This window comes from Cibotium barometz, chromosome 7, assembly GCF_041138505.1.
Source record: "Cibotium barometz isolate CiBa-2024 chromosome 7, ASM4113850v1, whole genome shotgun sequence".
Lineage (NCBI taxonomy): Eukaryota > Viridiplantae > Streptophyta > Polypodiopsida > Cyatheales > Cibotiaceae > Cibotium > Cibotium barometz.
In genome coordinates, this window is record NC_141052.1 from 13,184,536 (window position 1) to 13,256,624 (window position 72,089).

Sequence of the window (72,089 nt, forward strand, 5' to 3'; positions counted from 1 at the left end):
TTTGGTTACAAGATAATCTGTGCAAAGAATCTATGTGTTGCACGTGTTGGTGGATGTATGTGTATGTGACTAGTTCACATGTAGTGGCATTATGATAGGGTTATAGTACCACTATAAAAGGTTACATATTTGCTGCAAGTGTAGAAGATTTTTTGCAAGCACTGTTTGGTAAGTTTCTACTACAAGTAAAGATGTCTACTCACAATCTTTCATAGATTATGAGTGAAAAGCTAGACAAGAATAACTTCCAGGCATAGAAGTTCAGGACGACCAATTTCCCTATGGGAAAAGGATCTTAGGAGTTCATCTCATAGGTGATGAAAAGGAGCTGGAGATTGCTAAAGAAAATTCGACTCCTCAACAAGTGTAGGTATATAAAGCATGGTATGAAAAAGCTAGAGAGATGTTATATTGGTTATAGGTCTTGAGGTTTAATCCTTAAGGATGTTTTGTGGACTTCTTCAGTGTCGCTTCGCTGCAAAGGATAATAGAAATGGCAAGATTTTTATAATGAATGTGAACATGTATGAGGTGAAGGACCATATAAGACAGGTGTCATTGTAGATATTGACATATAATGTAAGATTCCTCCCCAGCCCCTCAAGATGTCCAATTTCTTCCCCTGTAATCAATCCCCTTCTCAGAATAATAAAAGATCTTGTTTCTACCTGTTTTGGTCTAGAGAGAGAAAATATTCTAGAGAGAGATAATTTAGTTTTTAGATATCTTTGGATGGAAAAATATCCCTTCTTATTAAAATAAATTTCCTTGAAATAGAAGTTTAAAAAGAAATTCCTAGGGTGCATTAGAAATAAATTATAATGTGCACAAAAGACCTTAGCCCTAAGGGTCAAGATTTTTTGAAAATTTTGGATTATGGTCCAATTAAGGTTCCTATGGACCAATAAGATTAATCCAAATGTAGGGAGGAGATAATTTGAAGAATAAAAGAAAACCCCCCAAAAAACGAGTAAATGCTCACATAAGATGAAGAGTGGGACTAAGGACGAAAGAAAAGAATTACAAAACTTAATTGGCACCTCAAAGTGGGGATCTCCCCTCATGAAGTAGGTGCCTTTTTCTCATCATTACCCCTAAATTTTAATCAATAAAATGAGATATTTTCATCTCTCCTCTGTCCTGTTCAAAACTAGATCCAAAAAGTAAGCTGAACTGACCCAAAAATGGTCAAAAATTGACCAAACTGATCTGGAAAATCCTAGAATCAGTTTGCTTGGTTAGAGGCTCATTGTAAGATCCCTATCCCCACCGCACAACGAATTCAGGGGTGCTAGCAGTGAAAGTAGCACTTCTTGCGCCCCACACTCGGGGCCTCGTCCCCCCACGGATATTCGGACAAGAGACTAATCCATCGGTTCTTCCAAAACCGAACCCAGAAAAACTTCCCTTGCCCGGAAAGCACGGGCGATTCCTCCAAGATAAATTTTTCTCTAACGTAGTCAAAAGCCTTAACTAGCTACATTGATCTGACCGAATCCGTAATAAGTCCCATATTCAGATCAAGAAAAAGATTGCACTTGGATCATAGAGACCAACGCTTTTTTCCTCATCATTGACAGGCAGAGCCGTTGATTCTTTTCCATAGAACAATTTTTGTCCGAGATTTACCTTATCTATTGTACCATAATAGAATTGAGTCTCAATTTAGGGATCCATCAGTCCAGCCTCTAACCCCATCTAGTCCCGTGGGTTAGCCAACCGCCCAACCACTGTAGTGATGGGATCCAATTAAGAATTTGGTTAGGTTTTATCCCGGGTACTTGGGAAAAGAGTTCTCAGGTCCCCTAGCCAGATATTTATGCAAACTTAAAACTAGTCACACCACTTACACACCCAATATGAAATTACCTTTTCACAGAATCAGCTATCTTTAAAAAATAATCTTTTAATGAAACCATTGTGTCACTAATCATAATCCTCAAAATCTCTGGTTGGATCCTTATTTCCAATCATTCCTTCATCGGTGTACCTATGGCATCATTGGCAACAACAACCAGAACGCTCACCACCTATCCACTCTCAGGGGCCTTTTCGATGGTTCCTAGCTCTCATAGTAGTAACCAGCAATATATTCACATATCAAAAATTGAATCTCCGTTGAAGATCAGCAAGATCAACCAACGGATCCATATAAAATATCCATGGACTCATCCGTTGAGGACCAGCAAGGTCAATCAACCAGATCCATGCCCAAATTCAGAAAACAACTCTTACTTCTTGTTCAAATATCTTCCACGACGCACGTGCGGGTATCGTCTCCGCGACCCAGAGCCCGAGCACTGTATGGTCAGCACCCTCTAGGATCCTTCGCATGTGACCTAACGCTTCACTCATAGGCCGCTAACTTGGTCCCTCATCCACTATACTACCGGAAGCTCACCATTTTAATCGAACTGAGGCTGGTCAAGACCTCGGCCGACCTTGCTACACGAGACATCCTCCAATGACTCTCCATTCAGCTGTTGCATCTTTATCAGATCTTTATCAGATTAGGTCTCCATGACCTCATTCACAAGATGGTTAACAAAATGCTTCTCCAGCATTCTTGACATAAAACAGTCATTTAAAAACAGTTCAAAAATACAGTTTCTATAACGAACTCTCATCTTTCCACATTGCTCCACATCAAACCACATTAATTAATTCCACAACCATTTCATAAGTATTCCTATTCTCATCCACTCACATCATTTTCATCTCATCACATCTTTCCTCAATTTATCCTCATCAGATCTCATCCACTCGCATCTACCCATATCCACATCTCATCACATCACATTCATTCACATCTCATCCATTTAGACCACATCACATTCACTCACATCTCATCCATTCAGACCACATCACATTCACTCACATCACATCTCATTCATTTTACCTCACATCTCATTCATTCACATCTATCCCGATTCACATCCCATCACATCACATTCATTCATATCCATCACATTCACTTTCATTCATATCCATCACATTCATTCTCATCACCATTATATCACATCACTTCTATCCACATCATATCTCATTCATACACATCTCATCTCATTCATCCACATCCATCCAATCGTTCACATGTATGACTACTCGCACCTATCCATACATTCATATCTATCACTTCACATCCACATATATTCATGTCACATCTCATCTCTTTACATCACATCACATTCTTTCACATACACATCTATATCCATTCTTTCACCACATACATCCACATTCATTCTTTCACATACTCATTCACATCCATTCTTCTCATACACATTCACATCCATTCTTCACATACACATCCTTATCCATTCTTTCACATACTCATTCACATCCATTCTTCACATACACATCCTTATCCATTCTTTCACATACTCATTCACATCCATTCTTCACATACACATTCACTCACATCTCATATCATTCATTTACATTTTGATTCACATGACATCACATCTCATCCATTCATTCACATTTATTTGATTCACATCACATCTATTCACCTCACATCTCATCACCTCTATTCACATCACATCCATCCATCCATTCATTCCCATCTATCTGATTCACATCACATCTCATCACATCTATTCACCTCACATTCTCATCATCTCTATTCACATCACATCCATCCATTCATTCATTCCCATCTATCTGATTCACATCACATCTCACATCTTTTCACCTCACATCTCATCACCTCTATTCACATCACATCCATCCATCCATCCATTCACATCTATCTAATTCACATCACATCTATTTACCTCTCATCTCATCACCTCTATTCACATCACACCCATCCATCCATTCATTCACATCTATCTAATTCACATCACATCCATCCATCCAATCATCATCTATTTGATTCACATCTTATCTAATCACATTTGTTCACCTCATATTCTTATCACCTCTATTCACACCACATCCATCCATCCATTCTTCTCATCTATCTAATTTCCATCACATCTCATCACATCTATTCACCTCATATTCTCAACACTTCTATTCACATCACATCCCCATCCATCCATTCGCATCTATCTAATTCACATCACATCCATCAATCCAATCATCATCTATCTAATTCACATCTTATCTCATCACATCTATTCACCTCATATTCTCATCACTTCTATTCACATCCCATCTATCCAATCATCTATCTGATTCACATCTTATCTCATCACATCTATTCACCTCACATCTCATCACCTCTATTCACATCACATCACACCCATCCATCCAATCATCTATCTGATTCACATCTTATCTCATCACATCTATTCGCCCCACATCTCATCACCTCTATTCACATCACACCCATCCATCCAATCATCTATCTGATTCACATCTTATCTCATCACATCTATTCGCCTCATGTTCTCATCACTTCTATTCACATCACATCTATCCAATCATCTATCTGTGATTCACATCTTATCTCATCACATCTATTCACCTCACATTCTCATCACTTCTATTCACAGAATTTAAACATAGAATTTAAGAGGATTCTAATTTTTGATATAAAGATTCTTTACGCATCTATTTATGCATAATTCAATTTTAAGGAAAATAACACTTTTGAAATAAAATTAAATCCTTTATACATCTTTCTATGCATAAATTCAATTTTAATGAGAATGACACTTTTGAAATAAAATTAAATCTTTTATGCATCTTCCTATGCATAAATTCAATTTTAATGAGAATGACACTTTTGAAATAAAATTAAATCTTTTATGCATCTTCCTATGCATAAATTTAATTTTAATGAGAGTATAACTTTTGATATAAAAATAAATATTTTAGAATGCACAAACGGAGGGAATTACTCTTTTAGAATAACCTAATGATAAACTTTAGTTCCATAAAATTTAAGAAAATTTTGCCATAACCTCCTTTGTATGGCTGACCATTTCTCAATTTTATCATTCAATTTATGACTTGAATTAATCCAATTTGAATTCTAATATCTCTAATCTACTCCATTTTCTAAAAATCAAGAGAGTAAACAATGAAAAGAGAGTAATCTACTCCATTTTCTAAAAATCAAGAGAGTAAACAATGAAAAGAGTTTAATCAATCTTTTAATTAAACTTTCTAGGATTGAGAAGGGCTGCTGAATTGTAAAGAAGAGAAGAGGGTGGCATTTCCATCAAGGCATAGCATCAGATTTTAATTCAACATTTACAAAGCATAAAATCTGAGAAAACCATAGATTTAAAAATTCACACAATAAGTAAGAATTAAGCTTACATGGAGCTTGTAAGCTTTCCTTTAGCTTGAGGGATTGAGGGTTCTACTCTTGTTTGCAGAGCAAGAGTGGCCACCAAATTCACTTGGAGAGGATTAGGCCAAAAAATAATTGAATTATCAAGAAATTCAATGTTAAATGGCTCAGGAGACAGAAGAGAGTAATAGTGCATAAACACCACTAAGCTTTTACAAAGGGGGAGGCTTCTATTTATAGGAAAAAGTGAGCCTCTAACCAAGCAATCTGATTCTAGAATTTTCCAGATCAGTTTGGTCATTTTTTGACTATTTTTATTTCAGTTTAGCTTACTTTTTGGATCTAGTTGAAACAGGAGAGAGGAGAGATGAAAATATCTCATTATTTGTGAGTTTAAAACTCATCCACACATGTGAAATAGGTGCCTCCTTCATGAGAGGAATTCCCCACACTGAGGTGTCAAAAATGCATCATTTTCTCTAAATATCTCTTCTTTTTGAACTAATAAACCTTGTCCTTAGTCAACTCTTCATCTTATGTGAGTATTTACTCATTTTTGGGAGATTTTCTTTTATTCTTCAATTTATCTCTTCCCTACATTTGGATTAATCTTATTGGTCCATAGGAACCTTAATCCAAAAATTTTAGAAAATCTGGACCCTCAGGATAAGGTCCTTTTTACCTATTTTCAATTAATTCCAATTGCACATTGAAGTAGATCATGAGATAGAATTGACCCCCGAGCTCAGCCAGTAGCCCAGTGCACATACAAAATGCCAGGAACAGCTTAGGCAGCTGTTAGAACAAGGGTTTGTAAGACCCAGTGTTTCACCTGGGGAGTGCCAGTTCTCTTTCAGAAAAAGAAGGATAGGATGTTAAGAATCTGTTTGGATTACCGAGGTCTCAATCAGCTGACAGTTATAAGTATCCTATCCCCAGAATTGATGAGCTTCTGGACAGGCTGAATGGAGCACAGATCTTCACAAAGATAGATCTCAAGAAGTCAGGGTATTACCAGATCAGGATTAATGATCAAGATATCTTGAAGACATCCATCAATACTCGCTATGGGTACTATGAATTTACGGTCATGCCGTTTGGATTGACAAATGCCTCAGCTACATTCAATCGCCCAATGTAGGACATTCTCAGAGAATACTTGGATGATTTTGTTCTTGTTTTCTTTGATGATATTCTGATTTACTCAAAGAATGTAGCTGACCATGAAGCTCATGTCTATAAAGTTCTTGAGATTCTAAGGAAGCACCAACTCTTTGCAAAAAAGAGCAAATGCACTTTCTATGTTGACCATGTTGAATACTTGGGCTTTCTGGTATATCCAAAGACGAAATTTCTCCAGATTTTGCAAAAGTCCAAGCAATCATAGATTAGCCTGAACCAAAGACAGTGAAAGAAGTCAGGAGATTCTTCAGATTAACTGGTTGGTATAGAATTTTTATACCTAAGTATGCTCTCATAGCTTCCCCCTAACTAATCTTCTCAAGAAGAATACCCCATTTCAATGGACTGCCAGGTGTCAGAGTGCTTTTGATAATCTGAAGACCGCCTTGGTAACCAATCCCGTTCTAAAGTTGTCGAATTTCTCTCTACCCTTTGAGGTAGTAACTGATGCCAGTGGTTTTTCCCTTGGAGGTGCGCTCATGCAGGAAGGTCATGCAGTGGCCTATGAATCCCAAAAACTCAGAACACATGACAGAAATTATGGTGTCCACGACCTGGAGCTACTTTCAGTAGTCTATGCCCTGAAGTTCTGGAGACATTACCTACTGGGTCAAAGATTCACTTTGATGAGACAGATCATCAGAGCTTAAAGTGGATCTTCACACAGAAGGATCTCAACATGCGCTAAAGAAGGTGGATGCAGACCTTGTAGGAATTTGATTTTGAAATCAAGTACCGCCCAGGCAAAGAAAATGTGGTAGCGGATGCCCTTAACAAAAAAGCCTCCTTGCTTGCAATCACAGTGGTGTCAAATCCATTGATTAATGAAGCAAGAGAGAAGATCATGCATGATAGATTCTTTGGCCCTATTGCTACTCTACTTATGCAGGAAAGCAAAACTCCTCTCAAGAGTTAAACTGAGTTCAAGGGTATAGCCTGGATGAAGGAATTATGTATTATAATAGTAGGCTATTCATTTGCAATGATGAGAGAACTAAGGGTAAAATTCTGAATGAATCCCATGATAGCCTTATAACAGGACATCTAGGTTTCATCAGGACCTACATGTCTGTGTAAAGAAAAGCTTCTTTTGGCCTGAACTAAGAAAGGATGTACTTAATCATGTACATCAATGCGTGATATGTCAGAAAGTCAAAGCCGAGAGAGTAAAAATTCATGGGAAGTTACATCCATTAGACATCCCTCAGATGAATTGGGAATGTATCAGTATGGATTTTATTACTGGACTACCTCTAGTGCAATCAGGTTACAACTCCATCTTCATGGTAGTTGATAGACTACCACGAACCAAAGTTGCCCATCTGATTCTAGTAAAAGAAACCTACACTACAGTGGATGTGGCCAGAGTGTTCCTTAAGGAAATCTTCAGATTGCATGGCCTACCCTCCAGGAGAATAGTAAGTGATCGAGATCCCAAATTCATGTCAAGATTCTAGATTGCATTCTTCAAAGCAGTAGGAACTTTCTTGGATCTTAGCACAGCTTACCACCCCGAGACCGATGGTCAAACAGAAAGGGTAAACCAAGTAATTGAAGATATACTTCGGTCATGCTGTTGGTAGGGAACCCAAGAAGTGGCTAAGCTATCTGCACCTAGTCGAATTCGCCTACAATGCTTCTTATCACCGAAGTATCGGGATGAGCCCTTTCAAAGATTTGTATGGACAAGATTGCCTTACACCATTAACTTGGTACAACCCATTGATTAGGGTCGAGATGTCCAGACAGATGCTTGACGACATGGAGCAGCAGATGCAGTCAATCCGCAAGGATATAATAGCTGCTTAGGATAGACACAAGAAGTATGCAGATAAGAAGAGGTCAGGTAGAAAATTTGAAGAAGGAGATATGGTCTTCATTCGAGTACGCCCCAAAAAAAGTTCTCTATCTCTTGGGAAGTACAAGACGTTATCCCCCCGATACAGTGGGCCATATTTGATTACAAAGAAAGTAGGTGACTTAGCCTATGAACTTCTTTTGCCTCTTCATCTCAAAGTACATAATGTATTTCATGTTAGCCTACTTAAGAAGTATGTATTTCATGTCACCTACTTAAGAAGTATGTACCGAGCCCGAATCATGTGCATTATGATGAACTCTTAACTTCTTCAACAACCCAAGGGCAGATGGAACTCCAACTTGAAGAAATCCTTGATGTTCGAGAGAGAAGGTTCTTAAGAAAAGAATTCTGAGATAATTATTAATCAAGTTCTATCCTTTTGAAGACGCCACCTGGGAGAAAGAAGCCGAACTGATGCAAAATTACCCCCTAGTTTGCGAGATGAGGACATCTCGCATTTTTCAAGTGGGAGAGGATGTAAAATTCCTCTCCAGTCCCTCAAGATGTCCAGTTTCTTCCCCTCTAATCAATCCCCTTTTCAGAATAATAAAAGATCTTGTTTCTATCTGTTTTGGCCTAGAGAGATAAAATATTCTAGAGAGAGATAACTCAGTTTTTAAATATCTTTGGATGAAAAAATATCCCTTCTTATTAAAATAAATTCCCCCGAAATAGAAGTTTAAAGAGAAATTCCTAAGGTGCATTAGAAATAAATTATAATGTGCACAAAGACCTTAGCAGTCTAAGGGTCAAGATTTTCTAAAAAATTTAGATTATGGTCCAATTAAGGTTCCTATGGACCAATAAGATTAATCCAAATGTAGGGAGGAGATAAGTTGAAGAATAAAAGAAAACCCCCCCAAAAATGAGTAAATGCTCACATAAGATGAAGAGTGGACTAAGGACCAAAGAAAAGAATTAAAAAACTGAATTTTGACACCTCAAAGTGGGGATCTCCCCTCATGAAGTAGGCACCTTTTTCTCATCATTACCTCCAATTTTTAATCAATAAAATGAGATATTTTCATCTCTCCTGTTCAAAACTAGATCTAAAAAGTAAGCTGAACTAACCCAAAACTGGTCAAAAATTGACCAAACTGATCTGAAAAATTCTAGAATCAGTTTGCTTGGTTAGAGGCTCATTTTTTCCTATAAATAGAAGCCTCTCCCTTTGTAAAAGCTTAATGGTGTTTATGCACTCTACTCCTGTCCCCTAAGCCATCTACATTGAATTTTTTAATAATTCAATTATTTTTGGCCTAATCCTCTCCAAAGTGAATTGGTGGCCACTATTGCTTCAAACAATAGTATAACCCTCAATCCCTCAAGCCAAAGGAGAGCTTACAAGCTCCACGTTGTCGTGCCATGGCACGTCTATGATGTGAAACCATGCATATGAGGCCATTAAATACAAATCCAGATGCATGGGATCAAGTGCCATGACTTGAGTCATTATATGATGACCATGTACATATGTTCATATCGTAAATGAGGTTCAATAAGACGAGCCGAGGCTGAGTTTGGTCTCGAAGCTTTTGTATATGAGTGTGGTGTGAATTATGGAGCCTTATGCTTATGGTAGACCTTGCAGTAGTAGGGAACACCCTTCTCAACATGTATGGAAATGTGAGAGCATGTATGATATAAGGATTGGGTTTGAAGAATACCCTTTGGAGATATCGTGTCTTGGAATGCCATGATTTCAGTTCTTACTCAGAATGAGCAAAACAAGAAGAACTTCAATAAGATACTGCACACATTCAAAGTCTTTGTGTATCCTCATAGGCAGAATGATCCCTTCAATAATATCTTCATGCCCATGGATGGTGAACCTAGTGGCAACTATGCTAGTGAGAGCTATTTCAAGATGACTCTTGTGAGTATGGTGGTGTTGGTTCTGCTGTTACTCAGACCTCATGGGTAAGTTAGAAACACTCAGTTATATACATGATCTGTGTGGCTATGTAAATGATGGTATGGATGGCTCGTCAAAGAGATATGTGAATGATGTAAATGGCTACCCATGTGCATGATGTGTAGTAGCTTCTCTATGGTATCGATGAGCCGAGTCAATGATTACCTCTTATGGGAGTGCAAGCATGATGCATGCTTTAGTAGGCTTATGATATGAATATGATATTTGATGCTGCTTTGGTCCAAGCATATACATATGAGGAGTAGATATATCATGTGTATAGAAGGTAGTAAAGACGGCAGCTTGCGTGGCAGTAACCAAAAGAGATATCTGAAATTAATGCAAAAAAAAGGTGGCGCAAGTGTTTTTGAAACTTGGAAAATACGAAAATTTAGCTGCAAAAGGTGGGGAGCGCCCGAATCCCTTGCGGGAAGGAAAGAAAAACCAGAGAAGGGGGCACATATCGTTGGTGTGTGCAGAAAATGAGAACCAGGAGCGCTATCTAACCAGTGATTTTGAAATCAAAAAGGCGACTTCTGTTTATAGCTTCTAGGGATTAGAATTAACAAGTGATTGAAGAGCTATTACAAGAGATGATCTTCATGTTTTTGTGATTTTGGCGCAAACGGCAGCGCATGAGTAAAAGCAAAATCAAAGGGAAAAATTCGCTTTTTTTTACTCAGATAAGTGAAATCTTGTTTGATGATATTAACGATTTGAAAAAAATCGTATAAAAGTTTTTTTTAACAAGAAGCCTTTGAAAGAATATATGGTTTTGAAGAACCATGGAATAAAAAGGCATTTGGTTTTGGATTGTTAGACATGGTGATTTTAAAAATTAAAAAAAAAGACAGATGAATATGTTGTACATGCTCTATGTGCCATCTTTTTGCCTTGTGAGTTGTTGGAATCCGAAAGCAGGTTTTCAGGTGATCAAGAGACATTTTAAAATGATGGAGTTGGCATTATATGGTATATGTGATGAGAATGGTCACATGTATATGGAAATCAATTGTAGAATGTGTTATGCCTACATGTGATTGGTTTGAGGCATTTGGGAAAAGGAGTCAGTAAATCTATGCTTGGAACTAAACTTGCTACACAATTTATGTGCAATCATCAGGCTGAATTCGGGGATGTATTGAGGTGATTTGGCACATGTATATGTCATCAAAAATGGAGATGTCTTATGCTCCTTGGAGAGTTATGTATGTGTGTTTCCTTGTTGGGATTAGAAGCTACTCTCACAGCTAGAAGCCCCGTGCTTTCTCAGCGACACCGTCCACGTCACGACAACGTAAACTAATTCTCTTACTTTGTTTACAAATTTTAAATGAAAAGTCTATGGTTTTCTTGATTTTTATGTTTTGCAAATGTTTGAATTAAATTCAAATGTTATGCCTTTAATAAAAAGGCCACCCCCTTCTCTTCTTTACATTCCAAGCTTTCACAATCCTAGAAAGATTAACTAAGGGATTAATTAAACTCTTCTTATTGTTTACTCTCTTGAATTAATAAATTTGTGTAGATTAGAGTTCTATAATTCTAAATTGGGTTAATTAAGTTAAATAAAGAAAGATAAAAATGAGAAATGGTCAGCCATACAAAGGAGGTTATGGCAAAATTTTCCAGAATTTTGTGAAAAAGAAAGTTTGTTTTTATGTTACTCTAAAAGAGTAATTTCCACCATTTTTGCATCTAAAAGAAATACTCTAATTACTCCATGTACATATTCACCTATGAATATGCATGGATATCACTGATATTCACTTATTAAATTTAATTTCTATGCATAGAGAAAGATACATAAAGGAATTTTTTTAATTACAAAAGTGTTATTCTTATTATTAAAATTGATTTTTATGCATAAAAGTGTTATTGTCATTAAATTTGATTTTTATGGATAGAAAGATGCATAAAGGAATTTTTTTTATTATAAAAGTGTTATTGTCATTAAATTTGATTTTTACGGATAGAAAGATGCATAAAGGAATTTTTTTTAATTACAAAAGTGTTATTCTTATTAAAATTGATTTTTATGCATAAAAAGATGCATAAATGAATTTTTTTAATTATAAAAGCATTATTCTTATAAAAATTAATTTTTATGCATAAATAGATGCATAAAGAAATTCTTTTTTTAAAATATAAAAGTGTTATTCCCATTGAAGTTGATTTTTATGCATAAACACATGCATAAAGAATTTTTATATCAAAATTAGAGTTCTCTTAAATTCTATGAGTAATTGATAAATGAATAATTAAATACTCTAAGAGAGAAATTTCTATCGTTTTATATTTACACGGTTTGTAAAAAAAAAAATTTAAAAAATCTATCGAGATCAAAATATTCAGATAAATGATTAATTTATTCCTCATTGGAATTCGTAACTAATTTAGAATTCAATTAAGTGTATATTCAAAGAAAGAAATTTGGTAAAATAGTAACTGAATTATCACACCTTTTCGAGAAAGACAGTTCACAAAAAATCTTATCCGACTCGAACCTTGAATCAGACTATGACCAAGACCAAACTCTTTTGCCAGTTTCGAGGAAAGAAGATGTGACTAGTTTAGAAAATTACACTCAAAACTCCCACCAAATCTGAAACTAAGTTTGAGACCCTTCGAATTGATCTATGGATCAAGGTTACAGAATTCGAGAAATTCTGGTATTAAATTCAGAATTCCGTTCAAGAAGTTTTGGGGATACTAATTCAAGAAATACTCATTGTATTTTCAAAAGAAAATCAAACTGATAACTTGCATAGAAACCCTGTTTTCTTAAAGGATTGTCTTGCGCCAGAATGCTGGTGGAGGGAGCATTTGGTATATGCTTTTCTAAGGAAAGTTCGGTTGCAACAATTGGCGGGGAGTGTTCAAAGGACAGCTCACACGGCAAAGCTTGCCCAGGTCTTGAGTGACCAGCCTCGGTATGGTTAAAAAATGGTGCGCTTCTGGTACGATGGACGAGGACCGACGAAGCGGTCCTAAGTGAAGTGCCAGGACACCTAAGGAGGATCCTGGAGGGTTCTGACCAGGCGATGCATGGGCTCGCGGTGCCTGGGACACCCATGGGTATGTCGTGGAAGATATGTATGATGGACGATATGATTATTTTAATCTATTATTGGATCTCATTGTGTTGACCAGTTGGTCTCAATGAAGAGTCCAGAGTGATACTTTTTTTTGAGAAACAAGGAACTGGATGGAATTTTTGAGTTATGACATCTGTAGCCAATAACTGTTTGTCAATGGATTATTTTATATGTTAAAGTTTTAAAGAGGAGTGTGTGTGTATCTGTATTTGAAAGCAAAGTTAAGAAAGGCATTCAATTACGAGTGGGTGAGTAATTTTCTGGTTCTATCAATTCCATTGGTTGGGCGGTAGCTAACCCATGGGCCGAATGGGGTAGGCTGGAATCAGTGGAGTTTTAATAATTAAATTAAAATAATGGGAATACGCTTAGAATTCGAGTAGTTAAATAAAAACCTGAAGAATTGCTCAAATGAGTAGATCAATGGCTATGTCTGGACACATAAACGGAAGGAAAAGGTAGATCAATCTTGTGTTCCTGATCTATTAGCACGTCACTCATATATGCGGATGGCAACTCTAGTGGCTTTGAGAAGAGCCTTAAGAGGAGCTTGGCATTCCGTTCATGGTCCAAGAAGGACTAAGTGTACGCAGGTGTCCAAGAAGGACCAAGGTTGTTTTGGCAGTAATCCAAGTGTACACGGATCTAGGAGGGTTACATACCATATTGATAGGTTGTGATGGATATATATGGCCCATTATTATGCTTACATGGTTAAAACAATATAGGAGTTGGATCCCACTTATTTTGAGCAGACATTTAGAAATAAAAAATGGAAAGATGCCATAAATGAGGAGACGAAGGCATTGGATGCAAATACAACATGGGAGTTAGTGCCTTTGCCTAAGGAAAATAAGGCAATTGGATGTAAGTGGGTGTATAAGGGCAAGCATAATGTAGATGGATCAGTGAGAGCAAGTATAAAGCAAGATTGGTTAACAAGGGTTATGCATAAACCTATGGCATTAACTATGAGGAGACATTTAGCCCGATTCTAAGAATGGTAAACATGAGAGCTATCATTTGCTATGGCTAAGCAGGGTTGGTGTTTACATCAGATGGATGTAAAGAATGCAGGTATTTACATCTGATGGATGTAAATAATGCTTTCTTACATGGTGATTTGCAAGAAAAAGTATACATGATGCACCCCCCAGGTTAGAAGAGTGATGTGCATACTCAGATTTTGTGTGGAGGTTACACACCCAGAGCATGGTCAAACAAGATTGGGGAGTATCTTATCACCATTGGATTTTGGATATTGAATGTACATTTTTTACCATAAAGAAAGAGATCATGCTATTAGTCATTTATGTGGATGACTTAATTATCACTAATGATAGTGATGTTGATATATATGATGTCAAGAGACTTTTGAAGCAAAAGTTTGAGATAAAAGATTTGTGTGAGCTACAATATTTCTTGGGCATAAAGGTGGTGAGATCACCTCATGGAATTTTATTGTTACAAAGGTAGTATAGCTTGGACATGTTGTCCAAGTATGGTATTACATGCGATAAGCCTATTTCAATGCCATTGGAGTAGAACACAAAGTTTTTTGTAGATACATGTGAGATTTTGGAGGATCCCACTATGTATAGGTGCATAGTGGGTAGCTTGATTTTCAAGATCATTACTAGGCCACATTGAGCTATGTTATTGGACTTATGAGTTAGTTTATTCGGGCCCCCAAGAAGCCACACTTGGATGTGGCTAGATGGTTTCTCAGGTACATAAAGTCCACAATTGATTATGCAATTTTTTATGAGACTAGCATAGAGATATAGCTACATGGGTACACAGATGCGGATTGGGCCGATAGTGTTGTTATAGACAGTAGATCTACCAGTAGCTTAAATGTTTTCTTTTGGGAGTGTTATTGTGAGTTGGAGCAAGCAAGAAACAACCAACAGTTGCCTTGTCGAGTACATAGCAACTAGTGCTATGAACTTTGATGACTCGCTTGGGTGATAGCTTTTGCGAGACCCCTCTGCCCGGTTGCTAGCAACGGAAGTAGCTTCCTCTTGCGCGAGGCAAGATTTCCCACTCAGGGCCTTGCCCTCGAATGTCCAGGTACGAGACTAATCTGGTGGTCATTCCGAAACCGAAACCGAGAAAATTTCCCTTGCCCGAAAAATGGGGACGATTCCACCTTTTTGATTTCCTTAACGAATTAAACTATCCTTCATCGGATTTAACCAGATAGAAGGAAAACTATCACTGACTTAATTTGAAGAAATCAATGCTTTTTCCTAACCGAAATCCGGCACAACTGCCGCCGTTGATCTAATCATCTGAGGAAATCAACGCTTTTTTCCTAACCGAAATCAGGCACAACTGTTGATCTACTCATTGAGAAATTCTTCAAGGTTTTATTTAACTACTCGAATTCTAAGCGTATTCTTATTATTTCAATTTCATTATTAATACTCCACTGATTCCTGCCTAACCCCATCTGGCCCATGGGTTAGCCACCACCTAACCATTAGAACCGGTAGAACCAGACAATTACTCACCCACCCATAATTGAATGCCTTTCTTATCTTTTTCTTTTGAATACAGATACACACACACTCCTCTTTAAAACTTTAACATATAAAATAATCAATTGACAAACAGTTATTGGTTACAGATGTCATAACTCAAAAATTCCATCCAGACCCTTGTTTCTCAAAAAACAGTATCACTCTCGACTCTCCGTTGAGACCAACTGGTCAGCACAACGAGATCCAGTAACAGATTACAATAATCATTTCATCCATCATACATATCTTCCACGACATACGCATGGGTGTCCTAGGTACCGCGAGCCCGTGCATCACTAGTTCAGAACCCTCCAGGATCCTCCTTAGGTGTCCTGGTACTTCACTCAGGGACTGCTTCGTCGGCCCTCGTCCATCGTACCGGAAGTGCACCATTTTAACCGTATCGAGACAAGCTTTGTCGCGTCATGAGCTGTTCTTTGAACACTCCCCGCCAGTTTGCAACCGAACTTCCCTTATAAAAACATATACCAAATGCTCCCTCCAGCATTCTGGCGTAAGACAATCCTTTCAGAAAACAGGGTTTCTATGCAAGATTTCAGTTTGATTTTCTTTTGAATACAAGGAGTATTTCTTGAATCAGTATCCCCAAAACTTCTTGATCGTAATTCTAAATTTCATAACAGAATTCCTTGAGTTCTATAACCTCGATCCACAGATCAATTCAAAGGGTCTCAAACTTAATTTTAGATTTGGTGGGAGATTTGAGTGTATTTTCTTGAACTGGTCACATCTTCTTTCCTCGAAACTGACGAAAGAGTTTGGTCTTGGTCATAGTTTCATTCAAGGTTCGAGTCTAATAAGATTTTTCCTAGACTATCTTTCTCAAAAAGGTTTGATAATTCAGTTACTATTTTACTAAATTTCTTTCTTTGAATATTCACTTAACTGATTTCTAAATTAGTTACGAATTCTAATGAAGGAAAAATTAATCATTTATCTGAATATTTCAATCTTGGTAGATTTCTAGAATTTTCTTCTTACAATCCGTGCGAGTAAAAAATGATAGAACTTTCTCTCTTAGAGTATTTAATTATTCATTTATCAATTTCTCATAGAATTTAAACATAGAATTTAAGAGAATTCTAATTTTGATATAAAAATTCTTTATGCATCTATTTATGCATAAAAATCAACTTCAATGGGAATAACACTTTAAAAAAAATCCTTTTATGCATAAAATCAACTTCAATGGGAATAACACTTAAAAAAAATCCTTTTATGCATAAAATCAATCAACTTCAATGGGAATAGCACTTTTAAAAAAATCCTTTTATGCATAAAATCAATTTAATTAGGAATAACACTTTTAAAATAAAAACAATTTCTTTATGCATCTATTTATGCATAAAAATCAATTTTTACAAGAATAACACTTTTATAATAAAAATTTTCTTTATGCATCTTTCTATGCATAAGAATTAAATTTAATGAGAATAACACTTTTATTTAAAAAAAATCCATTATGCATCTTTTTATGCATAGAAATTAAATTTAATGAGAATAACACGTTTATAAATAAAAAATTTCCATTATGTATCTTTCTATGCATAGAAATTAAATTTAATGAGAATAACACTTTTATAGTAAAAAATTCCATTATGCATCTTTCTACGCATAGAAATTAAATTTAATGAGAATAACACTTTTATAATAATAAAAATTTCATTATGTATCTTTCTATGCATAGAAATTAAATTTAATGAGAATAACACTTTTATAATAAAAAAATTCCATTATGCATCCTTCTATGCATAGAAATCAATTTTAATAATTAATGTCAGTGATATCCATGCATATTCATAGGTGAATATGTGGATGGAGTAATTAGAATATTTCTTTTATGATGCAAAAAATGGTGGAAATTACTCTTTTGGAATAACATAAAAACAAACTTTCTCTTGTGTGTGTGTACTTTCTTGTAAGGAACTCAAGCTCTCCCTCTCTCTATATTAGTCAAGAATCTTGTATTTCTCTTATATGGTTTTGTAGGGTTTTTCTATGCTACTCCCCATAAAAAAGAACTCTTTTTATTTTTCCTAGATTCACAAACCAAGGAAGTTTTCCTAGAGTCACAAACCAAGGAAGTTCCACCCTCTAAATTCTCAAATAAGAGCCATATTTCTACTATGGTTGTAGAAAATGGGCTACTATTATACCCCTACTACTCTTTTTTATGTCTCAAATCCCTAGTACATAGTCAAAAGTGTTCTAGCAAAGCTTGGTCAACGTGAAAAGTTTATCTTTTGTGGAACTCATGTGAATTTATTGCTTGGATAGGATAGAGTCCCTACATTCTAAGAGTGCACAAGGTAGGGTTTAGGAAAATTCATGAAAGTCACTATATGGGAAAAGTCACAAAAGCCACTATTTGTTATCTTTCTGGCATTTCTAGTGTAAGGCAATGTGTAGGGATGCTCCCTTCCCCTTAGCACTCTTTTATATCTTCAAAAACCCTATCATGGCCTAGTGAACCTAAACGTTATTTCTTTTTTGGCAGTAATGTGCATCGAGTTGTGACTTCTTGGATAGGTAGAGCCAATAGATTATAGGAGTGCACAAGGTTGGGTTTGGGAAAACTCATAAAAGTTATTATTTTGGTTCTTTATGAATTCTTTGGTGTAGAGGGTTGCCTCCTAGAACTTTTTAAATCTTTGAGACAACCCTAGCACATAGGGTACAAGTGTTCTATAGCTAGCACCATAGACTAATGAATGTTGGGAAGCCCTTGCAGCATAGAAAGAGTGCAAGAACTAACCAAGGTCATAGGGATTTTCCTAACTGCACTCGAGAGCATAGAACAACTCAACCAAGAAGCTAATCTTCCATAACCTAGCTCACAATTGCATGGGCAAGGTGTGTCACTCACCTCGTGTGCTTGTGCTTAAATTCTCGTAGAGGAGACAATGTTGCCGTGTAGCCACACTCCAAAGCTTCATTCCAATGCTACCGCCGCACTTCAAAGGAAGCTTGACCCTCCTCTCACTCAATCTCCCTCTCTCACATGCACTCACACATACAAAATGAGCATATAATAGCTCTAATTGAATTAGGTAAGTAAGCAAGATGCATAAGAGAGTAGAGAAGAAGAGAACTCTAGTATTGCAAAAGAGAATGAATGGTGAGGATACAAATTGACCCTTACCTTGGCCCCCAACATTCACACCTTGGTCGGTCATACTTAAAATATAGGTCCATGGCTATCGAGGGCCGCCTAGGCTTGTGCAAACACTTAATCTAAGCATGAAATCTCCATAGTTAATCCCATGGTACGCCTTTCATAGACAAGCAGCGATCGCACACATAAAATATACAATGTTAGCATTTTTAATGTCAACGGGCCAAATGAAGTGACAGTTGCCAATGATGGCGTTGACGTTGGAGAACTGTCCCAATGAGGGTTAACATGCCCCCTTCTTGATGCAGATTCCATCCTTGGAATATGTTGATGAAGATTCATCGAGGCTTGCTGGATGCATGTTGGCACTCAAAATGTTAGAGGTCTTGGAATGTCTACAAGGTAACATGGTACCACGAGTAAGGTGCTCTTGTGGAAAATAATTGAATTTAAACATAATGAAAACACACCAATCAAGCAGTGAGGAAAGATTTTTGTTGGCGTCCAAATTTGATTTAAACTAAGATGGAGAAAAAAGCATGTCTTAGGTTATGACCTTAGTCTCGATACACTATCACTTTGGTGAAACTACCTCGAGCTATTATCTCACCTCATAAATGTAACTACTAAGTGATTATAAGCATTCTTTTTTATTCTAACTCAAATCCTATTTGATTCAATGGTGTGATCCTGAGGGGTGGAGGTTGAGGTCCCAAAATTGGTGAAGATAACGACACATTTTGTGCGTTGTAAATCTCCATTGGAACAATAGGTGGTTGTGTCATTTGATTAGCATTGAGTTGAGATGTTGTATAGGCATTATGGATTGTGGTAGTAAGGCCAACTATTGAGGCCTAGAAGCATTACAAACGTGTGTGGCATTGTGAAGCCTCATGACCATAATGTCCCACAAAAAGTATAATTACCATTATAGCGTGTCGTTAGGATTGGACACTCACTGGTTGAATGTCCTTGTCGGCAAATTGAGCACCATTGAAGGTCTCTCCTTGTGAGACCCCCGCCCCCTCCGAGGGCACTGGCAGTGGAAGTAGCGTTAGCCTCTCACATGGGGTAGGGATCCACACTCGGGGCCTTGCCCCCACGGATGTCCGGACAAGAGACTAGTCCGGCGGTTCCTCTGAACCCGAACCCGAAAAAACTTCCCTTGCCCGAAAGGCACGGGCAATTTCGTCAGGAAATCATCTAACGAGAGAATTGATCTAACGGGTCAAAGTCTTAACTATTCAAACTGATCCGACCGAACCTGAAGTCACATGGTCAGATCAAAGAAGAGACTTGCACTTGGTCCATAGAATCACCACTTTTTTTCTCCTTTAAAGCCGTTGATTCCCTCCCATAGAGCAAGGCTCTTTCCAGGACTTAATCTAACTAACATAACTAATCGTAACTTAATTGTATCGCAAGAATCCCCCAATCCAACCCAACTAGCCCATGGGTTAGCCGGACCATTGTATTGGTGGGATTCCTTTATAAAAATTTGGTTTTGTTTTGCTCAGTACGAAGGAAAAGAGTTCCCAGGCCCCCTAGCCGGCATTTTATGCAAAAATTAAGGTAGGCACACCACGTACACACCCATCCAATATGAAATTGCCATTATAACAGATTTGGCTGTCTTTAAAACAATCCTTCAATGAAAATCATAGTATTACTCATCATAATGCTCCAAAATATTGAGTCCATTATTGTATTACAAAATATGTCATCTGGACTCTCCGCCGTTGAAGACCAGCTGGCCAACCAACGAGATCCAATATCAAAATTTAATCCAAAAGTCATAGTTTTTGTCCATCCAAAATCGATGCACGCATGGGTGTCCTAGCAACCGCAAGCCCATGCATCACCTGGTCGGAACCCTCTAAGATTCTACTTAGGTGTCCTAGCACTTCACTCAGGGACCGCTTCGTCGATCCTCGCCCATCGTACCGGAAGCACACATTTTAACCATACCGAGGCTGGTCAAGACCTCGACAGACTTTGCCGTGGAGCGACGCCCCTCGACGACTCCCCGCCAGCTGTTGCAAAATGAACTCTTCTTAGTTAAACACATACCAGATGCTTCCTCTAGTATTCTGGCGTAAAATAGTCCTTTAAAAGAAAACAGAGGTTCTATGCAAGTAAAATTCTCGGTTTGAGATTGGTTCCACAAAACCCTTTTTCCTTAATCCATAATTTCATAATGAGAATCATTGATCTCTCATCAGGGTAATCTACCCATCATTTGACTGAATGTCCAACTAGATTCTTTGTGATTTCAGTCAAGAAAAAACTAGGTTAATTCAACGGTAGACTATTCTTTGTATTTAAGAACTAGAATTAGTCACAAGGTTTTTACTTGTAGAGGGGTCTCATAGCTGGTATCAGAGCGTTGTTGTAAACTTACGAAACTACAGCAGAAATTGTCTAAAATTTTAAAGTAAATTTGGGAAATAATGTTTTCACTTGTTAAGATTATGTTTGAAATGAACTTCATAAATTGAAAACTCATAAACTGAACAGGATTTTTAGATGGATACCCCAAATTTTTCTAGCATTCCTGGACTCTCCCAGAGTCAGGATATGATCGCCTTTGCCTTCAAAAATCTCATCAACTCCGCTACAACCCGAGAAAGTAGAGTGAGACTCGCTCGTCACTTTGAGGATCTATACTTTCGTGATCCAGTAGAGCGACATCAGCATATGTAGTTTTTTTGGAGGGCAAAGTATTTGCGTCAATACCAATCAACCACACAGAGACTCAGACAAAATATCTCGCTAGCCATGATCTTGATAAGGCTAGGAGTTGTTCATTATGTACAACTCTATAATCACTCACCCTGGAACCTTAGAAATTCTTGCCATATTTTTAGACTTCTTATCCGCTTTATTCCTAGGAGAAGAATTACAGCACTATTATCAGTGATGAATTGTGTATATCATAGCATGTCTCTATCGCAGTATCGCCTTTTTATGCGTACGCGATTGAGGCAGTGACTTTTGGAGCCGAGATGCTCTATGTATATATCAAAAACTTTTGATAATAAATGATGTTTTGCAAAAGATTCCAAATTGTTTTCGTGGTTGTGAATATTGGTTAATAAAATTATCAAAGTGAATCTTGTTTTCAAAAATTATGATGGAATATTTATTTGTTTAAGAAATAAATCTCAAAAACTAAATAGTCATAATTCTGATGACAAGGTTAAGTTGACAAATATATCGTTTTGTCAGAATCATGAGGCGCACGGCCCGTGGTAGATAGCTAGATCCTCTTACCGATGATGAAGAGTTAGATCGGGACGTTTGTAAAGCCCTGCATCGATCCCAACCTAGTCCCTTCAAGGGTGAAGGGGAATAGTTAGGAGAAGTAGTGGAAAAATGGATCCAAGCGCAATGGAAGAGTATTTTGATGTAACCGGTTATAACGAGAAGAGCAAGATGGCTCTCGCCAGATTGAAAAGCCACATTGAAAATTATGGAAACGGCCAGGGTCACATGGAGGAACCATTGCGAGACAAACCGTCTCGACCGAAAGACCCAGACCTGGTTAGATCTTAAAGCATACCTCAGGAAGATGTTCTGTCCTCCTCCGGGCTTCCTGGAAACCAAAATGAATGAGTTCTTGGAAGTGAAGCACGATAGCCGGACGATTGAAGAATACCTTCAGGCATTTTCCCTTCTCCTCAAATATTCTCCACTTTTGGTGGATAAAGAGCAACTAATGGCTAGATTCATTATTCGAGGGATGAACGAGCCATTGGACACTTTAGTGCAGAAGCTGTCAAAATGGCAAAGGACTTTGCCAAAGCATTTGTTGTTAAGGTCCCACCAAAGCCTACCCATCGAAGCTTGCACCCTCAAACTTTAAAAGGTTCCAAACCCCAAGAAGTGCTTCAAACTTTCCACCCCCCCAAAGAGGCAGCAAGGCCCTAATTTGAATCAAGATGCTGGGAAATTCAGAAGTGAAGGAAGACCCTTCTCTCAGAATACTTTCTCAGGAGCCCCACCTTTTTCAAGGACTCAGAGGGATGAGCTTAGAAGTGAGAACACGTGTTTTGGGTGTCAAGGTTTCGGTCACCATCTTTAAAGACTGCTCGACTCCTGCCATGTTAAGAGGATAGGGAAGTCAAGGACCCAGAGTGCAAAGACCAGCCCCTTCTTATCAGTCAAATCAGTCTCAGCAAAATCAGGGCAATCCCAAGAGGACTCCAGCTCTCAACCATTTGCCTTTGCTCAGAGTAATCTCAGAACTCCCTCCCAGAACTAGGGAAACCAAAGAGAAAGAGTTCTGCCCCAATCTGTAGCAACCAGAGCAGTTACGATAGTAGAAGTAGTGGAAGAGGAAAGAGGTCAGATTTATGCCGCGATTGAAAACCAAGGGTCAAATCGTCAATTCTTTGTCATCCATACTCTAGCTGAGTATAAGGGTAAGCCATTTAAGCATTTAGTTGATTCAGGTAGTACTCATTCATTTATTTCCACAGGATGCTTGCGTAAGCTAGTCTTAGAACAGAAATTAGGAAACCTATGCAAGTTGAATTGGCCAGTGGGAAGATTCTTTTCACTCACCATGAGACAGATCGTATTCAGTTTAATCTAGATGGGAATGTAACTGACTGCCAGTTCAGAGTCTTACCTTTGGGAGTTTTTGACGAAATCCTTGGAATGGATTGGCTCCACAAAAATCAAGCTCACATTCACTGTCACAATGGAACCATTTCCTTCCGTGACCTTCACGAGAACAAAGTTCAAGGAACTGGAATTTCTGGATCCCCAGATCTGCAATTAGTAAAACCTTCTAGGTTACTGAAAGGATTTAGAAAGAAGCAGCTCATTTATGTTGTCAAAATGAATCCGGTAGACACAAAGTTAAAGGCTAAAGAACTAAAATGGTTAAGTGAGTATGATGATTTATTCCCAGTAGAGCTAACTGAGATGCCTCCGATTCGGGAAGTAGATCATGAGACAGAATTGACTCCCGGAGCTCAGCCAGTAGCCCAGCACACGTACAAAATGCCAGTCCTTGAAGCCATTGAACTCAAGGAATAGCTTAGGCACCTGTTAGAACAAGGGTTTGTAAGACCCAGTGTTTCACCTTGGGGAGCCCCAATTCTCTTTCAGAAAAAGAAGGATGGAACGTTAAGACTCTGTGCGGATTACAGAGTTCAAGGAACTAGAATTTTTGGATCCCCAAATTTGCAATTTAGTAAAAGCTTCTAGGTTGCTGAAAGGACTTAGAAAGAAGCAGCTCATTTATGTTGTCAAAATGAATCCGGTAGACACAAAGTTAAAGGCTAAAGAACTAAAATGGTTAAGTGAGTATGATGATTTATTCCCAGTAGAGCTAACTGAGATGCCTCCGATTCGGGAAGTAGATCATGAGACAGAACTGACCCCCGAAGCTCAGCCACCAGTAGCCTTACACACGTACAAAATGCCAGTCCTTGAAGCCATTGAACTCAAGGAACAGCTTAGGCACCTGTTAGAACAAGGGTTTGTAAGACCCAGTGTTTCACCTTGGGGAGCCCCAATTCTCTTTTAGAAAAAGAAGGATGGAACGTTAAGACTCTGTGCAGATTACAGAGATCTCAATCAACTGACAGTTAAGAATAAGTATCCTATTCCCAGAATTGATGAGCTTCTAAACAGGCTAAATGGAGCCCAAATCTTTACAAAGATAGATCTCAAATCAGGGTATTACCAGATCAGGATTAATGATCAAGATATCCCAAAGACAGCCATCAATACTCGCTATGGACACTATGAATTTACCGTCATGCCATTTGGATTAACAAATGTCCCAGCTACATTCAATCGCCTAATGCAGGACATTCTCAGAGAATACTTAGATGATTTTGTTCTTGTTTTCTTTGATGATATTCTAATTTACTTTTGAGATTCTAAGGAAGCACCAACTCTTTGCAAAAAAGAGCAAATGCACTTTCTGTGTCGACGACCATGTTGAATACTTGGGCTTTCTGGTATATCCAAAGACGGAATTTCTCTAGATTCCGCAAAAGTCCAAGCAGACATAGATTGGCTTGAACCAAAGACAGTGAAAGAAGTCAGGGGATTCTTGGGATTAATTGGTTGTTGGTATAGAATGTTTATACCTTAGTATGCTCTCATAGCGTCCCCCTGACTAATCTTCTCAAGAAGAATACCCCGTTTCAATGGTCTACCAAGTGTCAGAGTGCTTTTGATAAGCTGAAGACCACCTTGGTAAACCAATCCTATTCTAAAGTTGCCAAATTTCTCTCTACCCTTTGAGGTAGTAATATAACTGATGCCAGTGGTTTTTCCCTAGGAGGTGCGCTCATGCAGGAAGGTCATGCAGTGGCCTATGAATCCCAAAAACTCATACGCATGAGAGAAATTATGATGTCCACTAGTCGATGCCCTGAAGTTGTGGAGACATTACCTACTAGGTCAAAGATTCACTTTGATGATGATAGATCATCAGAGCTTAAAGTGGATCTTCACTCAGAAGGATCTCAACATGCACCAAAGAAAATGGATGCAGGCCCTACAGGAAATTGATTTTGAAATCAAGTACCACCCAAGCAAAGAAAATGTGGTAGCAGATGCCCTCAGCAGAAAAGCCTCCTTGCTTGCAATCACAGTGGTGTCAAATCCATTGATTAATGAAGCAAGAGAGAAGGTCATGCAGGATAGATTCTTTGGCCCTATTGCTATCCTACTTATGTAGGAAAGAAAAACTCCTCAGGAGTTGAACCGAGTTCAAGGGTATAGCCTAGAATAAAGGAATTATGTATTATAATAGTAGGCTATGCATTCCCAATGATGAGGGAACTAAGGGACAAATTCTGAATAAAGCCCATGATAGCCTTATAGCAGGACATCCAGGTTTCATCAAGACCTACATGTCTGTAAAGAAAAGCTTCTTTTGGCTTGGACTAAAAAAGGATGTACTTAATCATGTACATCAATGCCTGATATGTCAGAAAGTCAACGCTAAGAGAGTAAAAATGCCTGGGAAACATCCATTAGACATCCCCCAGATGAAGTGGGAATGTATCAGTAAGGATTTTATTACTGGACTACCTTCAGTGCAATCAGGTTACAACTCCATCTTCGTGGTCGTTGGACAGACTAACCAAAGTTGCCCATCTGATTCTAGTAAAAGAAACCTACACTGCAGTGGATGTGGCCAGAGTGTTCCTCAAGGAAATCTTTAGATTGTATGGCCTACCCAGGAGAATAGTAAGTGATCGAGATCCCAAATTCATGTCAAGATTTTGGACTGCATTCTTCAAAGCAGTAGGAACTTTCTTGGATCTCAGCATAGCTTACCACCCCGAGACCGATGGTCAAACAGAAAGGGTGAACCAAGTAATCGAAGATATACTTCGATCATGCTATGGTAGGGAACCCAAGAAGTGGCTAAGCTATCTGCACCTAGACAAATTCGCCTACAATGCTTCTTATCACCGAAGTATCGGGATGAGCCCTTTCAAAGCTCTGCATGGACAAGACTGCCTAACACCGTTAACTTGGTCTGACCCATTGATTAGGGTCAAGATGTCCAGACAGATGCTTGACGACATGGAGCAGTAAATGTAGTCAATCCGCAAGGATATAAAAGCTACCTAGGATAGACAAAAGCAGTATACAGATAAGAAGAGGTCAAGAAAAAAATTCAAAGAAGCAGATATGGTCTTCATTCAAGTACGCCCCAAAAGAAGTTCTCTATCTCTTGGGAAGTACAAGAAGTTATCCCCCAGATACTGTGGGCCATATCTGATTACAAAGAAAGTAGGTGACTTAGCCTATGAACTTCTTCTGCCTCCTTATCTCAAAGTACATAATGAATTTCATGTCAGCCTACTTAAGAAGTATGTACCGAGCCCGAATCATGTGCTTAATGATGAACTCTTAACTTCTTGAGCCTCCAAGTGCAAATGGAACTCCAACCTGAAGAAATCTTTGATGTTTGAGAGAAGGTTCTCAGGAACAGAATTATTAGTCAAATGGAATTTCTATCCTTTTGAAGACGCCACCTGGGACAAAGAAGCCAAGCTGATGCGGGATTACCCCCAGTTTGCGAGATGAGGAAATCTCGCATTTTTCAAGTGGGAGAGGATGTTAGATTCCTCCCCAGCCCCTCAAGATGTCTAGTTTCTTCCCCTCTAATCAATCCCCTTTTCAGAATAATAAAAGATCTTATTTCTATCTGTTTTGGCCTAGAGAGATAAAATATTCTAGAGAGAGGTAACTTAGTTTTTAAATATCTTTGGATGGAAAAATATCCCTTCTTATTAAAATAAATTCCCCCGAAATAGAAGTTTAAAGAGAAATTCCTAAGGTGCATTAGAAATAAATTATAATGTGCACAAAGACCTTAGCAGCCTAAGGGTCAAGATTTTCTAAAAAATTTAGATTATGGTCCAATTAACGTTCCTATGGACCAATAAGCTTAATCCAAATGTAGGGAGGAGATAAGTTGAAGAATAAAAGAAAAACCCTCCCAAAAATGAGTAAATGCTCACATAAGATGAAGAGTGGAATAAGGACCAAAGAAAATATTTAAAAAACTAAACTTTGACACCTCAGAGTGGGGATCTCCCCTCATGAAGTAGGTGCCTTTTTCACATCATTACCCCCAATTTTTTATCAATAAAATGAGATATTTTCATCTCTCCTCTCCTGTTCATCAAAACTAGATCCAAAAAGTAAGCTTAACTGACCCAAAAATAGTCAAAAATTGACCAAACTGATCTGGAAAATTCTAGAATCAATTTGCTTGGTTAGAGGCTCACTTTTTCCTATAAATAGAAGCCTCCCCCTTTGTAAAAGCTTAATGGTATTTATGCACTGTTACTCTACTCTTGCCCTGAGCTATCTACATTGAATTTTTTTAATAATTCAATTGTTTTTGGCCTATTCCTCTCCAAAGTGATGGTGGCCACTCTTGCTTCAAACAAGAGTTGAACCCTCAATCCCTCAAGCCAAAGGAGAGCTTACAAGCTCTATGTAAGCTATTTTTCTTACTTGTTTAATGAAAAATCTATGGTTTTCTTAAATTTTATGTTTTTCAAATGTTTGAATTAAATTCAAATGCTATGCCTTTGATAAAAAGGCCACCCCCTTCTCTTCTTTACATTCCAACCTTTCTCAATCCTAGAAAGATTAACTAAGGGATTAATTAAACTCTTCTTATTGTTTACTCTCTTGAATTTAGAAAATTTTACAAATTAGAGTTCTATAAATCTAATTTGGGTTAATTTAAGTTAAATAAAGAATGATAAAATGAGAAATGGTCAGCCATACAAAGGAGGTTATGCAAAAATTTGCATAATTTTGTGGAAAAGAAAGTTTATTTTTATGTTATTCCAAAAGAGTAATTCCCACCATTTTTGCTTCTAAAAGAAATATTCTGATTACTCCATGTACATATTCACCTATGAATATGCATGGATATCACTGATATTAATTATTAAATTTAATTTTTATCCATAGAAAAATGCACAATGAAAATTTTTTATTATAAAAGTGTTATTCTCATTAAATTTAATTTTTATGCATAGAAAGATGCATAAAGGAATTTTTTTATTACAAAAGTGTTATTCTTATTAAATTTGATTTCTATGCATAGAAAGATGTATAAAGGAATTTTTTTATTGATTTTTATGCATAGAAAGATGCATAAAGAAATTTTTTTATTATAAAAGTATTATTCTTATAAAAATTGATTTTTATGCATAAATAGATGCATAAATAAATTCTTTTTTTATATAAAAGTGTTATTCCCATTGAAGTTGATTTTTATGCATAAACAGATGCATAAAGAATTTTTATATCAAAATTAGAATTCTCTTAAATTCTATGTTTAAATTCTATGAGTAATTGATAAATGAATAATTAAATACTCTAAGAGAGAGATTTCTATCGTTTTATATTCACACGGTTTGTAAAAAGAAAATTCAAAAAATTTATTGAGATCAAAATATTCAGATAAATGATTAATTTATTCCTCATTGGAATTCGTAACTAAATTAGAAATCAGTTAGTGTATATTCAAAGAAAGAAATTTGATAAAATAGCTGAATTATCAAACCTTTTCGAGAAAGATACTTTAGGAAAAATCTTATCCGACTCGAACCTTGAATCAGACTATGACCAAGACCAAACTCTTTCGTCAGTTTCGAGAAAAGAAGATGTGACCAGTTTAGAAAAATACACTCAAAACTCCCGCCAAATGTGAAACTAAGTTTGAGACCCTTTGAATTGATCTGTGGATCAAGGTTACAAAATTTGAGGAATTCTTGTATGAAATTCATAATTCTGTTTAAAAAGTTTTGGGGATACTGATTCAAGAAATACTCATTGTATTCAAAAGAAAATCAAACTGAAAACTTGCATAGAAACCCTGTTTTCATAAAGGACTGTCTTACGTGTGCCAAAATGCTGGAGGGAGCATTTGGTATATGTTTTTCTAAAAGGGAAGTTCGGTTGCAAACAACTGGTGGAGAGTGTTCAAAGGACAGCTCACGCGGCATGTAAGATTCCTCCCCAGCCCCTCAAGATGTCCAGTATCTTCCCCCTGTAATCAATCCCCTCTTCAGAATAATAAAAGATCTTGTTTCTACCTACTATTTTAGCTTAGAGAGAGAAAATATTCTAGAGAGAGGTTATTCAGATTTTAGATATTTTTGGATGGAAAAATATCTCTTCTTATTAAAATAAATTCCCTTGAAACAGAAGTTCAAAAAGATTTTCAGAAGGTGCATTAGAAATAAATTATAATCTGTTCAAAAGGCCTTATCTTAAGGGTCGAGATTTTTTAAAAATTTTAAATTAAGGTTCTGAGGGGCCAATCAGATTAATCCAAATGTAGGGAGGAGATAAATTGAAGAAATAAAGAAAATCCCCCCAAAAATGAGTAAATACTCACATAAGATGAAGAGTGGACTATGGACCAAAGGAAATACTAAAAAAATGAATTTTTGACAGCTCGGAGTGGGGATTCCCCCTCATGAAGGAGGCGTCTATTTCACATGTGTGTTGGAGTTTTAAATTCTCAAATATTGATATATTTTATCTCTCCTCTCTCCTAATTCAAGTCTAGTTCCAAAAAGTAAGCTAAACTGACCAAAAAATGATCAAAGATTGACCAAACTGATCTGGAAAATTCTAGAATTAAACCATTTAGGGTATTTTTTAAGTAACTTGAGGATTAAAAAAATTGAAAAATGGTCAGCCATACAAAGGAGGTTATGGCAAAATTTTCTTAAATTTTGTGAAATAAGTCGCTCTAATTATGTTGAGGAACAACCACCTCCAAAGCCTCACTGGAGTTTTCTATGCTATGCATGCATCCACCATTGGAGAGGCAATGTTTGTATCTCAAAGCCCAAGTGATCTTGTACAGAACAATATCTTTTTCTTTTCTCCCTCATATTTTGTAGATAAAAAACCAGGTTTATTTGGCAAGCTAGAAGAGATCCCCAACCCCCCTCTTAACAATCCCGAATGGCCCAAACCTGATGCTTGGACCATCTTATGCTTAAAGTTTAAGATGGTAAGTGATATCAAGACATCACTCAAGTTTTCAAAGGCATCTAGGTCAGTAGGGCTAAATTGGTTTTGTCCTTTACATGTTTTTGTGCACATGTTCAATTCCATGCCAATGCACCAAACAAAAATAATGTATATTTGTAAGGAGGTACGGTTTGACCTCATTCAAGGATTACTAGGAGAGGGTTGGGAGGTTGAGGGGTCACATCAAGGTGATGTGTACAAGTGCAATGTAGTAGATTCTACAGTGTCTTTCAAGTTCTTGAAGGCATGCTCTATTTTGTACATGCGTCTGCACTACCAAAGATGGATGCAAAAGCACGGGACATGGATCCCACTTCAAGCCTCAGAAGAAGAAATTATGCCTATTGAGGTAGCTGTGATGATGCAAAATGGATGGATTGAGCGAGTGGCAGCAAGCAAGCATTGGAGCCTAACAGACCTGCGTTAACACTTTAGCATCATGGGCTTTGACAATGTGGAAGAGTCAAGTTTCAAGTTGATGAGAAGAAAGGTATATCTGATTCCACAGCATGTCTAGAGTTAACCCTTACACTTTCTAGTTATTGTGCCACTTTCTATATTTTTACAGATGGGAAGTATGAGGGGACAACCATGGTCTCAGAATCATGGCAAATGGGGGACCTTGAATTTTCAGCAGCAAGGTGCATACCAACACATAGTAGGCATGTGGAAGAGCTTGAAGATGAACTGAGTACATGGGAAAATAGCCTCTGTTTTGATGCACATGAGGGGCAAGAGTTTCAGGATCGAGGTGAAGGCAATGACAAGCTGTCAAGTCAACAAGGAGATGGAGATCAACATGAAGTAAATGTCACAAGAGGGGCAAAAAATGAAGACATTATAACAATTTTAGATTAGATGACATGCTTGTAATTTTGTAGCAGGCTCTTTTTTAACCAATCTTTATTTAATTGAAATCTTAATATTTTTGTAAACTGTAATTTTTTTATCTAGCGGTCTAGTGTGAAAAGGCCAAACTTTAAATTTTAACTATAAATAGCCAAAGGTGTCTTCTTTCTCATTTTCACGCGATAGAAACCAAGCACGAGCTCACACTATCTCTTTGCATTCACATGGCTACCCACTTTGACAACTTCTGTGAGTTCCTCTCCACCACCCCGTGGGTGGGCAAGAGCGAGCTCTTTGTCATGTTCTCTCATAAAGTCAACTTTGAAAAGTCGCTCGCCCTTGCATCCCAACATTATGAGACGCAGATTGCATACATGGAGCAATACTTGGCTCCCCACTCCATCTCCTTTTCACATTGCCCCAATGATCAATGGGTGCCTGTTGAGCTGCTTAAGTACATTCAACAATATGCCCGCCCCTACATCCAGCGCCTTGAATGCTTCATCTACAGTAAGCTCCTGCATCCCCGCAGGAGCTTAGTGTACCTTCAATAAGCAGGAGTCAATAAGCAGGAGGTGAAGAGGTTGGGGATGGGCAATTTAGGAACTAGGTTCCTCTCGTGGCTCGTCACTTTTGCGTTCCTCATCAGCGAGATGAGGATTCGGATGAGGAGGTAGACATGCCTGCATTGCAGTTGGTAGGGTATTTGAGGGATGACAAGGAAGTGAAGGCAGTAGGAACGAGTGCTGGTGTAGAAGAGCAGCTTGCATCAGAGCACTTTCCAGAGGGTGCACAATCTGCAAACTGAACAGCCTGTAGTAGAAGATGCGGGGCCATCTTCCCCACACGAGGAGAGCAAGGTGCTGCCAGAGCTTGAGATCAATCTCTTGAGTACCACGCGATGTGAGGTGGACCTTTATACGTCCAACCTCAGTCCTCACCTAGATAGTGCTATATTACCCCTTGGAGAATCTATCGCAGAGACAGTTGCTTTGGTCAAGGAAACTGTGGTTGAGACCGCAGAGCAAGCCCTAGTTCCAAAGGAGGAATTCACAACCTTACAAGACAAGCTAGAGGCTGAAAAGGATACCACTAGAGTAATGGAGGAGACCAAAGCACCAAAAAAGGATGAGGCTAAGTCCTCGATTGACCTCTCCGCCCCCACTAGCACTTTAGCAAAAGAAGACATTGAGCAAGAGGTAATAATCGACCTTTTACAACCTAGAAACATTTGTAATTATGTATAGGAAAATATTTTGATTTTTCCTTTGATTGCAGAGGGTGGTTGAAATTGACGCATTTGCTGGGAGAGGCAGCAGAAGCAGAGACCAGGCCAAGGTCCATGGACATGATGCTGCATTGGTGCACTATCTTGGTCGACTTCCTGTGGATGGCATCGCCATTATCCACAGGGACTACACCCCTCAATCTGCCTTCACTCTCTTCTTTTTGAAAGCCCTCTCTAAGGTGCTCTGTGTAGCCTCTATGGCACAGAGCACCAAATGTATAGTTCTGATTAAAAAATCCCTTACCTTCGATGTTTTTGGTTCTAGATTTAGGGGTAAGCTTCTTGCTCGTATAGGTATAGCCAAAAGCATAGGCATAGAGAATCCTCAAGAAATAGCCCAATCACTCCTTGAGCACACTCTGCCCAATAAATAACAAGAGAAGGAAGCTCCATATTATAAGAAAGAATGTATCATTACTCAACTTGATTATAAATGCATCAAAAATGATTCTGAGTGGCTGGGGGAGCAGTGCCAGAACAGTGCGAATTTTGAGCCTGCACCGTTGCTGTAGAGCCCAAATTTGCACTATTCTGGCATAGCTTCCCCAGACCTCCAGGAGCAATTCTGATGCATTGGATGACAAATAATGTAATTTTACACATGATTAAAGCTGTTTTTATCTTATAAACTATTAATTCTCACAATTAGTGTACTCAACTTCATAATAAATACATCAGAAATGATCCTGAGTGGCTGGGGGAGCAGTGTCAGAACAATGCAAATTTTGAGCCTGCACCGCTGCTGCAGAGTCTAAATTTGCACTGTTCTGGCATAGCTTCCCCAGTCCTCTAGGAGCAATTCTGATGCATTGGATGATAAACACTCTATTTTTACACATGATTAAAGCTATTTTTATCTTACAAACTATTGTTTCTCACAATTTGTGTACTCAACTTCATTATAAATGCATCAAAAATAATCCTGAGTGGCTAGGGAAGCAGTGCTAGAACAGTGAAAATTTTGAGCCTGCACCGCCCGCTGAGCAGAGCCTAAATTCGCACTATTCTGGTGGCATAGCTTCCCCAGTCCTCCAGGAGTAATTCTGATGCATTAGATGATAAACACTATACTTTTACACATGATTAAAAGTGTTTTTATCTTATAAACTACTACTTCTCACAATTAGTGTGCATCAGAAATGATCCTGAGTGGCTAGGGGGAGCACTGCCAGAACAGTGCGAATTTTGAGCCTGCACCGCCGATATGCAGAGCCTAAATTCGCACTGTTCTAGCATAGCTTCCCCATTCCTCCAGGAGCAATTCTGATGTATTGGATGATAAACACTATATTTTTACACATGATTAAAGGCGTTTTTATCTTATAAACTATTGTTTCTCACAATTAGTGTGCTCAACTTCGTTATAAATGCATCAGAAATGATCCTAAGTGGCTAGGGGAGAAGTGCTAGAACAGTGCGAATTCTGAGCCTACATCGCCGTTTTTCGCACTGTTCTGGCACAGCTTCCTCAGTCCTCCAGGAGTATTTCTGATGCCTTGGGTGACAAACTGGCACATGATAGACACTCCATGTTAAACAAACATGATGACACCAAGACATTGTAAGAGAAACTTAAAATTTTAATTATCAAAAGGTTACAAATGAAAGCGAGATAGGCTTATTACAAAGGGGGGTTTGAAACAAAAGAGTTGCTTCAAAAAAAAGGTTAACATCTAAGATCTCTAGATCGTGTCTCGCTCGCCTTGAATGCGCCGAGCAAGTTGCATGTCCTCGGCAAATATGGTAATCCTCTTTGCATGTATTGCAACAAGGAGGTTGGTGTCTTCAAAAAGCCCAACAATGTAAGCCTCGGAGGCTTCTTGCAATGCTTCAAGGGCAATCCCCTGTGCACACGGAACTCTGTTCTATATCGTTGGAGAATCTCCTTCACTGTGCGAGCAAAAGGGGCTCTTCTTATCAGCAACTCAGTGTTCCTCTAATAAAACTTGATTTCTTCTCCTTGGAGCTCTCTGTGTTGTGTTAGTGCGTTGGTGAGGTTGGGACTTCCTTGGCTTGAAGAGCTTGACATTTCTATGCTTGCACGCACTTGCAGGAACCTCCTCTTGGTCTCTCTCATAGTCTGAATCCTCCTCCTCCTGTTGCTGTGGTGGTACCTGTGTATCAAGTTCCTCTCGGGTAGGTAGGGCACCCTGTTCTGGTAGTAGGGTCTTGCCACCTATGGTGCTGCGCAATGTAGGAATGTTTTCACCAACCCAGTCGAACTGCTCATCATTGGCCTCTCTGTCTTGATCTCTGCGGTGGCTGCATTGTGGGGTCTTCTTCACACGCTTTCTCCCACTAGAAAGGCCTGCATGTGTGTGCACTGGTGTTGCTGTGGGAGGAGGGTTGGACTTTGGTGATCCCATTGGGCGTGTCCTAGAATCCAATGGGTCACTCTCTTCCGTGGTGTCGCCAGTATGTGGTCGTTGGGTGCCTTGCACTGTGTTTTGTGAAGGCATGGTAACACGTGTGGTGTTCTTGGTGCATGCCATATCCATGTACGACTATGCTAACGTGGTGATATGCTCGTGTCCTTACATGGTGGGTGTCTATGTAGATCTTGAGCTCAAGCTCTCTAAAAAAGTGAAATGAAAATGAAGTGAGAGAAAGAACTATTAATAGTTTTTTTAGGGGGAAAAAAAACCTAACTAAACTTATTTTCTTAGCCTTATTACATCTAGATTTATGCTGGTGCATGCACAACCCAACACCTCCCTTGTCTCCTCATTCATGCTGCACGCCAAGCACCATGCCTATGGGGAGCATTGTTCTGCAACCATTCAAGCCGAGCATGACTTTTTGCAGCCTTGCATGCCTCTTGCGCAAGTTTAGATTGTTGGGCCCGCTCCCTAACCAATACCCTTCCAAAGGTTGTGCGATAAAACCAATTGAACATCTCTTGTAGATAGTTTGTATGTGTTCCTCCTACAAAAGCTCCACCTCCATGTCTTGTATTTTTGAAATAAACCCCTCTTGCTTTATAATGTGATTTCTCCAATTATATTTCACTGTTTTTAGCTCAAGGGAGGAGTAGAGTAATAATGCATAAAACACTATTAAGCTTTAACAAAGTGGGAGGCTTCTATTTATAGGAAAAAGTGAGCCTCTAACCAAGCAAACTGATTCTAGAATTTTTCAGATCAGTTTGGTCACTTTTTGACCATTTTTAGGTCAGTTTAGCTTACTTTTTTGTTTTAATTGAAACAAAAAAGTAAGTTTAGCTTACTTTTTTGTTCTAATTGAAACAAGAGAGAGGAGAGATGAAATATCTCATTATTTGAGAGTTTAAAACTCCACCCCACATGTGAAATAGGTGCCTCCTTCATGAGGGGAATTCCCCCACATTGAGGTGTCAAAAATGCATCATTTCCTCTAAATATCTCTTCTTTTTTAACTAATAACCTTTGTCCTTAGTCAACTCTTCATCTTATGTGAGTATTTACTCATTTTTGGGGAGATTTTCTTTATTTCTTCAATTTATCTCCTCCCTACATTTGGATTAATCTAATTGGCCCCTCAGAACCTTAATCTAAAATTTTTAGAAAATCTGGACCCTTAGGCTAAGGCCTTTTGAACAGATTATAATTTATTTCTAATGCACCTTCTGAAATTCTTTTTGAACTTCTATTTCGAGGGAATTTATTTTAATAAGAAGAGATTTTTCCATCTAAAAATTCAATAACCTCTCTCTAGAACATTTTTTCTCTCTAAGCCAAAATAGGTAGAAACAAGATCTGTTAATATTCTGACTAGGGGAATGATTACAGGAGGAGAGATTGGACATCTTGAGGGGCTGGGGGAGGAATCTTACAATAGTAGCCATTGAGAGAAGTGAAGGGTAGCATGAATAAGGCAAGCTTATAGAAAATGGCTCTAGAAGGGATGCGTAAAGCTTAACAGAGAGGAGCAACAAGGAGCCTAGAGGTAAAGAGGTTGAAGAAAGTGCAGGCAGCAGGGCCGCCTAGGCTCAGCCCTAGAGAGGATGGACGGAGGCAGAGACATACTCATTCGACGAGGGGAGAAGGTGCCGCCAGACACATCTGGACCAATTGTCATGTGTACCCGATAATGTCCTAGATGCAGTGCTGGAAGCCACTCCGTAGACTTATGGGAAGACCTGGATGGCTGAAGCTTTTTGCACAGACTGAGAACACTAGAGACGCAGCTGGATAAGCAGTCGCTTGTTGTTTGCAGAGCACAAGGCAAAGAGGAGCGAAGCTACTATGGAGAAGCAAAGCAGCACTAGAGAGTGCACTCAAAAAGTTAAAAAAAATTACAGTAAAGAGAGAAAGAGCCACAGGTACATTGGTTCAGATGGAAGCAGCACACAAGAGCTTCAGAGAGAAGCAACACGAAGCGGTCATCAGAGAGAAGCATAAGAGGATAAGGATAACTCTCCCAAAGTCAGGATATGATAGCCTTTGCATTCGAGCACCTCATCAACTCTGCTACGACAAGAAGCCAGCTATGATAGGTGCAAACTCCAAGTACAGGGTAGCAGCGTGGAGAAGACGATGTCCGACCCTTCGACTGCAGCATGTGCTGCAGGCGCCAGATACCTGACTCGCACGGCTAGAAAAATAAAGAAATTAAATTTCTTTTTGTTTGGTTCTTTAAACCCTTAAGTGATGTAAGGGTGCATTCACGCCATTGAAGGTTAAACCTTGTTCACATACTCCAAAGGCTGAATCTGACACGTGCTAGCAGCAACGCAAATGACAAACATCTCCTTGAATTTTTGGAGAGCAAAAATAATTTAACCTTTTGAAAATAAAGGTTCATTCACACATCACACCATTAAAAATGGCATGATTTACACACACACTTTCTATTGTAAGCGTCATTCACATTGTCTTCACAAATACAAAGCCATGGATGATTTTGTTTTTTTGGGTCCGCTGCCCGACTTCCGCCAAAATGATTGTATTTTCTCTCACCAAGATTTATGATGGGTAATTGTGCCCGAGCCTGCGTGCTCAAAACGAGAATATTTTGTAATTACCCACATTGGTGTATGAGGGTTGCCCTACCCGAGCTCACCTGGAAGTTTAAAATGGTTGTCACGTGATGTGCGCATGAGCGATGCACATGTGAGGTGCATGCGCATGGGTTGGTTCCCACCCAAACTTCTACGTTCAAATTGGACTCAGTGGTTCCGCTGTGAGAGCGAGTCGGCTCAAAAAGGACTTGGTGTCTAAGATGGTAGACACGCACACATATATTGTTTGATGGATACTCCAATGTATCATTGAGGGGGAGTGTTGAGAGGTAGCGGTTGTGCAATGCTACATTGATATGGGTGATGGGTGAGTGAGAACACCTCGATTAAGAGGGGGTGTTGAGAGATGTAATCGTGGTATTGTGTGTATGTGGGAAAACACCCTAAAGGTGCAAGATATTGTGGCAAGATAAGAATGCCACATGTAATATTGAATGGTGTATGAGTGTTGACCAAAAGAGTGGAAAAGGAGTTGCCACATGGATGATGACATGTAAAGTGAGATAAGGCTAGAGGGCCTATATCATTGTATGGCTCATTGTGAATGATATAGAGTAATAAAATTGAGTGTTGAGTGTGCATTCTCTCTCTCTCTCTCTCTCTCTCATGGAGTTCTTAGTGTGGTTTAATCCACCCTAATTATATTGTTTAATCTATGTCTATCACCATGATCAATCTCATTTTTGGATTCTTAACATATTCCCTCATCATTGGGGATACATAGCGGATTATTATAATACATTCATCCTTCATCTAGTTTGTATCCAAGAACTTGACTCATTTCCTGAGGAGTCTTGCTTTCCTGCATCAGAATGGTAGCAATAGGGGCAAAGAATTTGTCCTGCAAGATTTTCTCCTTTGCTTCATTGATCAATGGATTTGACATCACTGTTATTGCAAGCAAGGAGGCTTTTTTGCTGAGCGTATCTGCAACCACATTTTTTTTCCTCGACCAATACTTTATTTCAAAATCAAATTCCTGCAGAGTTTGCATCCATCTCCTTTGACGCATGTTGAGATCCCTTTGGGTGAAGATCTACTTCAAACTTTGATGATCTGTCTCATCAAGGTGAACCTTTGTCCCAAAAGATAATGTCTCCACAACTTCAGAGCATACACTACTGAGAGTAACTCCAAGTCATGGACGGTATAATTTCTCTCATGTGTTCTGAGTTTTCTGGGATTCATAGGCCACTACATGACCTTCCTGCACTAGAGCACCGCCTAAGGCAAACCCACTGGCATCAGTAAACTACCTCAAAGGGTATGGTAAAATCTCACAATTTAAGGACAGGGTTGGCTACTAAGGTTGTCTTTAGCTTGTCAAAGGCACTCTGACACATTGCAGTCCACTGAAAAAGTGTACTCTTTTTGAGAAGGTTAGTTAAGGGGGATGCTATCTGATCATATAAAGATCATATACCATCCGGTTAACCCTAGGAATCCTCTGACTTCCTTTACTGGCTTGGGTTCTAGCCATTCTACGACACCTTGGATCTTTGTGGGGTCAGGAAAAATCCCATCCTTTGACACTATGAATCCCAAGTATTCCACCTGGTCAACAAAGAAAGAACATTTGCTCTTCTTTGCAAAGAGTTGGTGTTTCCTTAGGATTTCCAAGACCTTGCACACATGATCTTCATGGTCTGCAGCATTCTTTCAGTATACCAAGATATCATCAAAGAAGACAAGAACAAAATCATCCAAGTATTCTCTGAGAATATCTTGCATAAGATGATTGAATGTTGCCGGGGCATTAGTCAATCCAAACGACATAACTGTGAACTCATAATGCCCATAGCGAGTATTGAATGTTGTCTTTGGGATGTCCTGCTCCTTGATTCTGATCTGGTAGTACCCAGATTTGAGATCTATCTTTGTGAACATTTGGGTCCCACTTAACCGATCCAAAAGTTCATCAATCCTAGGAATAGGATACTTATTCTTAATTGTTAATTGATTCAATTCTCTATAGTCAATACAGAGTCTTAACGTTCCATCTTTCTTCTTTTGAAAGAGAACGGGCACACCCCCCAAGGTGAGACACTGGGTCTTACGAATCCCTATTCTAAGAGTTGTCTTAACTGTTCCTTAAGTTCTATGGCTTCAGGGACTGGCATTTTGTATGCACGCTGGGCTACTGGCTGAGCTCCGGGGGTTAATTCGATCTCATGATCTACTTCACGAGATGGAGGCATCTCAGTCACAGCTCTTCAGGAAACACATCTACATACTCACTTAACCACTCTGGTTCTTTAGCCTTGCATTTTATGTCTACTGGATTCATTTTAACGACATACACAGCTTGCCTCTTTCTGAGCCCTTTTAATAATTTGGAAGCCTTGACTAATTGTAGCACTGGGGATCTGAAAATTCTAATTCCTTGAACTTTAGTCTCGTGAAGGTCAAGGAAAGAGATGGTTCCTTTGTGACAATGAATGTCAGCCTGATTCTTTTGGAGCCAATCCATTCCAAGGATTCCATCATATATTCCCATGGGGTAGGACTCTGAACTTGCACTCTGTTACGTTCCCATCTAGGCTAAACTGAATAAGGTCAGTCTCAAGGTGAGTGAAAAGAATCTTCCAAACTGGCTAATTCCACTTGCATAGGTTTCCTTGATTTTTGATTTAGGACTAGTTTACGCTTTACGCAGACATCCTGGGGAAATAAAATAAAAGTTTGAATTGCTTACCCTGGTACTCTGCTCGAGGACTGAGAATTGATGGTTATTCCCCTGATGCTCAATTACTGCATAGATCTGTCCTTTCTCTTCCTCTACTTCCTCAGCTATGGTGACTGCTCTGGCTGCTGCAGTTTGAGGTGGAACTCTGTCTCTTTGGTTATTCCAATTCTAGGAGGGAGTTCGGAGACTGCTTTGCATGGAGGCTGCAGGCTAAGCTGGCACTCTTCTTGGGTTACCCTGATTTTGGCGCGCAGGGGACTTGAGGGGACTTGGATTGGACTGATAAGAAGGAGTCGCTCTCTGAACTCTGGGACCCTGGCTTCCTTGGCGAAGGAGATGGGAAATCCTTGAGCTGGTGCCCAAATCCCTGACATCCGAAGCATTTGTTCTCGCTTCGAAGCTCTTCCCTTTACATTCTAGAGAGAGCCGGAGTTCATGAGAATGTACTTTGGGGGAAAGGTCTTCCTTCATTTTTGAAGCTTCCCGTCTCCACATTTTGGTTAGGACCTTGGTGTCTCTTTGGAGATGGAAAGTTGGAAGAACTTCCCGGTGTCAATCTTTTAAAGGATGAGGGAGCTAGCTTTTGCGGGACTTTTACGATGAAGGCTTTGGCAAAGTCCTTTGCCATTCTGACAGCTTCTGCCATGGACACTGGCTTGGCATTCTTGAGACCATTGTGTCCAAGGGTTTGTTCATTCCCCGAATGAACCTAGCCACCATGAGTTGCTCTTCATCTAGAGGTGGTGAATATTTGAGTAGAAGAGCAAAGGCCTGGTGATATTCCTCGTTTTGCTCCCCTGCTTTAGCTCTAAGAATTCGTTCATTTTGGTTTCCAAAAACCGAGGGGGACAAAATCTCTTCCTCAAATAGGTTTTAAGGTCGTTCCAGGACTGAGTATTCCTATCCAGACGAGGTTGGTGTCACAATGGTTCCTCCATGCCACCCTAGCTGTTTCCACTATTTTTAGCCTGACAAGAGCCATTTTGCTCCGCTCATTGTAGCCTGTGATGTCAAAATATTCTTCCATAGCTTCCACCCATTTCTCCACAGCCTCACCCAGGTTCTCCCCTTCTCCTTTGAAGGGTCTTGGCTGAGTTCTATGAAGGGCCTTGCGAACGTCACGGTCAAGCTTATCATCTTCAGCAGAGGGTCTGGCTGACGGCCACGGTTTCCTTGTCTCATGATTCTGCCAAAAATGATATATTATTAAATTTTTATGTTGATATCATCCACGAAATCCTAAGACTTAAGAGATTCAAAAAATAATTTCTTACTCAAGATTAATGATCTTATTGTTGGAGATCTATGACATATGTCCGGTATAACAGATTTTTCTTTATCAGTTCGTCCATAAACAATCACTTATACAACAGGGAATTTTTCTTCAGAAAATATTTCTTTATTTATAAAAAGTTACAATATGTACATAGAGCAGCTCGGCTCCAGAAATCAAAATCTCCTCGGGAGATGCATAAGATGGCGGTTCTGTGGGCCATAGCCATGCCCTAATAGAAACGTTCACTTACTACCAAGGGAGCTATTATCTTCTCCTTAGGAATAAAGCGACTAAGGAGTCTGTAGATTTGGCATGAAAGTCTAAAATTCCAAGGCGTTGAATGATATAGAATGACACCATGTACCACTTTCAACTTTATCAGAATCATGGCCAATGAGAGGTTTTGCCTCAGCATTGCACGCCGGTCGCAAGAGGCATGGACATACTGCCCTACAACCCACTTATGCTGTCATCTCTCCGCTGGGTCAGGAAAATATAAATCCTTGAAATGGCGTGCAAGTCTGACTCGCTTGTTTGAGTTGCACCGGAAGAGATGAGATGTTCGAAGGCAAACGCAGCCATGTTTTGTGACTGGGTGAGGTCGGGAATACCAGATAAGTATGGAACTTCCATCTGAAAAAATAATTTCTTTGATTAAAATTTCTTTATTAATGAGACTTATGATGAAAATACATTATGAAAAATGCTTTTTTGAGTTTTTATTTTATCAATTTCTGATAAGAATTTGTTTATCCTTATTAGCTTTCAACAAGGCTCTGATACCAGCTGTGAGGCCCCTGCCCCCTAGCCCCGCAGTGCCCTGCCAGTGTGGCGGAAGCGACGTCGGCCTCCCGCACGAGGCAGGGGTCCACACTCGGGGCCTCGCCCACGGACGTCCGGGATGAGAGGCTAGCCCGGGCAGTCCCTCTGAGCTCGGAAGACTCCCCTCGCCCGGAAGGCACAAGCGATTCCGTCGTGGGAAAAATCTTCTAACGGGGAATCACTCTAACAAGTCAAAGTCTTAAGTAGATAAACTAATCTGATCGAACCTGAAGTCACATAGTTAGATCAAGAAGAGACTTGCACTTGGTCCATGGAATCACCGCTTTTTTCCTTATTTACGAGGCGGCATAGCCACTGATCCCCTCCCACAGAACAAGGTCTTCTCAGGATTTAAACTAATTAAGATAACTAATCGTATCTAGTTGTTTCTCAGGAATCCTCCGATCCAGCCTAACCCCATCTCACCCATGGGTTAGCCAACCACCTGACCACTGTATTGGTGGGATTCCTTTATAAAGATTTGGTTGTGTTTTTGCCCGAGTACCGAGGAAAAGAGTTCCCAGGCTCCCTAGCTGACGATTCATGCAAAAATTAAGGTAGGCATACCATGTACACACCCAATATGAAATTACCATTTATAACAGATTTGACTGGCTTTAAAACAATCCTTCAATAGAAATCATAATATTTTTTATCATCATTTTCCAAAATTTCGAGTCCATTGTATTACAATAATATCCTTTGGACTCTCCGTTGAAGACCAGCTGGCCAACCAACGAGATCCAGTATCAAAATTTGGTTCCCAAAATCTTTCCTCTTAGTCCATCTGAAATCTTCCTCGACGTACGCATGGGTGTCCTAGCAACCGCGAGCCCGTGCATCATCTGGTCAGAACCCTCTAGGATCCTCCTTAGGTGTCCTATCACTTCACTCAGGGACCGCTTCGTCGGTCCTCGCCCATCGTACCGAAAGCACACCATTTTAACTGTACCGAGGCTAGTCAAGACCTCGGCGGGCTTTGCTGTGATGAGCGACGTCCCTTGAAGACTCCCCGCCAGTTGTTCCAACAAACTTCCTCTTAGAAAAACATAAGCCAAATGCTTCCTCTAGCATTCTGGCATAAATCAATCCTTTGAATTAAAAAACAGAGGTTCCAATGCATGTAAAATTCCAATTTGAGATTGGTTCCAAAAACCCTTTTTTCATAATTCCCAGTTTTATAATGAGGATCCTTGATCTCAAATCAGGGTAATCTACCCATCATTCAGTCTGATTGTCCAACTAGATTCTTGGTGAGTTTGGTTAGGAAAAACTAGTTTAGTCCCGGTACTCTATTCTTTGTGATTAGAAACTGGAATTGGTTCACGAAGTTTTTACTTGATTCAGATCGAGAGATAGACAAGTAGGTTTATTGTCCGTCCCTCTCGTAGTCTAACCAAATTCATTCGGTTTAGTTCTACAAGGATTCCCTTCAGATAACATCTAGTTTTGGGTAAATATCCATTTAGTGATTTTACCAATTAAAATATCCAAAGATATTCCTTCTATCACATAATTTCTCAACCTTAATTCATTCGGTAGAATTATGGTAGAAATTCATCTTTTGAAACTAAAATTTAATTCAAATCCATCTTTTCTTAATTATCATAAAACTTCTTCTTTTTAACTAAATATCATACCTTTTTTTTATAGTAAACTTGAAATCCCTCTTTTTCTCATTTTAAATGAGTGCAATCCAATTATCATGGGAATTCCTCTTTTACCATAAATTAAATCTATTTAAAATTTTTCTTAAAAATATCCAATAATTCCATTAAGCTAAAAATTCCATTTTTCTCATTTAAACATTTGAATTCCAATATGGTGGGAATTCCTCTTTCATCATTTTAACTTATCTATACAAAAAGATAAATTTAACTAAATTTTCTCTTAAAATTTAAATAAAAATCTCCATTAATTTCTTTACACTAGGAATTACACTTTTCTCATTTAAATATTTGAATTCCAATATGGTGGGAATTCCTCTTTCATCCTTTAAACTTATCTATATACAAAAAGATAAATTTAACTAAATTTTCTCTAAAAATTTAAATAGAAATCTCCATTAATTTCTTTACACTAGGAATTACTCTTTCCTCATTTAAATATTTGAATTCCAATATGGTGGGAATTTCTCTTTCATTATTGAATTTTATCTATGCAAAAAGATAAATTTAAGTAAACTCCTTCTTTAATTTTTAAATAAAATATACATTATTTTAGAATCACAATTTTTCTCTTACTTCATTGTTGAAATACATGGATTTCCATTGTCATGGGGATTACTCTTTTAACATAAAAATGGATTACTAGAAATTTCTTTTTTTTCCTAATTAACTATTTATGCATAAACATAAAAATCAACTTTTCATCATGATTATAATGAGAATCATTCAATTAATCTAGGATGATTAATCCCAGAATATGGTAGGAAGTCCTCTTTTCATATTATGAATGAAAATGATTTATGTGTTAATTTTTTAAAAATTTTATCATAGCTCCGTTGCTATTACTGATAATTCTCAATAATTTGAAAGCATAAAGTTTAGTAATATCCCTATAATTAGAATAACCATTAATTGGATCAATATCCAATTATGGGCTTGATTCTTAATTTTCCCATAAATTAAATAGCATAAAAGCATTAAAAAGCCACTTAATTAGCCTCAATTTGACAAGCATAGAAATTACTTTTAGATTAGAGAATTGCTTCATGAGAAGCTTCATTTGAATATAGAATAGGTCATAGGAATGACCATTCTTTGGGGGAGAGAGAGACATTCTTAAAAAATATTATAATTTAAGCATAAATGGAAATTTATGTGTTTTATCACTACAATTCATTAAAGAACTTCAATTGTATTAAAAAGCCATTCAATTAAATGCTTCTCAAGCTTGAGAGGAGTTGAGAAGAGAGAAACATTTGGAGATTAAAGAAAAAAGACCATAAGCCACATTTTACCTCCTAGATTACTTGATTTTTTGATCAAATTAGAGGCCCCCAACCAATCAATTGGTTTGGTATGTTGATGAAGTCTCCAAGGAAGATTTAAGAGAGAGAGAAGCTCCAATCTTTTCAATTTGTAGAGGGTTTTTAGAGGATAATAGAAAATAAGCTTATCTTAGAGTAATACTGGCATAGTTTAGTTCACAGATGAGAATACAAAAGAATGAGGGTCTATTTATAGGTGAGGGAGGCTACTAACTAAGTCCAACTGAGTTCTAAAATTTTTTAGCTTCAGTTTGGCTGAATTTGGACAAGTTTTGGACCAGTTTGGCTCCCTTTTTTATTTTGTTTGATGATCTAGGAGAAAGGAGAGATAAAAATATCCTATTATTTTTTATTTTAAAACTCATCCACACATGTGAAATAGGCGCCTCCTTGAAGGGCCCCCTTCTCCTTACCAATGTGTCAAAAATGAATGAAATATCTCATTTTTTTATTAATACTTCATAATTTTTAACTAATAAATCTAGTACTTAGTGAACTCTTCATCTTATGTGGGCAGCATTTACTCATTTTTGGGTATTTTCTTTTATTCTTTGGATTTATCTTATCCCAACACTTGGATTAATCTTATTGGTCCATAGGAACCTTAATCCAAAATTTTTAGAAAATCTTGACCCTTAGGCTAAGGTCTTCTAAATCATTTTTAATTAATTTCAATTGCACCTTGGAAAATCTATTTTGATTTTTTGTTTTAGGGAAACATTTTTTTGATATTTGTAGAATTTATTTATCCAAAAATATCCAAATATTGATTTACCACTCTCTAGAAATTTTTATCTCACTAGACCAAACAAGGAAAAATAATATTTTCTTGTATTCAAAAACATAGAATGATTACAAGGGATTGAAATAGAGGCTTAATTGTTATTCAGGTTGAGGAGGAATCTTACAAAAAGACCAGTAAGGTCGTGTCATCCATGGTTGGTGCCCCCCATTTCTCCCAGCATTGTTTGGTGACAATGCTCACTCCTGCCCCCCATCTAGGATTGCAGTGACCTGGAGGCCATCAAAGGTTATTGTTGGAAATGTAGCATTAAGTTCATTGCCTTTGCAATATTGTCCGAGTTTGTTGACTCCAACCATGGGGGTGCCAAAGATCTCATGGGGTTCAATGAGTTTATCCTCCTCGGTCGCATTAGAGCTATCTAGCTCCATTTATTCCTACATGCCTGCCCTGAGGTGTCCCTCCATCCAATCTTTTAGATCCTTCCATAAGCTTGGGCTACCTTGAAGCAAAGTACCAATGGGGATCTAGATCTGAGAAGATAGGAAGGAAGAGAGACCTACAATGTCTCTGAGAGTAGATGTTGTTCCTTGAGGAAGGTCGCTTGGCTTGTCCTCAAGCTCTTATTCATATAGGGTATTGGGATTTGGTCCTCTGTGTCAGTTTTTTTGAGATGGTCATCCCCCAGGTTTTTGAGATATTCAGCTACTAGGTTTACGTGGTGAGAGGTAGTTGTCTCGCAGTGGGGTGCCACTGCTTGTGTTGGCTTATTGAGGGGGTGCTTGTTCTAGGAGCTCTCTATTATATACCTGAGCTTCTTTGGGTCGCATGTTGGAGACCGAGGGGCATGGCTCTAGGTAAGTTGTTGGAGGCTCAAGGTAAGTTGTTGGAGGCTCATCTTTTATCTAAGCTTGGCAGCAGTCCTCCTCCCTGACCAATTCTTGGGCTGCTAAGAGCCTTTCATTTTCCTCGATGGGATTAGGATACTCAGCTAGCTTTTTAGGGAGATGGTTAGGATCAATTGGCTCCCTATGTAGGTGGCTCAAGGTAGCAGATGTTCCTCTTCTGATGAAGACGTTGATGCATGGTTGGTTATGCCATCTATCAAACCACTTTTAATAACTACCCAGCTATCCCCTTTGCCATTTTTCATGGTTTTCTTTTGCAAGTGTCTAGTTGTGTGCGCTTGTTCTGGGACATTCTTTGAAGATAAAACCTTTGCATGTCCCTGGTTTGCAAGGTTGATGCATCCACTATAGCGTGAGTTGTGGCCCTTTGTCTGTTCTGTAATCTCATCCACTGCGTTGAGAGGGACCATATGGATGAAACCATGTCTTACACTCATGTTGGTGCTGGGATTAGCTTCACGAGATTTCCCTATTGTCCCTACTCTCAACGGACAATCCTTATACATGTGGTCTATCCCACACCCAACGCTTAAAGGGGTTAAAGCGGAAGTGCCTACAGAGATACTTGCTATCACTTTTTTGATTGGACACTCAGCTACTCGGTGAGGTCTTGCACAATGGTAACATTGCATGGGTGGTCATTTTGCCATAATATTCATGTCCCGTCCTCTGGAATTGGGGTAGCTTAGTATACAGGGAACATTTGGTTTCCCTCCATCACATAGTGGCTTAAAATCTAGAAGGGTGGACTATTTGGCTCAAGAGACTTGTAAGTGGGTCCTTCAGCAACTTCCCCCTCGTCCCCTTCTTTGAAAATTTTTGTCAAGGTTAGATGATGACCAGTGTGACTCGTGGGGTAATAGGGGTTGAGGTGGGAGTACTGGGGGTGGTAAGGGCATCTCCGGTACCCTAAGGATTGGTTGAGGTGCATTGTGAAGCGCATGTGCTGGCAAGGCTAGTGGTTGCCTTAGATTTGTTTTGGCAAGGCTTGAGGCAAGGCAGCGCAGGCTTGAGGCGGCAGGGCTCAAGCTTGAGTAGCCCTTTGCTGTGATAGTAGTTTGCGATCTCATGACTACCCATCTTTGGCAGTATGTGCAGTAGAGGGTAGGACAAGGTCCCTGATGTGGACACTCCGTGTGGTGCTAGTATGGATAGCTGAACAAATCGGGCACCATATTAGCTCCCTCTTAGGGTAGAGATAAAGTTGACCAACTCTATCTGGACCTTGGCTGGTTCTCTAGTATTGGGTCATTTATTGCATTAATGTAGTGGCCCCTAGCTGTTTGACCTATTGTCCCGAGGTGGACTCCTTGCTTTTTCCCTCATATCTAGTACTGTTGGTTTGAATGAGGCTTCCAATGTACCCTTGTGGAGTTCTTGGGAACATGTTTTCTTGAAGTTGTCCTCAAAGTCCATAGCACTCCTACAACATTGCTTGAAAGAGATATGGGCCAAGACATACAAAGAATTATGTAGGGGCACGTCTTCTAGTCCTTCCAGAAATCTCCCAATTAGCCTTTCATCAGAGAACTTGTCTCAAGAACTACAGTGAGAGTGGAGATATCTTACCCTGTTGAAGTAATCCCGGATGGTTTCACCATCCTTTTGTTTCACATTGTGTAACTGCTCGACAGGACTCCGTCTGGTTCCTTGATGGGAATATCCAACCTTGAAGGCCTCTTTCAAGGATTTGAAGGTGGCCTTATCTTTTGTCTTCAAAGACCTAAACCATTGTCTGGCTTCGCCATCTAGGGTTAGACCAAAGGAACTCACCTTGACTTGGTCATCCACATGGCCGAAGGCTTCGCAGATCTGATTTAACATCTTTAAGTGCGGTATGGTGTCTCCAATCCCATTGAACTTAGTGATCAGTTTAGAGATGTTAGTGGGTTTGTTTCGCTCTTGTTTGGGCCCTTGTATAGGTTTGTTGGGGGTGTGATGTTGGTAGATACCCCTCCCTATTTCCATGACTATCCTTAACATTTCAAGGGTTGGATCGGGTGCAGGTTGGGGAACAATAGGTAGAGGATCTAGACCATCGGGGGTCCTTGTCTCATGGGAGGATTGGGTTGCGCCTCATATGGCCCCATATGGTACCTTGGATATGCTCCCCGAGGTGGGTATTGTTGGTACATTGGTGCCCCAGGCTAATATGTCGGGGCCGGGTAGGACCTTTCTCTCTGATAGGATGTCTTGGGCCCTTGGAGACTTGGTTCTTGTCCGGGGTTTAGCATTGGTCTTTGGGATTTGTATGAATTGGCCACCCCTGAGGTGGGCATGGTCCTCCAGTGGTGGATGAGTCTGGGTTTGGTTACTCTCACTTTGCCCTATTTCCATTCTAGGATCTAGAGGCAGCGTGGGCTCTCTTTTAAGTTGGATTTCCATACCTCTCTCCCTAGGATGTGGCTCGTTTAACTATGTGTTTCCCAGGATAAAATTCTGGAACCTCAAGAAGCAAGGTTCTTTGTGAATGGGTATGAGAGATAGGGTCTTGCTCCAAGACAGGTGGTATGTCCATGCACTGAGCCTCTAGTCCTCTTGTTTCTAGGTCAGGAGTAACTTATTTTGTGCTGGGGTGATCTTCACTCTCACTGGTGCGGTCAAAGACTAGCATTGTTTGGCTCCAAGCTGTGTTGACCTATAGGTCTGACAACCTTATGAGCGAGGGAGCTTCAAGAGAGTTTATATTGTCGAATATAGGGTTGTTTCGTACCAATTTTCCCAGGAGTAGGTGCATGAATGTGTGGAATATCAGTGCCAAATCCCCCCTTCAGTAATCTACACTCAAATCACCCACCGAATCTGAAACTAAGTTGAGACCTTTGATTTTGATTTGAGGATCAAGAATTCAGAATTCGAGGAATTTTGCTTGGGAATCTAGACCTGTGATCTAGAAGTCTTGGGATACGGAATTAAGATATACTCTTGTATTCAAAAAAAATCAAAACTGAAAACTTGCATAGAAGCCCTGTTTTCTTAAAGGTCTGTCTTACGCCAGAATGCTAGAGGGAGCATTTGGTATATGTGTTTATCTAAGGAAAGTTCGGTTGCCAACAGAGCTGGCGGGGAGTGTTCAAAGGACTGTTCACGCGGCAAAGCCAGGTCTTGACCAGCCTCGGTATGGTTAAAATGGTGCGCTTCCGGTACGATGGACGAGGGCCGACGAAGCGGTCCCTGAGTGAAGTGCCAGGACACATAAGGAGGATCCTGGAGGGTTCTGAACCCAGGCGATGCACGGGCTCACGGTGCCGAGGACACCCATGCGTATGTCATGGAAGATATATATGTATGATGATGAGAAAATTATTGTAATCTATTACTGGATCTCGTTGCTGACCTGCTGGTCTCTACAAAGAGTCCAGAGTGATACTGTTTTGCGAGAAACAAGGATTGAATGGAAATTTTGAGTTATGACATCTGTAACCAATAATTGTTTGTCAATGGATTGTTTTATAAATTAAAGTTTAAAGAGGAGTGTGTGCGTATCTGTATTCTAAAAGCAAAAGTTAAGAAAGGCATTCAATTATGGTGGGTGGGTGAGTACTTGTCTGGTTCTACCAATTCCAGTGGTTGGGCGGTGGCTAACCCATGGGCCGGATGGGGTAGGCTGGAATCAATAGAGTTTTAATAATAAAATTGATCAATAAGAATACGCTTAGAACTCAAATCGTTAAATAATAACCTGAGACTTCTCAAATGAATAAATCAACGGCTGTGCCTAATTCAATTAGGAAAAAAGCGTTGATTCCTTCAAGTTAAGTCTGTAATAGTTTTCCTTCTATCTAGTTTAATCAGATGTAGGTTAGTTCAGTATCTTGACCTCGTTAGAAAAATTCGTTAAGAAATTCAAAATGGTAGAATCTTCCACGTTTTTTGGGCATGGGAAACTTTCCCGGTTTCAGTTTTCAGAATGGCCACCAGCTTAGTCTCGTGCCCGGACATTCGAGGGCGAGGGACCCGAGTGGGAAACCGTGCCTCGCGCAAGAGGAAGCTACTTCCATTGCTACCATCCGGGAATCCGCCGGTACGCAGATGGGGCAGTGGGATCTCACAGTTGGTAGTATCAGAGTGCTGTTGTAAATTTACGTAACAGCAGCAGAAATTGCTTAAAATTTTAAAGTAAATCTGGGAAATAATGTTTTCGCTTGTTAAATTATGTTGAATGAACTTCAAAAATTGAAAACTCATAAATTGAATTGGAAATTTATAGATGGATACCCCGAATCTATCGAGCATTCCTGAACCTTTGATAGACTAACCAAAGTTACCCATCTGATTCCAGTAAAAGAAACCTACACTGCACTGGATGTGGCCAGAGTGTTCCTCAAAGAAATCTTCAGATTGCATGGTTTACCTAGAAGAATAGTAAGTGATCGAGATCCCAAGTTCACGTCAAGATTTTGGACTTCATTTTTTGAAGCAGTAGGAACTTTCTTGGATCTCAGCACAGCTTACCACCCTGAGACCGATGGTCAAACTGAAATGGTGAACCAAGTAATGGAAGATATACTTCGGTCATGCTGTGTGGCAGGGAACCCAAGAAGTGGCTAGGCTATCTGCACCTAGTTGAGTTTGCCTACAATGCTTCTTATCACAAAACTATTGGGATGAGCCCTTTCAAAGCTTTGTATGGACAAGATTGCTTAACTCCATTAACTTGGTCCGACCCATTGATTAGGGTCGAGATGTCCAGACAGATGCTTGATGACATGGAGCAGCAGATGCAGTCAATTCGCAAAGATATAAAAGCTGCCCAGGATAGACAGAAGCAGACAGAAGCAGACAGAAGTAGTATGCAAATAAGAAGAGGTCAGACAGAAATTCAAAGAAGCAGATATGGTCTTCATTCGAGTACGCCCCAAAAGAAGTTTTTTATCTCTTGGGAAGAACAAGAAGTTATCCCCCAGATATTGTGGACCATATCTGATTACAAAGAAAGTAGAAGACTTAGCCTACGAGCTTCTTCTGCCTCTTCATCTCAAAGTACATAATGTATTTCATGTCAGCCTTCTTAAAAAGTATATACCAAGCCCGAATCATGTGCTTGATGAGGATGAAATCTTAACTTCTTCAACCCAAGGGCAGATGGAACTCCAACCTGAAGAAATCCTTGATGTTCGAGAAAAGGTTCTCAGGAACAGAATTCTGAAAGAATTATTGGTCAAATGGAAGTTCTATCCTTTTGAAGATGCCACCTGGGAGAAAGAAGCTGAACTGTTGCGAGATTACCCCCAGTTTGCGAGATGAGGACATCTCGCGTTTTTCAAGTGGGAGAGCATGTAAGATTCCTCCCTAGCCTCTCAAGATGTCTAGTATCTTCCCCTGTAATCAAATCCCTCTTCAGAAATATAAAAGATCTTGTTTCTACCTGTTTTGGCCTCCTAGAGAGAGAATCTTCTAGAGAGAGGTTATTCAGATTTTAGATATTTTTGGATGAAAAAATATATCTTCATATTAAAATAAATTCCCTCAAAAGAGAAGTTAAAAAAGATTTTCAAAAGGTGCATTAGGAAATCAATTATAATCTGTTCAAGAGGCCTTATCCTAGGGGTCTAGATTTTCTAAAAATTTTAAATTAAGGTCTTGAGGGGCCAATCAGATTCATCCAAATGTGTGGAGAAGATAAATATAAGAAATAAGGAAAATCCCCCCCAAAAATGAGTAAATACTCACATAAGATGAAGAGTTGGGACTAAGGACCAAAGGAAATACTAAAAAAATGAATTTTTGACACCTTAGATGTGGGGATTCCCCCTCATGAAGGAGGTGCCTATTTCACATGTGTGGTGGAGTTTTAAATTCACAAAAATTGAGATATTTCATCTCTCCTCTCTCCTAATTCAAATCTAGCTCCAAAAAGTAAGCTAAACTGACCCAAAAATGGTCAAAAATTGACCAAACTGATCTGGAAAATTCTATAATCAGTTTGCTTGGTTTTATGCACTGTTACTCTACTCCAAAAACTGTGAATTTCTTAATAATTCACTAGTTTTTGACCTTCCCTCTTCTAAAGAACTGGTGGCCACTCTTGTTGCAAACAAGAGTAGATCCCTCAAACCATCAAGCCAAAGGAAAGCTCCCAGATTTTCATGTAAGTTAGAAATCCTACTTTTTCTTATTCTTTTAATGGTTTTCTAATTTTTTTGTTATCTTAAAATGATAAACAGATGCTATGCCTTGTTGGAAAGGCTTTCCCCCTCTCTTCTTTCTTAAATTCAGCCCTTTTTTATCCTAGTTAAGTAATCTAATTGTTGGGAGTAAACTTTTCATATTATTTCTCTTTTAAAAGTGGAAATTGATTAGTTTAGAATGCTTTAAACCAATTGGGGTTAATTTTTAAGTAATTTTAGGATAGAAAATTTGAAAAATGGTCAGCCATACAAAGGAGGTTATGGCAAAATTTTCTTAAATTTTATGAAATAAGTATTACCTTTTATTATACAAAAAGAGTAATCCCCATCGTTTGTGTATTCTAAAAGTGTTATTTTCATTCTATGCATAGAAAAATGCATAGTAGAAATATTTTTATCAAAAGTGTTATTTTCATTAGATTTAAATTCTATGCATAGAAATATGCATATTGATTATTTTTTTATTATAAAAGATTGATTTTCTTTAGATTTAAATTCTATGCATAGAAAGATGCATATTAATTATTTTTTTATTATAAAAGAGTGATTTTCATTAGATTTAAATTCTATGCATAGAAAGACGCATATTGATAAAAAAAATTTATTATAAAAGAGTGATTTTCATTAGATTTAAATTCTATGCATAGAAAGATGCATATTGAATATTATTTTTATTATAAAAGAGTGATTTTCATTAGATTTAAATTCTATGCATAGAAAGATGCATATTGATTATTATTTTTATTATAAAAGTGTTACTTTCATCAATATTGATTTTCATGCATAAATAGATGCATAAAAGTGTTTTTTATTATAAAGTGTTACTTTCATCAATATTGATTTTTATGCATAAATAGATGCATAAAAGATTTTTTTTAATTATAAAAGTGTTACTTTCATCAATATTGATTTTTATGCATAAATAGATGCATAAAAGAATTTTTTTGTTATAAAAGTGTTACTTTCATCAATATTGATTTTTATGCATAAATAGATGCATAAAAGATTTTTTTTATTATAAAAGTGTTACTTTCATTGATTTTTATGCATAAAATGATGCATAAAAGATTTTTTTTAAATAAAAGTGTTACTTTCATCAAAATTAAACTTTTATGCATAAAAGGATTTTCTTTTATCTAAAAGTGTTATTTCCGTAGAGTTCTCTTTAATCATATGTTTAAATCCCATGAATATTAAAAAATGAATAAGTAAATACTCAGTGAAAGAAAATTATACCGTTTCATATTCTCTAAGATAATAATGAGAAAATTCAGTGAATCTATCGAGGTCGAAATTTTAGATAAATGATTAATTTATTCCTCATAGGAATTCATGATTGGTTTTGAATTCAGTTAAGCAAAATACTCAATGAATGAAATTCAATAAAGTAGTAATTGAAATATTACCCTTCGAGAAAGATAGTTCAGGGAGAACCCTTCCAGACTCAAACCCTAAATCAGACTATGACCAAGACGTAACTCCTTCGTCAGTTTCAAGAAAGGACGATGTGACCAGTTCAGTAATCTACACTCAAATCACCCACGGAATCTGAAACTAAGTTGAGACCTTTGATTTTGATCTGAGGATCAAGAATTCAGAATTCAAGGAATTTTGCTTGGGAATCCAGACCTGTGATCTAGAAGTCTTGGGATACGGAATTAAGATATATTCTTGTATTCAAAAAAAATCAAAACTGAAAACTTGCATAGAAACCATATTTTCTTAAAGGACTGTCTTACGCCAGAATGCTGAGGGAGCATTTGGTATATGTGTTTTTCTAAGGGAAGTTCGGTTGCAATAGCTGGCACGGGGAGTGTTCAAAGGACAGCTCACGCGGCAAAGCTTGCCCAAGTCTTGACCAGCCTCGATATGGTTAAAATGGTGCGCTTCCGATACGATGGACGAGGGCCGACGAAGCGGTCCTCCCTGAGTGAAGTGCCAGGACACCTAAGGAGGATCCTGGAGAGTTCTGACCAGACGATGCACGTGCTCGCGGTGCCGAGGACACCCATGTGTATGTCGTGGAAGATATATATGTATGATGACGAGAAAATTATTATAATCTGTTACTGGATCTCATTGACGTGCTGGTCTCAACACGGAGAGTCCAGAGTGATACTGTTTTGCGAGAAACAAGGATTGAATGGAAATTTTTAGTTTTGACATCTGTAACGAGTAATTGTTTGTCAATGGATTGTTTTATAAATTAAAGTTTAAAGAGGAGTGTGTGCGTATAAATTCAAGTTTAAAGAGGAGTGTGTGCATATCTGTATTCTAAAGCAAAAGTTAAGAAAGGCATTCAATTATGGGTGGGTGAGTACTTGTCTGGTTCTACCAATTCCAGTGGTTTAACCCATGCGCTGGATAGGCTGGAATCAGTAGAGTTTTAATAATAAAATTGATCAATAAGAATACGCTTAGAACTCGAATAGTAAAATAATAACGTGAGACTTCTCAAATGAATAGATCAACAGTTGTGCCTAATTCAATTAGGAAAAAAGCGTTGATTCCTTCAAGTTAAGTTTGTAATAGTTTTCCTTCTATCGGGTTTAATCAAATGAAGGTTAGTTCAGTATCTTGACCTCGTTAAAAAAATTCGTTAAGAAATTCAAAATGGTGGAATCGTCCCCGTTTTTCGGGCATGTGAAATTTTCCCGATTTCAGTTTTCGAAATGACCACCAGCTTAGTCTCGTGCCCGGACATTCAAGGGCGAGGCCTCGAGTGGGAAACCCTACCCCGTGCAAGAGGAACCTACTTCCGATGCTACCATCCGGGAATCCGCGCAGATGGGGCAGTGGGATCTCGTAGAATATGTACAAGAGTACAAGCAATATACTCCAAAATTATGTGCAAAAAACGAAGGTAAATGCTACCTTCAAAGCACATGAAATTATCAAAAAGATCAAAAGATCCTTATAAAACCATGGATAAAAGCATAGAAGCTCCTCGAATCTATGAAAATCATAGTTGATCATAAAAATCAATGCATACCATCTAATGGACATTAATCATGCCAAAAGAAGCATTAAAATTGGTGGCCAACTCATTAATCTGGAGTATATGAGCGTGGTGTCGTTCAAGCAAAACTCCAAAGTAAGCAAATAAAACACATGTGTGTAGCACTCAATAAGAAAACCCTAGACACAAGTGATCTAGGCAGAACCTAATGAGTCCATATAAAACTTGGAAAACATCCAATAAAATCCACCAAAACAAACCGATCAACTAACCCATGATAGAATTATTACCATATATATAGGCAATGATGTGTGTGAACACACTTAGGACCACCGGGGCACTTTTTCCCTCTTTAGGAGGTTTTTTCCCCCGACTTGTATATACATCCATCATTCTAGGGCTAACTTATCTTTTGTACATTGACACAATCTAATACATTGTGTGTTGTGTGCATTATTGCTTTTTCTTCTCCAAGCTTTGTGTGCTTTCCTGCAACCCTAATTCCAACAATTGGTATCAGAGCAGGCATCGGCTCCTAGGGCTACACCGCTAGCACCCTCCGACTCACGTTCTCCGATTGAGGTGAGCTTTCATGAGCGCTTGCAGGCCCTTATACTCTACAAATAAGCCCGTAGGGCATTGAGTTCTCAGAAATTGCATCTGAGGTCGTTTCGGGCTCCGTTTTTGCATTACAAGTTCTGCACAGGTGTTTTCGTCATTTTGTGCAAAAATTTTGACAGTATAATTTTCTGCAAAATAGGCATACGTATTCTATTATGGACCGTGCTACATAGCACGAGTTGTTTTTTGTTCAGTCTTTGCTTCATTACAGGTAGCTTTTGCATCACTTTCAGTCAGTGGCAATGGCTGATAACAGCAATGATGTATTTTGCATGTTGTCTGCTGATGACAAATTGGATGGAAACAATAACTACCCACTTTGGGCATACATGATGCAGCATGTTTTGGTTGCAAAAGGAGTGTGGAACATTGTGCAGGGTATGAATGTACATCCAGGTTCTGTGGATGTAGGATCTGTTGAGGATGTTGCAGGTTCTAGAAACTCTACTGTTGTTGCTGTTTTATCCATTGCTGAACAAGCTCGTTCGGATGGTAAAGATGCACAGGCTCATGCCGTGATTGCACTTTCTGTCAAACGTAACATCACTCCACATATTCATTCAGCTAAGATAGCAAAACACGCTTGGGATATTCTAGCTGGTTTGTATACAGGTCGTATAATAACGAGGTAAAAATTGATGACATGAATGTTTTTCTTGCTGAGATTAAAGATCTCAAGGAACAGTTGATTTTTGCAGGTGAGATTATTCCTGATCATTCTCTTGTGCGTGCAGACTGTTCTTGATGCTTTACCTGAGTCATATCAGACTTTTGCTTCCCCACTTGTTATTGAGGACAAATAGGAAGGACATGCAATGCTAACAAAATAGTAGGATGATGACATGAATGTTTTTCTTGCTGAGATTAAAGATCTCAAGGAACAGTTGATTTCTACAAGTGAGATTATTCCTGATCATTCTCTTGTGCAGACTGTTCTTGATGCTTTACCTGAGTCATATCAGACTTTTGCTTCCACGTGGAGACTTGTTATTGAAGGACAGACCTGATGTTGTCAAGTATGATACTTTAGTCAACAAGCTCTTGCAAAAAGGGCAGTCCAGGCAAAACAGGGCTAGGCAGCGTGCAGTTGATCAGGCATTTGTTGCTGCCCAGCAGAGAAGAAGTGGTAAGGCAGCCCCTTCCACTGTTTCTTCTCCTATTAGTAGGTCTGCAACTTCTTCTCCTTCCACAAGTAGCAATAATAGATCTGAGAAGGCTCTTGATAAAGGCAAGAAAAAGATCAGGTGCAACTATTGTAAGGCAACGGATCATGTCATTAAGAATTGCCCTAAGCTAAAGGCTAAAGAGGCAAAGAAGAAAGAGTCAAATGCAGCCACAATAGCGGATGCATCTACAAATGCAGATTCTGCAAATGTAGTGCAGGATACAGAATGGGTGTTTAGCGTGTATTGCCAGTTTGACCCACCTGTACATGATGCATGTTTGACTCTGATGTATGGTATTTTGACAGTGGTGCTACAAAGCACATTACCTCGCATCGTGATATGTTCACTTGTCTTGAGGCTGTCCCTAATGGAAATACTATCACATGTGCCAATAATGCTTCTTACCCAGTGAGGGCATTGATAAAATTATGCTTACTGCTGCAAATGGCAGTGCTTTCACACTTTTAGATGCTTTGTATGTGCCAGGGATAAAGAAGAATCTATTGTCTGTCTCTGCGCGCTTGCTAGACTTGGACTTGTAGTCAAATTTGTGGATGACAGATATACTGTTCATGATTTGACTTCTGGTGATATGATTATTGCATCTGGCACCTTGTTTCGTGGGCTGTATAGGCTCAATTCTTATGACAAGTGTGTGAAAGATTCAACAAATGCAATTTCTGATGAAAAGGCAGTTTCAGATGCAAAACTATGGCATGCTCGTTTTGGTCATCTGAACTTTGCTAGTTTGCTGCGTTTGCAGAAATTTGATATGGTTGCTTCATTGCCCCCTCTTGAGGCACCATTGAAACATGTTTGTGAAGGCTGTAGTTTGGGCAAAATGCAATGTTCTGCGTTTCCAAAGGATGGTTCTGTGCGGGCCACTCGCAAATTGCAACTTGTACACAGTGATATATGTGGGCCTATGCAAACTCCGTCATTTGGTAAACACTTGTACTTCGTGACTTTCATTGATGATTTACTGAAGGCATGCATGGGTATATCCACTGAAGGCAAAGTCCAAAGTGTTTTTGTGCTTCAAACAGTTTTTGCTTATGGTTGAAAATGTATCCAATTGTACTGTGGGCACCCTCCGTTCTGATCGAGGGGGGGGGAGTACATGTCTAAAGAGTTTGATGCATTTCTGGCTAGTCGTGGTATAAAACACCAATGTACAGTGCCGTATACCCCTTAGCAAAATAGTATTGCTAAGAGAAAAAACAGGTCACTTATGGAGATGGCACGATGTATGGTCAAGAGCCAAGCTTTGCCACATGCGTTTTGGCTTGAGGCTATCATGTGTGCTGCATATGTACTCAATAGGTGTCCCACTAAGGCCTTGCAGTCTTACTCCATACGAAGCTTGGCATGGCAGGAAGCCTTCTATTGGTCACTTGCGTGTCTTTAGTTGCTTGGCCTATGCTTTAGTGCCTGTGCAACAATGCAGAAAATTAGATGATAAGGCTGTCAAATGCATTTTTGTTGGTTACAGTGCTGAGAGCAAGGGTTACAGATTGTATCATCCACAGTCAAAGCATATCTTGATTAGTCGAGATGTTGTTTTTGTGGAAGATGCTGTGCAGCCTTTGTTATCATGTACCAAAGAGACAGGTGTGAGCTCACGGGATGTATTTGATACGTTGTTGCCTCTCTTTACAGGTGGGAATTCAAATGTAAGTCCTAATGAGGCAAATATTCAACCTATGCATATTTCAAACGACATCATAGATCAGCCTATTTCTGATGTGCAGATTTACAAAATGTAATTCAGAGGATAGGGCTGAAAATGAGCAGGCTAGAGGTATGCCTAAATGGCTGGTGCAAACCTTGCGTGATAGTAAAATTGATGCACCTATGACTAGTCGTACTCGTTCAGGTTTTTAGCATGCCTCTTATGCATCAGATTGTTATGCTTTGGCTGTGTCTAGTATGTGTGAAGAGGAAGAACCTCTTTCATTTGATGAGGCACAAAAATCAGAAAATTGGTTAGCTGCAATGCAAAGTGAATATGATGCTATAATGAAGAATGGTACATGGTCTTTGTGTGATTTTCCTATTGGTAAAAAGGTCATTGGATGTAAGTGGGTTTTTAAGTTGAAACAAAAGCCAGATGGCAGTGTTGATCGCCTATAAGGCTAGACTTGTTGCAAAGGGTTATGCTCAAGAAAAGGGCATTGATTTTAATGAGACCTTTGCTCCCACTTGTCATATGACTACCATTTGTAGCATTTGTGCATTGGCAGCTCATAATGGTTGGAATGTACATCAGTTGGACATAAAGACTGCGTTCTTGAATGGAGATTTGCATGAGGAGGTGTATGTATCGCAGCCTCGTGATTTTGTTCAAAGAGGGCAGGAAAACAAATTGTGCAGGTTGAAAAAGGCTTTGTATGGTTTAAATCAAGCTCCACGAGCTTGGTATGAAAAGATACATGCATATTTGACTGCACATGGTTTTCAGAATAGTCCAACAGAAAGCACTTTGTATGTTAAATGTGTGGATGATGTACATCTAATCGTTGCTCTCTATGTCGATGACATGCTGCTCACAGGACCAAATGAGAGTCATATTGCTGATTTTAAGGCTGATTTGAATGCCTCTTTTGAGATGTCAGATTTAGGGCATTTACATCATTATTTGGGGATACAATTTAAGCAGTGTGATGGAGGTATTGCTTTGTGTCAGACAATGTATATTGAGACATTGTTGCGGAGATTTGGCCTTGAAGACTGCAAGCCTATTGCTACTCCAATGGAGACAGGTTTGAGACACAAGAGTGTCCACAAGTGGTTTTTGTTTGATGCTCGATAGCTCATGCATATCTTGGTTGAGCAAGAAGCAACCTACTGTGGCCACTTCTAGTTGTGAAGCTGAGTACAGGGCAGCTTTCACAGCTATGGTTGAGTGTGTGTGGCTCAGACGGCTTATTGGCTAACTTGGGTGTTGGACAGGAGTCTGCCACCTCTATCTACACTGATAGTCTCAGAGCGCATTGGCAGTTGCGAGAAACCCAGTTTTTTCATGCTCGCACAAAGCACATTGAGGTGCATTATCACTATGTCAGGGAGAGACTCTCAGGCAGGAGAGATCAGCTTGGCCTATGTGCCAACACAAGATAACCTTGCCGATCAAAGGCACTTCCTCGTGAGAAGCTCGAAGCTTTCCGCAAAGCTTTGGGCTTGCTCCCCTTTGTGGACTGATCTACTTCGGGCATGGCACTTCCCTATACATAAGTGCCAGCTCTCGTTCACACCATCACTCCTAGGGGGGATTTGTTGCCATATATATAGGCAGTGATGTGTGTGAACACACTTAGGACCGCCGAGATACTTTTTCCCTCTTTAGGAGGTTTTTTCCCCCGGCTTGTATATACGCCCATCATTCTAGGGCTAAACTTATCTTTTGTACATTGACACAATCTAATACATTGTGTGTTGTGTGCATTCTTGCTTCTTCTTCTCCAAGCTTTGTGTGCTTTCCTGCAACCCTAATTCCAACAAGAATTTGTCTTAGGCTTAAGAAATTAAGCACAAACCACACTTAAACAAGTACAAAATAAATTATCATGGAAAAGTGTCAAAGGTGAAACACACTTTGAACGTAAATTATAGACATTAAAAGAAATTAAGGAACATGTCCAAAAAGAATGGCTAAACAATGGTAAAAAATCATGAAGACATCGTTTAGAATTAATCCAAACAAAAATATCTACTAATATGAGGTACAATTGTATTAATAATATGCGAATAACCTGCATCTATCTAATGTCAGTACCAGAAAATGTACTTCAACATTAAATAACCCTAGAAAATATTAAATTCTCGAGAAAAAGAATTATCATGATTTTTTTCTAATTTTCTAGGGCCTCAAAATATAATAATTTTGAATTCCACCAAACCTATCTTATGGCATTCCAAACCTATATTTTTCCAGAAACTTTTTAGCAATTTAACTTGCCAAAATACCATTGATATTTTATAAATACCAAATTTTAGGATTTCTAAAAATAATTTCTAGAATATTCCTAATTTTTCCTGAGAATCCCATCATTCACGAAATTTCCAATTCCACCCAACAATTCTCAAATCCAATGAAAATTTATAATTTTAATGGATTTTTTAAATTTCTAGGTCAAAAAATATATTTTAAAGGAGTTTGAATGGTCACGGTCGCCCAATTCCACATGCCAAACACGAACCCCACACACAGATTTCATGAAAGAACTCCAAGAGGGGATGAAGGAAAATAGAGCCCCCAAAAACGTGCATATATACCAAGCAAAGAGCTTCAATGGTGCACAATCCACCGACAACAAGGACATTCGACCAATGAGTGTCCAGTCCTAAGGGCACGCTATAATGGTAATTATACTTTTTGTGGAAGTTATGGTTATGAGGCTTCACAATGCCGCACACATTTGCAAACCCTTTCTAATGCTTCTAGGCCTCAACAGTTGGCTTTAGCTGCCCCATCAACCACACAAGCCATTATGTCTACAATAACATCTCAACCCAAAGCAGATGACACAACAACATATTGCAAGGGAGATTTAGAATGCACAAAATGTGTCATTACCTCCACCATTTTTGGGACCTCAACCACCTCCACCAAGAGTGAGACCTCTTAATCAAATAAGCTTTGAGGAGCCTATTGATTACCAAGAATATGAGGTAGATGTCGAACCCACCCCCCACCTCTTTGAGGACCCCAAAGAGCTTCATCCTGACTATTATGTCGTGGTGGATGGGAGAGGAGGAGTCAAGCCAGTTTGCCAACTTGCTACAATGGAAAGGGGCTGGGACATTAATGCCATAGCTAGAAGAATGCCTCCTCAATGCCATAGCTAGAAGAATGCCTCTTCAATGTTACCACTATTAAGGTCCTCATCGAGTTTCAGAATACCCTCTAAAGTTTCCTCAACTCAACCAAGTAGTGCTCCTAAACATGCCACCAGCTACTTGTAACCGTTGTGGCATAGATCATTGGATTAAGAACTGCCCCAACAAGATTATGGTGATAAGCCCACAAACAAGACCCATCATCACACCCCTAAACATGATTAGGGTAAGTAATCAAACTCAAAGGTAGATCCTAAAGAATCAAGATTATGGTGATAAGCCCACAAACAAGACCCATCATCACACCCCTAAACATGATTAGGGTAAGTAATCAAACTCAAAGGTAGATCCTAAAGAATCTAGATCACACACCTTTGAATGCTATCACCTAGCTACAAGCCCAAAACCAACATGTTCTCAAGCAACGATCTGCCCTCCTTAGCAGAATCTAAAAAGAAGAAGAAAAACATGAGAAAAAAGTCGGTTAAAATGGGAAAATAAAGGAAACCAAAAAGACAGATGCTTCAAGACCCAATCTTCATTAGGGACCTAGATGAGGACTTGGACTCCTTGTTGGCACAAGAGTTGATTCTGAATAGGGTAGGGAAATACTCTCCAAAACCAAGAGCACGGGGAAGGAGACCCCACAGGAACATGAAATTCCTGAAACTAGATAACACATGACAAAACTTAGCTCTTATCCTGACCCTCAGAAGGAGATTGAGCAACTCCAAGAATTTTGTGATTTAGTTACAAAAACACAAGAGGAGCTTGAACCAAGACCCAAGCAAGAGTCTCAGATACTGTACACCCTAGTACCTTAATGCCTACTGCTAAGATTCACAAACCTCTAGATGTGCTAAGTGTTATCATGGAAGAAACTAAGACCTCCACCTCTCATAATTTGATCCCTGATTGGTTCAAGGGACAACTACCATATGGAAACCTTGAGCCCATCTCAGAGATGAAATTTTTAGTCTCACCAGCACCTATTTATGAAAAGGAGATCATGAATACACCAATAATTATCCCCAAATTATTAGGCTTTATGGCCTCACAAACCAATACAACTATAATCGCTCGATTGAGTGGAGATCCTGAATTGTTTAAAGAGATAAGAGCTCTCCTAAATGGGAAACTTAATGTCGGATTACCACCATTTGCTGACATGTATAAGTAGGCACGTCCCCAATATACAATGAAGACACCTCGCGTTGTAAGCAAATCAATAGTCCCAGTGGAAGAAGAAAATGTCAAATCTAGGTTAAAATTCCACTTAACAAACTGGGACAATACTTTGAAGGTGATGAGTCTAACACACTACTACCAATTTGGCCAAGGGCATCACAGTAATGGGAGTCCTTGATGGTGGTGCAGGAGTCAATATAATCACCAAGAAATGTTAGGAGAAGATGGCCAAACCACGTCTAGAAGTCAAACATCATTTTCAAGATGGCTAATGGGACTGTCACCAAACCTATTAGGATGCTATGAGATTTAAAAATCAAGGTTCTCAAACATTGGGTTAAACATACCTTCATTGTTATGGACTTTTTCAAACAACAAGAATCATATGAAATGATCTTAGGACACCCGTTGTCGTGCCATGGCACGTCTATGATGTGAAACCGTGCATGTGAGGCCATCAAATACACATCCAGATGCATGGGGTTAAGTGCCATGACGAGTCATTATATGATGCCATGTACATATGTTCAAATTGTAAATAAGGTTCAATAAGACGAGCTGAGGCTGAGCCAGATCTAGGAGTTTTTGTATGTGAGTATGGAGGATGATGGTTTTGCTGTTACTCAGAGCTCATGGGCAAGTTAGAAGCATCCAGTTATATATGATGGCATGAGGGCATATCAATGCACAAAGGAATGCATTTATGAAGACATGGAGAAATACTTGAATGAACAATTGGGGATTCTATAAATCACATGGGCCGATATGATGATTTATAAACTATGAAGGCGTCAAGAGTAATGGAGATTTAATGGACATCACAGTGCCGAAGAGTTTATTGAATGTGGGGGAATTAAATTAGATGAACCGCTTTGCATGGAGGACCTTACCTTAATGTTAAGGTTAAGAATACCACATTAAAGGGGTAAGGGGCAGCATACGTGGAAGAGTGAGGGATTTCCTTTTAATTAGAATATTCTGGATATTACAAAAAAAAGGCATGCGCAATCTTTTTGGTGGACAAGGCCGACTATTATGCTGCAAAAGGCGAGCAACGCCGCATCTCTTGCGGGAATCAGAGAAATATAACCAGTTCGTGGGGGCAAAAGAAAACCAGTCTGCAGAAAATATAACCAGAGGGGAAGATGACCAGTGCTCCTATTTTCTTGACGGCGGCGACTGTACATGATGTCTTGGGTCTCAAATTAAAGAGGAATTGAAGAGTGATAAGGAGATACGTTTCCCAGAAAAACCTTCAAGCTTCATGATACTCTGTCCTCACGCCTACAGCAAGGTGGCGAACAAAAGGGAAGAAACGAAAACTGAAAATCGCTTCTTTTCTTTTTAAGAGATAAGCGAATTTTTTTCTAAAAAGGTTTCCCTCCAAAAAGCTTTGGAATGAGGTCTTGTATAGTTTTTTTTTAAATACTTTGGAGAACCTTAAAGCTTGGATTTCAAATTCTATTTAGCTGGGCTTTAGAGTGCAAGATAGGGAACTTTCAAAAATTACAAAATTATGTGGTACATATGCCATGCTATTTTGCTTGTGAGATGTTAGAATATTAAGGCAGGTTTTCAGGTGTTAAAGTGCATCTCGAAATAATGGTTTTGATGGCACTGGATGTAAAGGATGTAACTGGTCACATGTATATTGGAAAAATTGGAAGGCCTTGTTATGCCTACATGTGAATGGTTCAAAGGATTTCGAGAGAGAAGTCAGTGAGTAAAGGAACAAACACTTGGTATGCAATTTTGTGCAATCATCAGGATGAATTCAAGGATGTATTGAGGTGAATCGACACATGTATTTGTCATTGGAAATAGTGATGTTCAATACTCCTTGGGAAATTTTGTGTGTGAGTTTCCTTGTTAGATTTGACATTCACTCTCACAGCTAGAAGTCTCGTACTTTCCTGGCTGTACCGCACACTTCACGACATCTTTTGGTGAACCCGACGTGAAACTGCTGGGGTGAGAGTGTGGTGAAATATACAGGGAAGCTATGGCTGAGAATTCTGAGGGTCAGGGGGTTCATTTTGACCCCGGAGTTATGCAGATGTTTCAGATGTTTACCATGTACATGCAACAGCAACAAGCTGCTGAGAGGGGACAAATTTCTACGACCAAAGCATTACAATCAATTGTGAAAAAGGTGGATCAATTTGATGGGAAGGACATTACAAAGTACCTGCGCAATTATATAAAGGAGATGGAGCTAAACAGGGTGACTGAGGAGGATATGGTTCGAAGTTTCGAGCTGGTATGTGTTCCTGAAATAAGAGAGCGCATAAAAGGATTGCAGACAGCACATGGTGGCAGAAATTGGGAAGAGTTCAAGCTTGCTTTAAAGGATGAATATTTCATGGAGGATTCTGAGCGAGTGACCAAACGAACTTTCTTGGAATGGGTCACAAAATCTAAAATGGGAATTTCTGCCACAGAATTGCTAAGAGAGTTTGAGAAGCGTTATGCCCAGTTGTCAAGGATAGAGCGTGCAACTTTGGACAGAGAAAAGACAGAGCTCTTCTTGCAAGCAGCTGGGAAAGATCTCCAGGAGAAATTGGAAATCCTCCTTGAGGATAAGGATACAGAGCAGGGATTAAAGAGTGATTGGAATGATGTTGAGGATGCAGTCACTATGTTAGCAAAGCGGCAGCGGCGGCGGAGGAGGGATAAAATGGTGATGGGCTCTGCAACCCCCATAACTGCTGTCACCCCTGAGAATCTATCCAAACCAGCTGCTACAATTCCCAAGATAGATGGGCCGATGGATGAGCTTATCAAGGGTATGCGTGACTTAAAATTGAAGATGTCCAGGATTGAAGAAAAAGGTCTACCATTGGGGCAGGCTTCTATGCAAAGGCCTCAAAGCAAAGAAGGGTTTACATATAGATGCATATGGTGTGATGACCCAGAGCATGCAAAGAAGGATTGTACTAGCTATAAAGAAGCTCTTAAAAATCAACTTGTGTTTTTCAAAGATGGGAAAATCCATCTTACAGAGACTGGTCTTCCATTGAGTACAAACTTTGGGAAAGGAGGGATGAAAAAGCTGGTAGAAGATATGGCTGCTAGTCATGCCATTTCTATGGTTGAGGCAGCAACCTATGGATTAAAGGTTGGTCAACTAAAGCAGGGATTTGAGAATGATGAGGATTATGAGAATGAGGATTTTTGGCCATCAACAATGGAATTAATTGCGTCAAAGAAAGTGTCAAAGCAAGCTTTGCATGAGGCAGGTGATTGTATACGTCTTGAGACTGGCTGGGAGGAGCCTGTGGATTCTTTATCCATTCATGCCTATATTGCCAAATGCCAAAATAATGAGGCACAGGTAGAGGAGAAGCGTAAAAGGGAAAATGAGGAAGGAGGGCCATCAAATAGAGTTACACGTGGAAGTGAAAAGAAGGATCCTGGGCCATCACATAGACCTCCACAGGATGTTTCAATGGAAGAAGTGCTAGCAAAAATGAAGAAGAAGGGTAAAGGGAAAAGTCCACTCTACAAGCTTCAATCTGATATTGAAGTTGCAACAGATCTCAAAAAGGTACTTGAAGAAAGGATTCTAAACAGCAGGGTGGAATTCACACTAGGGGAAGTCTTGGGGATTGCAAAGGGGAAGAATTTCATGATGAGATAATTGATATTATACGAAGAAAAAGGCAGTCCATAATTGAATCTATTCCATCACAAGGGGAGGCAAGCACTTCCAAGACTCATGGAGTACATGTACAGAAAAAGGAAGAGAGAGAAAATGTGGTGGAATGTAATCACTCTGCTGATGGGGCACGACAAGTGCGCTTTGTGGAAGAGGATGATGAAAAAGAAGTTCTTACCAAGAGTCATTACTCCAGGAGCCATTGGGCGAGAGCAACCACTGAAACCCTTGTCAAGATAGGTGATTTGGAAGAGCCATATGTCGCTCTAATTGATCATGGGTCTGAAATAAATCTTATGGCTAAAAATCTCTACAACAAATGTAAGTGGCCAATGGATGTGGATCATGGGTGGATGATTAAAGCAGCTAATAACTCATCTGGAGAGCTTTATGTAGCATGTCCAAATGTAAGGGTAACTATAGGGGATGTGAAGGATGATCAGAATTTCTTTGTTCAGGAGATGTCATCGTATCCCCTCATTCTTGGGCAACCCTACATTACAGCTGTAAGGATGGAAACAAAGGTTTTGGATGATGGTTCAGCATATGCAAGAATAAGGAGTAAAGATGGCAAAAAAGCTGTTCAGTTTTTGACAGTTTGCATTAATTATGAAAGGAATCGTGAGTCTCTTCGGGCACAGTCACTCCCAAAGATAAACAGAGAGTTCATGAATTACAGGGAGATGAGGGATTTTGGCCAGGTGCCATTGTAAAGCGGGATTCCAATGGTACAAGGGGAAATGAGTTCTCGCAGGACTCAATCAATGTAAATAGTTTTTTAGCAAATTTTCAGGGATTCTCTAGCTATGGGTCACTGGTTTTTGTAAAAAGCAAGGATTTGAAGCGTGGTATGCAAAAACATATACAAAATGAACAAAAAAGTTTTGAGCAGTGTGGTCTTTTGGGGAAGAATGAGTTTATTTCAGGGGTGCTTGATGAGGTGTCATTTATAGATACTATGGATGTGCTTTTTGATATGGGAAGAGCATGCTTACAGGGTGGAAATGAAATGATAAAGGTGTCATCTGTGGAGATGTATGATATAATCCAGGAATTTGAGGGGGTGGAATGTAAAAACATGAATTGTGAGATGGATGCTCATGTTGAAACAAAGTACAAAACGGTTGCAAAGAAGGTGAAACCAGTTGCCTTGCCCTTGCCACCGGGAAGCAAGGAGAAAATAGATGAAGCTTCTATGCAGCCAAATCTTAGAGATCCGAAGAAAATTGGGCATAAATTTACTCAAGAAACTCTAAAAGAGCCGAAGATTGGTGAGAAGGATTTTCTGTTGCCAGTTGAAAGGGAATGCTTTGAGGAGATGCTTGTAAAACATGGGAAAGCTTTTGCCTTTCAGCCGCATGAGATAGGCTGTGTTGATCCAAGTGTAACAGCACCAATGGTGATCTTTACTGTTCCACATGTGCCCTGGAACCTGCGGCCAATTCCAGTACCAAAGGCTCTCTTGCCAAAGTTGATGGAATTACTAAAGGAAAAGATCAGGATGGGAATCTTGGAGCCTTCATGTGCCCCATATTCCAACAGATGGTTTACTGTACCAAAGAAAAATGGGACATTGCGCTTTATTCAAGACATGCAACCTATAAACAAAGTCACAATCAGGAATGTGGGAGCAGGTCCAATTGTGGATGAGTTTGCAGAAGCATTTGCAGGGAAAGCTATATACTCTATGGGTGATCTGTATTCGGGATATGATTAGTTCCAGCTGGATATACAAAGCAGGGACTTGACCACAATGAGAACTCCTTTGGGATTAGTAAGGATGTGTACCTTACCACAGGGATCCACTAACTCAGTGGCACATATGATGAATGGAATGAATAAAGTCTTACGAGACTTCATACCACAAAAAACTATGCCATTTCTGGATGATGTGCCAATAAAGGGCTGTGATGAGAAAGACAAAGATGGGGATTTGGATTCAAAAGGGTGCCGCAAGTTTGTGGCAAATCATATAAAGGATTGTGACATGATTCTATCCAGGCTTGAAGAAGTGAATCTTACTTTATCTGGGCTGAAATCAGTATTTGGAGTTGGTGAAGTGCTAATAGTGGGACATCTTTGTAGTACTAGTGGACGCCGACCTTGTCCAGCCAAAATAGATGCAATACAAAGAATGAAAGAGACATGCATTAATGTTACAGAGCTGAGGAGATTTCTTGGAGCATGTGTCTTTTATGTTATTTGGATCCCACATTATGCACATGTAGCAGATCCTCTTTATCAACTTTTGAGGAAAAATCAAAAATTTTTGTGGAGTACAGTACATATTAAAGCTATGCGGAAGCTGAAATATTTGCTCCAATCATCACCCATTTTGAGAAAGGCAGATTATGAGTGTGGCAGGCCTGTGATTGTTACAGTTGATACTAGTCCTACTGGGATAGGATGGGCAGTAGGGCAAGATGATGAGGATGATCATAGGTATGTAATTAGATTTGGAGCAAAGGTATTAAGCTTTCGGCAACGAAAGTATCCACAGATCAAGAGAGAATTATGGGGGATAGTCACTGCTCTAAAATGTGAAAAAGAATATCTTATTGGGGCATTTGTACTTGTGGAAACTGATTGCTTGCCACTTCTTGGAATGATAGCAAGTTGTACCACTCCAGATATTGCTATGCTTAGGTGGATTGCTTATATCAAGTCACTAAATCCTGAGTTTGAGCATATTGCGGGAAAAGATAATCCAGTTGCAGATATGCTATCAAGAGCCAGGTATGAAGATGAGAAAGAGATGATTAGTGACATTGATGATGTGGGTACAAAGTTCTATACTACAGCATATGCAAAAGGGGATCATATTTGCCTATCAAATGCACTTGAGTCTTTTATTGAGGAAATATATGAAGGAGATTGGTTGCTTATTGGTCAATATTTGAGTACTCTGACAAGGCAAGAAAATTGGTCTGACTCAGAATTTAAGAGGATCCGCAGAAAAGCATATGGTTATTTCCTAAAGGATGGGTATCTCTGGAAGCATCCTAAGCAGAGGAATGCTATGCCACAGAGAGTCATATGTGATAAAGAGACTCAAGGAAAGCTTGTGAAAGAATTCCATGAGAGTCTCTGGGCTGGGCATAGAAGTGTGTGGGCCACCTTTACCAAAATAAAGGAAAAATATTGGTGGAGAGGAATGTACAAGGATATTTCCCAATATGTGGAAACATGCATAGTATGCCAAATGTACTCAAATGTACGGCATCGTGATGGCTTGCAACCAACCTACCCACCTGCCATGCACTACAAATGGGTAGTGGATCTAGTTACAATGCCTTTGGGAATTTGGCAGATGCGGTATATAGCACTTGCAAGAGAAGATTTGACAAATCAGGTAGAAGGGCGTGCTCTTAGAACAAAGAGTACGGAAACAGTATGCAAATTTCTCTTGGAAGATGTGATCTGCCGATATGGTTGTGTTGGGAAAATAACAGCTGATAGGGGTGAGCTAGATGTTGAAGAAGCAAGGGAATTCTTCTCTAGAATTGGTATCAAACTGTCCCTAACATGTGCTTACAATCCTGAGGGCAATGGGAAAAGTGAGCGAGGACATCCTCCAATCATTAAAGCTTTGGCTAAGGCATGCAGAGAAAGGATGAGAGAGTGGCCAAAGCTGCTACCATATGCCTTGTGGGCTGACCGTACAACTCATAGCTCAGTGACAGGATACATGCCTGCAGAATTAATGTATGGTCAGAAGCCAGTGATGCCAGTTGAAGAAGTAATTCTAACTTGGAATGTATTGCCCTGGGTGGAAGGATTGAGCAGAGATGACCTCCTTGCATTGCGAATAAGACAGTTGGAGAGGAGGCCTGAAGATGTAGAGCTTGCTAAAGCTCGCTTGAAAGATGCAAGGTTGAAAAATAAAGAAAGATTTGATAGCAGACACAGACTCCGGCCAAAACCTATTGAAGAAGGTGATTGGGTTCTAATGTATGACAGTAGCCTTGACAACCAATTCACTGTTCAAAGAAAATTTGCAAAAAGATGGTTTGGCCCTTACATTGTCAAGCATGCGCATGGAAATGCCACGTATACTTTGTGTGAGCTTGATGGAACAGAAATAAAGAATCTTGTGGCAGGCAAAAGAATCAAGATATTTAAAAGAAGGCATGATAGTGATCCTTTTGATTCACAAGAGGCTCAGGATGAGAGGCTTGACAGTGGTAGTATGGATATGGTTGAAGAGGAAGAGGATGATCTTCCTGGAACTGCAGAAGATGAAGACGACATCCAGTTATATGTGGACCTTGATGATGATTTGGCACATACCAGAGGATGTGCAGGTTTAGAGGGGGTGGATGTCGTGCCATGGCACGTCTATGATGTGAAACCGTGCATGTGAGGCCATCAAATACACATCCAGATGCATGGGGTTAAGTGCCATGACGAGTCATTATATGATGCCATGTACATATGTTCAAAT